General features: G+C 43.1%; 1 protein-coding gene across 2 annotated transcripts; it reads left to right on the forward strand.

The window, feature by feature from the left end:
* The first annotated feature begins 4,511 nt into the window (after positions 1-4,511).
* Rnf182 (ring finger protein 182) lies at positions 4,512-59,725 on the forward strand. Of its 2 annotated transcripts, XM_006516933.4 has the most exons (3): positions 4,512-4,846; positions 54,537-54,601; positions 56,539-59,725. In XM_006516933.4, exon 3 carries the CDS (start codon positions 56,754-56,756, stop codon positions 57,495-57,497), a length of 744 nt encoding a protein of 247 aa, XP_006516996.1. In that variant the 5' UTR covers positions 4,512-4,846; positions 54,537-54,601; positions 56,539-56,753; the 3' UTR covers positions 57,498-59,725. The 2 variants fall into 2 exon arrangements, with proteins under 2 accessions (XP_006516996.1, NP_899027.1); NM_183204.4 differs by lacking the exon at positions 54,537-54,601 and having other exon boundaries at positions 4,576-4,846; positions 56,539-59,723.
* Positions 59,726-72,089: the final 12,364 nt, after the last annotated feature.

Consider the following 72,089-nt stretch of genomic DNA (forward strand, 5'->3'; position numbering starts at 1 on the left):
AAAAGGCAAAGTTCCCTTCTACCATGCCCCTTTAAGTCAGCTGCTACCAGAGGGTAGAGCCCACATTTAAGGTGGGTCTTCTTCCTTCAGATCATCAAGAAAACCCTCCACAGGCATTCCCCACTGCTTGTGCTTTGGTTGATTCCAGATGCAGTCAAGTTGACAACCAGTGACGACTGTCACAGCACTCCTAGACACAAACCATATCATTTAAAAGATTTATTCATATGTGTGTGTGTGCGCGTGCATGTGTGTGCACGAATGCGCTCTCTCTCTCTCTCTCTCTCTCTCTGTGTGTGTGTGTGTGTGTGTGTGTGTGCCCCCAGAGGCCAGAGAGAGCATCAGGCCCCCTGGAGCTGGAGTTACAGGTGGTTGTGAGATGGGGGTTGGGGGTGGGGGCAGGAACTGAATTCAGGTCCTTTGGAGGAGCAACAAGTGCTCTTAACTGCTTCGCTGTCTTTCCAATCCCACAGAATGATTTTAGTGTCCATTACAGTACTTCCATTTTCGGGTTAGATAACTGGATTAGAGGCACCCCTTTAATCTGTGCCCGTGACCCGCCACTGGGCAGGAACGAGGGCACAGTGTGGAAGGATGATTTCCTCACAACTTTTCAATTTGATCAAAATGATGAAATGGAAGCAGAGCTTGAGATGGAGCTAAGCCTCCCAGTTAAATATGAATGTCTAGGCCAGAGGTTCTTAAACTGTATGTTGTGATCCTATAACGGAAGGTGAGGGCCACAGGAAAAGAGTTTTGGAATGCTAATGACCAAAAAAATATGAATTCAAAAGCAAGTGCTGAGTGCATCCAAAGTGTTGCTGGTGGCGCATGCCCATGCTACATCCCAAGATGTCACTGCGGCCTTGGTTCTGAACACACTTTGCACTGTACAAGTCACCCTATGCTCAGACCCAGCTAACGCTGCCCAGCTTGGATTTGAAATGATTGTGTGCAATGCTCTCTGCTCCACTAACAACATAACGATTTCATTACTGGAGACAGAGACCACAGATCATTTCCTGATGTCAGTACTTAGCACGTGAGTATAGAATAAGCATATGTCTAGGTTGTATCCTGCTCCAATGTTTGATTTTAAAATTGCCCTTTGATATTTGATATTCATAAAAGGAAAATCATAGTGAATTTTGGCTGGGGATGTAAGAGAGAATGGATTTCCAGCCATTTCTGACATGGCTTTAAACATACGTCTGCCATTTAGTATTGTGTGTTTATGTGAAGTGGTGTTCTCAGTGCTGATAATTAGAAAATCAAAATATCAATCAACTCTGAACAACATTAAAGATGTTTCATGTCTTGCAGTACTCAGCCAAGATTTAATTCTTTATGAAAAAAGAAAAATGAAAGCACATTCATCTCATATGACTACATATACAACTTATACAGCTTTGCTTGTCTCCAATAAGAGGCAAAATTACAAATGTTGGAGAAGTATTTTTGAAAATTAGTTGCAATTCATCATTAGTAAATGTTTGATTAATTTGTATACCTATCTTACATGGCTCATGTGAATGTCTTGAGACTAAAGGGGTCGCCAGTGGGAAGGGGAGCCCAGGCTGCAAGAATCTCTCATAGATGTAGGCAGAACCAGATTCCTCAGAAAGTAGGGAGCCAGTGCAGATTTTTCGAAATGCCTGCCTGATATTTGAAGGTAGGATTGGCCAGTTAATTACTTTTCTTTCTTCTGTATTTAACCTCCAATTAAGGCAATGTTATGTAGGGCCATGAATACTCAGTCTCCAATCAAGAGTGTATTGGCCCATTAATATTTTTTGATATTTATACATTCTATTGTGTTAATTCTTTGACAAAGTTCATGAATGCTCATTTTGGTAAACAACCACCAGGAATCTACATTGATGACTTAAAGTTATACTTTAATAATAATATATGATTATTATTGGTGCATCATGGTAGCGCTGGTCCTTTCGATCCTCACTCTTGTTAGGGACCTACTTCTGTCCCCCTTTCCTGTTCTTGTGGCCTCCTTGCCTCCGTCTCCCCTCCTTCCTTTTTTTCACCTCTTTCGCTTGTATTATAACAAAATATTCAAGGCTGGCAACTTTATAATGGAAAGAGGTTTATTTGGGCCCAAGGTTTTACCAAGTACGGTGCTAGCCCTAGCCTCTGGCAAGAGCATGCGCAAGGCATCACCTGCTATGGTGAGAGAGGAAGCATGAGAGGGGCGGGGCCAGTCTCACTTTCCTACTGCAGGAGCACTAATCCCTTTATGAAGGACAATTACAACACACTCACCTCTCAGCTTCACCGCTTAAAGGTCCTGAAATCTCTCAATGCCATTACACTGTAGGTCTTCGTGGAGCTGGGGGTAGGGTAGGGGTGGGGAACTTTACCCCCAGACCACAGAACTCTCTATTTTAGATAGCTATGGAGAAACTTTATACAGACTAGGTTCACGCTACGCTTGTATTTTTTTTTTTTTAAACTGCATCCCCCTCTCTCTGTATAGCTCCCTCTGATGTTGCTTCTCTTTCTCCTCTCTTCTTTTTTTTTTTTTTTTAAAGATTTATTTATTTATTATATGTAAGTACATTGTAGCTGTCTTCAGACACTCCAGAAGAGGGAGTCAGATCCCGTTATGGATGGTTGTGAGCCACCATGTGGTTGCCGGGACCTGAACTCTGGACCTTCGGAAGAGCAGTCGGGTGCTCCAACCCACTGAGCCATCTCACCAGCCCCGCTTGTATTTTTTACACATCATGTATTTGAGGTTTTTGATGATGGAAAAGAGAATAATAGTCACTCAATAAAAACAGCAACTGCAATACAATCTCACAAAAACTATGGCGCTGTACTGCAGGTGTCCACAACATTGTTCTTTCAACAGGAAGTTGAATATGTATTTATTGTATGTTTTATTATTTTTAATTTATTTTATTTTTAAATTTATTCTTAGTGGCAACATTTGGTACAGTGCAACCGTACCAAATTAATTTAACCAGATCACTGTTGGTCCACATATACTTTGTTTTAAATTTTTGCTGGTAGAAAAGTGGGGGTATGTTGCACTCTTGCATAGCTCTCATTATCTATTCATGGGTTTCTGTGTAACATTTCTTAGATTCAGATAGCTGGGAGAAACATACATGCACTTTGAGTTTTGATACATATCTTCAAATGACTTAATGGCGTGACAGAAAGATTTCGTTCTCTTGACTTCATCTGGAAGCACTGATCTTTTATTTATTTATTTATTTATTTATTTATTTATTTATTTATTTATTTGGTTTTTCCAGACAGAGTTTCTCTGTATAGCCCTGGCTGTCCTGGAACTCACTCTGTAGACCAGGCTGGCCTGGAACTCAGAAATCTGCCTGCCTCTGCCTCCAAAGTACTGGGATTAAAGGCGTGCACCCCCCCTCCCCCACCTACTGATCTTTTTATTTAAAAAAAAAAAAGTAGGCAACCTTCCTTAGGAGTGAAATGCTTTCATTTTAGTACATAAAATGGACCTTCTATTTTTATAAGTTAATACATGGAGCCTCCTCTATCGGTAACGTCTTTGTTTGTTTGTTTGTTTTGTTTTTCAGTAATGCTGTTGTTTCGGTGTGTCCTTCTCAGACAGCTTGAAAGCCCAGAAAACAATAGCTCTCCAGGGGGTTAGTTAGCATGTTAATGGGACTTCTTTGGTGATTCACAAATGCCAGGACAGTCCATGGCCTGCTCTTGAGGTCCAAAGGAAGACACTGTAGAATTTGGATTTAGTCACTGAACTTTCAAGAAAACATAGTATAGAGGAGTGACTCACCCAGGGGAGCTGCCCTCTAGCTCTGTCCTTTAAAAAAAAAAGCATGACCCAAGGCCTGCTGGTACTTTTCCCTCTTTCTCCAAAAATTTCCTCAGGAGAGGCTATCTAGACTCCCAAGGGAGCCTAGTTGCTTTCCTAAGGGTCAAGGTCGGCAGTATGCAGCTAGACGGTGGCTCTGTCACTTGGTGCCCATGGTGGATGCTTAGCAGTTGTAATCCGTCCCTAAGCAGTGTGGCAGTGTTTCACATTCACACTGAAGCCTGTGTGTAAAAGTTGCGGTTTAACATCTCGTATTTATCATCAGAAGTCAAGGCTCCCTTTCCCTCCCACGGGAGCCCCTGGCAAGGCAGGTGCTTGGCTTGATTGTGGGAGACCAGAAATGCAGCAGAGGCAAAGGTTGCGGTTGGTTGGTGGTGATTGTGGTGGTGGTGGTGGTGGTGGTGTCTGATGCAGCAGCCGCAACAGGAGCACGGAGTACCAGTTGCTCAAAGTGATAGTTTATCACTTTGTACTGTCCTTTCTTCTCCCTTAAGTGAATTTCCGTTTCGAGGGCAGAGCTTCATAAAAGAAAGATGTGGTGGTGACGGGGACCTTAGAGCTTTGGAATGTCCAGAGTAAGAAAGCAAAGCAGAGCCTGCACTGCAATAAGATTTGGCTCTGGGCTTAGGGCTCTCTGGAGCCTTCCTGTCTCTGGCAAGGGACTCTGAGACTCGGGAGTGTCTACACTGGCAGTGGCTCCGGGTGTTTGGGGGTGGGGTCCTTGTCTCCTCCACACTACCCAACTGCTGAGAAGAAGGGCGTGGGTCTCAGGGCTGGCGGGGTCCCGGACCGTGGTGCCTTAGGGGTTCAGGCTCTCGGCCGGCCCCGGCAGTGGCGGTTGCCATGGTGACGTAGGGTCGGCTGTGCGCCGTAGAGACAAAGCGGCCCGCCCGCCCGCGGCTCCCGAGCTCCTCCTCCGCCGCGCCTCCCTCAATCCCTGGCGCCGCCGCCGGAGTGGCTCTCGATCCTCCCATCGATCCTCCAGTCCGTCCTCCCACGGCCCCCGCCGCTGGTCAGGTAAGGCGCGCGCCAGTCCGCGCGGCCCAGGAAGGGTCCCCCGAGCGCGGGGTCCAGCCGCTGCGGGGTGTGCACCGGATGCCCTGCGGGGCTACCCTGATGCCACCCACCGTCACGGCCTCCCGGAGCCCCGGGAGCCCAGCACCCGTAGCAAACTTCGGGCCGCGCTCCGGGCGCAGAGCCCTCGACACCGCCTGATCTGTCCCGACCAAGTTGAGGGGCGGGCCGAGCCATACCCACCTGCCAGGTGTCTCTTTTTCCTTCCACCTCTCTCCTTCGCCTTTAGGAGGAAAAGAAGGAAACAAAATTACCCCAGGACTTTTGTGTTTCATGGTTAATTCCTTACAGAATAGGATAGGAGGTGCAAGGAGCAAATGAGAGGTTTCTTTCTTTCTTTTTCTTTCTTTCTTTCTTCTTCTTCTTTTTTAAATTTAACACAAATCTTTGAAAAGTCAGCTCCTTCTGACGCTTGTGGTCCACGCATTTAGAAGTGGTATCTGGAGTTCCTCTGGGTTTTGGATCTGAATCTGGAACTGCATGGTGGGAAAGAGTGCTCGGGCTCGTTTCTAGCCTTTCTAGAGCTGTTAGCTGGACCAGTACCTTGTTGGGGAGATACTTGGCACAGACATCGTTGCTATTGTTTTGGGAAGATATTGTGTTCACGCTCTAGGCAAGTGGAAAATGCCTTGTGTTTTTATGCAAGGGAGCCATCCAAAGCATCCTCGGAGGCAGGTGTCCAGGCAGTGTTTGCATCAGTGTTTATGTGTGCTGGCAAGGACTGAGATGCAGTTGCCAAGGGCATTGGGATACCTGATAGGAAACTGCTTAAGTTGTGGGTACCAGTCCCTTTCAGTGGCCACAAGCCAGCAGATCATTTCGTGATAGTTTGTTGCAGACACACACACACACACAAAATTTTTAAATGTGATAGTGAAGACTTTTTTGGGGGGGGAGAGCACTAGAAATGATATGTACTATTATGAGAGAAAGAAAACATGCTTTTCCGGGTTACAGGTGATCAGTTAAGGATATTATACATGTGCAGATGTTATTTTATTAATTGGGGACAGATGCTGTGTTGATAACTGGAAAATTACCCGCCTGATTAAGTTGTATAACTCAACTTAGAAAAATCATGTTTAAGTAGGTTAGAGAACGTTTTATGGAATGAAAGGAACTCTATTTTGTTTTTGTTAGCTCATATTATAGTTAATGAAACAGTAATACTGATTATTTTGAGTTGTGGTTAACTTGATTAGAATTCTGGGTATTGTAGCTACAGGAGGTGCCATCCCAGAGTGATTATTTAATATCCCCCAACCCCCTTGGGATTCCAACACCTGTTAGCTTGCTGATTGCTGGGTTCCTAAGCTTGTTCTCATGTGCCAACAATTTTGAGTAATGCCACTTCATTATAAGCCTGTATTGGAAACTAAAGGATTTACACTGCAGTAATTTTCAGATTATTTCCACAGTTGTTTTGAAACCGAGTTTTTACCTGCTGCGCGGCTCACAGATGCTGTACTAAATACTCCTTGATGAAGGCAATGAAACACTAGCCTGATTCGAATGAAGTAGAGCGGGGTGGAGAAGAGAAGCAGAGGAGGAGAATCATCAGCTTTTTCTCATTTCAGCCCGAGAGGCAGTCAGACCATCAAAAAACCGAAGGCGCATTACATAGTCACAGAATGTAGTTGCTTGGTACTAAAAATACAATTTGAGTTCTTTCTAAGGTACCAGGAGTGCAGCTTTATTTAGCTCTTTGTCAGCAATCCTAACATTCAAGTACAAGGACTCTGTACGTGTAGCTATATGAAACCCACACTGGGAATTCTAGCCTGGGCAGTTGTGGCTCACAATTAGAGTGTTGAAGCATAGAGCTGCTTAGTGTTACGATGGCAAGATAAGGGCTCCTGTTTGCAGGTACAAGATTCAATAGTTTGGCGTCTTCAAACAGCACCATTTTCTTTTTCTTCCTTCCAAAATAAAACAAGTAAACAGAAATAAACAGCTACAGATTGAATGCACTGACTGCTTAACTGTATTAGGTGGCTTACAGAAACGTGGTCTCACTATTACATATATCACTGGCTTCCTGGACTCTTGAGTTACCACCAGGGCTAAAGCCACCATGGGTAAGGGGACAGCTGTACTATTGTAGTAGGAAATGCAAAAAACATACCTTAGGGACTTGGAACTTGACTCAGATCAGCCACTTGGGGGAAGCAAGTATGCCCTTAGGTGTGAAAGATTGGTCACATCTCTTCAAGATTCTCAAGGGTGCCTGTTATTTTATTGCAGATCCTGGTTTAAAAGTCTGAATTTTACAAAGAAAAACTGGCCTTAGTTTTTGGTCTAAGTTGTAAAACACAGTCAGGTAAATGATGGTATGGTTGGCCCACCTGGGATTTCTGTTCTTCATGTGTATCAAATATATTCAAAGACACCAAAGCAAGCCAAGGAATTTTAACTTTAAATTGTTGTTACTGTCGTGCTGTTGAGTGTCAGTTGTCTGTAACCTTAAATCCTGCCTGGCAGTCTAAAGCCACTTAGCCTCCCTCCCTTTCCTGTTTCTGGACCATCATTCTCTTGCAATTTCTGGTTGCACTGTGATAGCACAATTGCATCCAGTGCAATGTGTGGTAGCATTTATAAAATCACATTGCTGAAGGACGATCGGTTCTTAATGACTTCATTACTCAGACACTTAGGCTTCAATATGTGGCTGGAGAGAAGGCAACCCTGAGACCTCGAGGCAAGATGCTATAAATATAAGGTATCATTTCCTGACCTGCTGAGCACGGCAGGTATTGATCATAGCTGCTGTGCAGAGAACAGGTGGAAAGAGACTGGCCATGGTGGCAGGAAGGGGTATTTGGTGGCATAGATTATTAGTAATGACTGATTAGGTAGAAAAATGATTGTGGGTATATTCCAGTTTTGTGTTTGAAGTGATGGAAAGATACAACAATTTAAAGCCATACTGCAAACTCTTAAGTGCTGGGTGGAAAACGTGTATGTTTATATTTTTGAGATAGAAGTGTAGTTCAAACAAAATGACTGATTTCTTTTATTTTCTAGCTACATGTAGCACTTAGTACATATTCAGACACAGTTAACAAATGTGGACCAAAGAACTTCTTATTGATGAAGCTATTAGAGCTCTTTGGTTGAAGAATATTCATTTTACACATACTCTGATTATTTCTTTGATTTTATGTTTTTTGGTTCACCATGTTGCAACAGTCTACTCCCATGGTTTACTGTGCTGCCCTGGTTATTTTTTGTTTGTTTGATTGTTTGTTTTAGGGGAAAAGTTACCACTTAACTCCATACTGATTTTAAAAAAGCCATTTATACGCTCAGAACTTCTTTTTAAAATGTGACTTGGCTAATTTGTAGTTCAACCAGAAAAATGTTGGAACTCAGTGCGTGATGGTGCGCATTAATGAGAAACTACGTTACAATCCTTATTCTTCATTTTGGATGTCTGCCGTGGTGCTGTGGTGGACAGAAGCATTTGGGCTTCTGTTGGTGTACTTCTGTCACTTCTGTCACACACATCCTCGAGTGTCTTATGCCAGGTTTCCCTTTCTTCCCTTTAACTCAGTCAAAGGGCCCAGGAACTGGGTGGTGAGTGTCTAGTGGGTGAGAAGGAGGTCCACTCACAGCAGGTGCCCTTTGGGCACAGTGTTCAGGCAGCAGGGAGGAAACTCTGGTGCCTCTAAACACCATTGTAATACTACATGGTTCAGATTCCCTGGCAATTAACCAAGGTCATTTTCCTAGGGTTTCTGAGGCTAGACACAGTCACACCAGGGGTGCTGGTCCTGGTGGCTGAGACCCACTTTCCCACTCTGACTAAAATTTGCATTTGGTGTACACCTTGAGCATTGCAAACAACACATGAAAGTCAGAAAACACCCCCCCCCTCCCCCGTAGGCTATGGAATCCACTTCTTGCTCAGGAATGTAAGTTAGATGCTCAAGGTCACAGTGAATCTAAAAAAACGCTGTGCTGGTCTGGAGTGCTGGGTACATTTGAAAGGGCTGAGCTCTGAGTACTGGCCACTTGTCAGTGGTCTTCCTAATGTCTAACTATAGTCATTCAAGCCCAACATGGCCCTTTCTACAGCTTGATCACAATGTGGAGTGTCAGAGTTCCATTGAAGAATAGATATTTACTCAAGCTCTTGAATTAAAAATCGATTGGGAAAGGGCTTCTCTGTGATTTTTATCTGGCATTTTCTCTGGTTATATATCGATTTTCTAAGCCCCTGTTTGAATTTGGTCATTTGGATTTCCATCTGTGTTTTTTAAAAATCAGCCAGTTAATCAATCAATCTACCAGCCAGTCAATCAATATCAGTCAGTATGCCTGGCACTGTGCTAAGTAGGTTACAAATATGGGCTCATTATTTTCTATGCATGAACCTTAGGTGACAGGTGTAGGTCATTGTCCTTACTTTATGAATGTGGACACTGATGGTTCTTCTTCTTACAAAGTTGACAATGTGTTTTTGTTTGTTTGATTTTGGTTTTTTGTTTGTTTTTTTTTTCAAACATAGCCTGTAAAGTTCTTAAAGGATGGAGGCAGGCAGAGAGTGCTGTCGAAAGAGAAAGAGGGTAAGAAAGAAGTACTACAGAGTCCCTAGGGCAAGTCAGAGAAAGCCCAGGAAAGAAGAATAATCCACAGTGAGGCCCCTCCATGAGACAGTGGGAATAATAGACATTTCTGTGGCATATTTGCATGAATTCAGCCAAGCTAACACCAGGGGAAATACATGTTCTTATAGCATATGAATTCACATAATAAATGAAACATCAAACCCCTTCAGAAGTTCTTCTTTTAATTAATTAATGTATTCTAGAGTCTACGAAGAGAATACTAATAGAGCCAAGTGTGGTGACATATGCCTGTAATCCCAGCACTAAGGAGACTGAGTTTGAGGTAAATGTCAGATTCATGGTAAACTTATAAGTAGTCTAGCCTGGGCTACAGCGTGATACCTCGCTCCTTTAAGTGTAGCCTGGGCTACACAGCATGAGCCCTCGCTCCTTTAAGAACATTACAGGATGTGTCTGAAAAAACAAAAAAAACAAAAATAAAATCAATCAATCAATCAATCAATCAAACAAACAAACAAACAACCCTTGTCAACTCCCTAAGAAAAAGAACTGGGCATTACATATGCCCAGCACCAAATACAAGGTGGACAGAAGTCTGCTCTCCTTAATTAGAGTCTTCAAAGTCTTTTCCTGCCATTTAAAACTTAATGATGTTTCGGTCCAGTTCCAAAGTCAACGTTGTTCTAAGGCTAGAAGGAACCGGCTGAGGTCCCATGTAGCATTAGCTCAGCTTCCTATGTCACGAGGACATTATAATATTTGAAGTTTTAATTATTTGAATTATATCACTAGAAATCAAATCTTACAATTCCATCTTCAACTTCTTTGGCTTCGGAGGCCCATGCCTGAAAAGATTGTAGGTAAAAGAAAGATAACAGTAGCTGCCTTAGTTTTATGGCCCCAGTTCTGATTAAGCTTTTGATCATTCTTTTAGTCAAAGAGAACAGAAAGTGGGTCTTTCACAATTTGCCCTTGTTTTTCGAATGTTCATGCTTTATCCACTGCCTCCTATCTATTCCCTACCCCAACACCCATGTTCTCTTGTTCTCAATAGAAGCATGATTAAGAGTTCCAAATTCAAGGGCCTTTATTCTGTAAGCTATATACAAAGTGGGATTAAATAAGAGACAGGTATCTATAAAAGCAGCAATCATCCATAGTTTTGTAGTTTCTTTTTAAAATACTGCCTTGGCTTTTATTTATTGAGCATTTATTTGGTGCCAGGAACCCCACTAAGCATACTATATAAGCTCTCTCTTCTCATCTCTACTTTTTTTTTTAAATACTTTTTATTAGGTATTTTCCTCATTTACATTTCCAATGCTATCACAAAAGTCCTCCATACCCTCCTACCCACTCCCCTACCCACCCACTCCCACTTTTTGGCCCTGGCGTTCCCCTGTACTGGGGCATATAAAGTTTGCAAGTCCAATGGGCCTCTCTTTCCAGTGATGGCCGACTAGGCCATCTTTTGATACATACGCAGCTAGAGACAAGAGCTCCGGGGGTTACTGGTTAGTTCATAATGTTGTTCCACCTATAGGGTTGCAGATCCCTTTAGCTCCTTGAGTACTTTCACTAGCTCCTCCATTGGGGGCCCTGTGATCCATCCAATAGCTGACTGTGAGCATCCACTTCTGTGTTTGCTAGGCCCCGGCCTAGTCTCACAAGAGACAGCTATATCTGGGTCCTTTCAGCAAAATCTTGCTAGTGTATGCAATGGTGTCAGCGTTTGGAAGCTGATTATGGGATGGAACCCTGGATATGGCAGGCTCTAGATGGTCCATCCTTTTGACACAGCTCCAAACTTTGTCTCTGTAACTCCTTCCATGGGTGTTTTGTTCCCAATTCTAAGAAGGGGCAAAGTGGTCTTTGTCTTTGGTCTTCGTTCTTCTTGAGTTTCATGCGTTTAGCAAATTGTATCTTATATCTTGGGTATCCTAAGTCTTGGGCTAATATCCACTTATCAGTGAGTACATATTGTGTGAGTTCCTTTGTGATTGGGTTACCTCACTCAGGATGATGCCCTCCAGGTCCATCCATTTGCCAAAGAATTTCATAAATTCATTCTTTTTAATAGCTGAGTAGTACTCCATTGTGTAAATGTACCACATTTTCTGTATCCATTCCTCTGTTGAGGGGCATGTGGGTTCTTTCCAGCTCCTGGCTATTTTAAATAAGGCTGCTATGAACATAGTGGAGCATGTATCCTTCTTACCGGTTGGAACATCTTCTGGATATATGCCCAGGAGAGGTATTGCGGGATCCTCCGGTAGTACTATGTCCAGTTTTCTGAGGAACTGCCAGACTGATTTCCAGAGTGGTTGTAAAAGCTTGCAATCCCACCAATAATGGAGGAGTGTTCCTCTTTCTCCACATCCTCGCCAGCATCTGCTGTCACCTGAATTCTTCTTGTCTCCTTAACTATGCACTGCTCACAGTTTATCCAACATGAAGTTGGTACATGGAGGAAACGTGATGTGTGGCTAACTCTCCATCTGACGATAACTAGGATGGCTTTGTTACCAGCAGCCTGAAAATGTCTTCCTGCTGCAGGGAAGGTACAGTGAAATCTTGCTTATGTATACTCTGGAAAGAGCTGGCACTCAGGGCAGCTTAGTGGGCAGACTGGAAATCACAGGCATGCTCACCTCAGCTTAGGACGCGACACCTCAGGAGGTAGACAAGAGAGGAGCATCATTGTTAAGATGGCTAGGGCACAGGAAAGGGCACAGGATGAAAGGAGAAAAGAAAAGAAGGGGAGGGGAGGGGAGGGGAGGGGAGGGGAGGGGAGGGGAGGAGAGGAGAGGAGAGGAGAGGAGAGGAGAGGAGAGGAGAGGAGAGGAGAGAAGAGAAGAGAAGAGAAGAGAAGAGAAGAGAAGAGAAGAGAAGAGAAGAGAAGAGAAGAGAAAACTGGGGCTGGAGAGATGGCTCAGTGGTTGAGAGCACTGGCTGCTCTTGCAGAGGACTGGGGTTTGGTTCCCAGCATCCACATGGTGACTCATGACTACCTATAACTCCAGTTCCTGGGGATCTGATGCCCTCTTCTGACTCCACAAGCACTGGGCACACGCACGTGGCATACAGACATACCTGCAGGCAAACATAAGATAAGACAAATAAATCTAAATAATTATAAAAGAAAATAGATGTTGACCACTCTGTAACAGTTGGGCACTCCCAGCTGGGATCTGCTCAAGGGTGCTCAGAGTGTCACACTCACTCAGAATGTCACACTCATTCAGAGTGACACACTCAGTGCTAGACTGAGGACGTTCTTTGCTTTAGGATGTTGAAGGTCAGGGTTGAAGCTAGGAATCTTAAAAAAACAGTTTCTGTCTGGGTCATTCCAGTACACAATGGGGTTTTCCTGGAATTCCTCAAGGAAAGGTTATAATTATGGAGAAAAAGAGGAACCAGAAATTTGGTTACACTCTTAACTGCTTATTAAAGCTCATTGTTTTTCCCACGCTCAAGAGCATTCGGAGAAGATGGCTTGGGTTTGAATCCTGCCTGTGCCATCTTTGTGGCTTCATGATCTTGGGAGAAGCTCCTTCATTTCTTTCTTTCTTTTTTTTTTCATTGTTTTATTTTTTACTTTTAAAAACATATATAAGAAATAAATATAATAAACCAAATACATGGACAAAAAATATAATATAATCATCTCAATGGAAGCAAAAAAAGAAAAAGAAAAGGTCTTTGATAGGATTCAACATGCATTCTTAATAAAAGCCCTAGAACAAATAGGACTGTAGAAAACATATTTCAACATAATAAAGGTTATGTATGACAGACTCATGGCCAATAGCATCCTAAATGAACAAAACCATTAATAAGCCCTATTAAAATCGGGAATGGGAGAGGACTGCCCACTCTCCCTACTGCTCATCCATAATGTGATTGAAGCAATAAGGCAAGAGAAGGGATACAAATGGGGAAATATTAAGTCTAATTATTTTCAATTGAAGATTATATTATCTTATATCCAATGTGCCCAAAATTTGACTAGAAAAATTGTAGAAATTATTAATAATTTCAGCAAAGTGTTATGATACACATAATTGACTTACAAAATTTACCAGTCTTAATACACATGAGTAACAAGCCTGCTGAGAAAGAGATCATGGACATGCTCCTCTTCCCAGTCTCTCAAATAAAATAAAATATTTAGAATATATATAAATAACAAAAGAGGTAAAAACCCTCTATTATGAAAACTTTAAATGTGTGAAGAAAGAGATTAAGAAACATACTAGAATTTGAAGACCTCCCAAGCATATAGCTTGGTAGAATTAACAAAGTGAAAAAAGACTTTCCTATCAAAACAATTTACTGATTCAATGAAATCCCAATCAACATCCTCATCTCATTCTTCACATAAATAGAAAGAAAATCCTTAATTTTATATGGAACAACAAAGACCCAGAATAGTCAATTAGTCCTAGGTAAGTGTTTGCTTCTATGCATTTTGCTCATTTTAAGTGCTAAGTGCATCTGTCTATGACCCCAACTTTTATACATCTGTTTCTATTGAGTCAATTTTGTTTGATATTAGAATGGCTACTCCAGCTTGTTTCTTGGTACTATTTGCTTGGTCCTAACCTTTTACTCTGAGGTAGTGTCTGTCTTTGTCACAGAGGTGTGTTTTCTGTATGCAACAAAATGCTGGGTCCTGTTTACCTATCCAGTTTGTTAGTCTATGTCTTTTTATTGATGAATTGAGTCCATTGATGTTAAAAGATATTAAGGAAAAGTGATTGTTACTTCCTGTTATTTTTGTTGTTAGAGGTGGAATTATGTTTTTGTGGCTGGCTTTTTGGGGTTTGTTGAAAGATTACGTTATTGCTTTTTCTAGGGTGTAGCTTCCCTCCTTGTGTTGGTGTCTTCTATCTTTTATCCTTTGTAGGGCTGGATTTGTGGAAAGATATTGTGTAAATTTGGCTTTGTCAAGGAATATCTTGTTTTCTCCATCTATGGTAATTAAGAGTTTTGTTGGTATAGTAGGCTGGACTGGCATTTGTGCTCTCTTAGGATCTGTATGACATCTGCCCAGGATCTTCTAGCTTTCATAGTCTCTGGTGAGAAGTCTGGTGTAATTCTGATAGGTCTGCCTTTATATGTTACTTGACCTTTTCCCCTTACTGCTTTTAATATGCTTTCTTTGTTTAATGCATTTGGTGTTTTGATTATTATGTGACAGGAGGAATTTCTTTTCTGGTCCAGTCTATTTGGAGTTCTGTAGGCTTCTTGTATGTTCATGGGCATCTCTTTCCTTAGGTTAGGGAAGTTTTCTTCTATAATTTTGTTGAAGATATTTACTGGCCCTTTAAGTTGGGAATCTTCACTTTCTTCTATACCTATTACCCTTAGATTTGGTCTTCTCATTGTGTCCTAGGTTTCCTGGATGTTTGGGGTTAGGAGCTTTTTGTCTTTCACATTTTCTTTGACTTTTGTGTCAATGTTTTCTATGGTATCTTCTGCACCTGAGATGCTCTCTTCTATCTGTTGTATTGTGTTGGGGATGCTTGTGTCTATGACTCCTGATCTCTTCCCTAGATTTTCTTACTCTGGGTTTGTCTTTCTTTGTGATTTCTTTATGTTTCTATTTCCATTTTTAGATCTTGGATGGTTTTGTTCATTTCCTTCACCTGTTTGATTGTGTTTTCCTATAATTTTTAAAGGTTTTTTTTGTGTTTTGTCTTTAAGGGTTTCTACCTGTTTACCTGTGTTTGCTTGTATTTCTTTAAGGGAGTTATTTATGTCCTTCTTAAAGTCCTCTATCACCATCATGAGAAGTAATTTTAGATCTGAATCTTGCTTTTCCGGTGTGATGGTGTATCCAGGACTTGCTATGGTGGGAGAATTGGGTTTTGATGATGCCAAGTAACCTTGGTTTCTGTTGCTTATGTTCTTACACTTGCTCCCACCATCTGATTATCTCTAGTGCTACCTGCCCTCACAATATCTGACTAGAGCCTGTCCTTCCTATGACCCTGGTTGTGTCAGAACTCTACAGAGTCCAGCTCTCTCTGTGATCCTGTGATCCTGAGATCCTAGGTGTGTCAGAGCTCTTGGGAGTAAAGCTGCCTCAGGGACCCTGAGATCCTGGTGTACCAAGCTCCTGGGATCCTGGGATCCTGGACATGTTAGAGCACCTGGGAGTGGAGCTTCCTCTGGGTGTTGTGGGACTGGCTGTAGAGTTCACACTTAAGGTCTGCTTAGGGCTCCAGCCCAGACTGGAAGAGCTCCTTCATTTCTTACTGCAATGGTCCATATACTCTTGTTGTCCCTACAACAGCAATATGTTGAAATCCTGACTCCTAGGGTGATGATGGCATTGGAGGGCGGGGCCTTTGGGAAGTGATTAGCATAAATCTCACCAGTAGACTTAGTTCTCAGAGGGCTTGTTAATTTTTTCCCCATCTGAGGACTCATTTGGAAGGTAACATCTCTGAGCCAGCAAGAGGGTTCTCACCAGACATTCAATCTCCAGTACCTTGATCCTGGGCTTCCAACTTCCAGAACCATGACAAGAAAATTTCTGTTGCTTCTATAGAGCAGTTTTAGAGAAATTCGTTATAACAGTCTGCATTCAGATAACTATCTTGCAAACTAGAGAGACTACTACCAAGAAGAATTTAGTTGTAAGGATTAATTGAATTCATATTTGGAAGGACCTAATTATTGCTTGTAAAAGGTAAGTTTTATGTATAGAAAGGAAACTTACTATGCAATACATCACAGGTGAACAAGAGAAATAGTTTTCTTTAGACCTGGAAGTCCAGCTTATGTATCTTATTATTTTGCTTATATATCCAGGGAATGTAAGTGAATCACATTTCACTCTGCCTTTGACTTAAGTTTAGAGTGCAGAGACTGAATTCTTCAAACCATCAGCGTCATCTCAAAACCTTAACTATTTTACATTTATACACAAATTTAATATACCTGAATTTTTATTTTAAGGAATCAGATAATTTTGGGGCACATTTCTGACTATGGTAAGTGAAGTCTTCCTGAAAATTAGCTCTAATTTCTTTGAATATTCTCTCACTTACAAAATTAATATTGTCTAGACTTAATCAAACACTCTTAAGCATTTCAATCTAAATTAATCGCATGTCTAAAAAATCTATCACACATTTTTAAATTAGAATCACAAGACCAAGCTGTCGGCTTGTCATTAAAAATGTGACAATCATTCATAGGCTGTATTAAAGTATTAATAGACACCAGTTTCCTCTTCTAAATAAAGGACTTATTTATTTTTATTTTGTATGTATGAGTGTTTTGCCCGCATGTATGTCTATGCACTACACATATGCCTGATGTCTGAGGAGGCCAGAAGCATTGGATCGTCTGGAACTGAAGTTAAAGATGGTTGTGAACCAGCATGTGGGTATGGGGAATCAAACCCACATCCTCTGCAAGAACAGGAAGTGCTCTTAACCGCTGAGCCATCTCTCCAACTCTGGGACCTGTTTCTTTCAGTGTCTCTTTAATTCCAAACTCTCTCTAGAGTGTAAAGTTGCTTCCTCACTTAGTGAGGGAGTGAACAGAAGGCGTTTTTTTTTCCACTTAAGCTTTAGTTACTGACTCTGCTGCATGACCGTTTTCCCCTAAAGCGTGTATGCCCATTGATATTAGATTTAATGTCGAATGCTGCACCCAGATTGCATCCATCATGGGTAGTTCTGTCTCTGACAGTGATGGACAGCCTGTCTCTTATAGACACTATAGCAACGGGTAACTGAGAGTCATGCTTTCAGATCATATTGATTTCTTCTAATACTTAGAACAGCACTGTCCGATATGTAATTTTAAGTTTCGATAGCCCCATTTTAGAGAGTAATTTTCATAATGGATTTTAAAGCCAGCGTACCCAAAGATTCATCATAATTCCAACATGTAGTTGATATAAAAATGATTAATGAGATAACGAATGCTGTTCTTTTTCAGTCTTAAACTCTGATGTGTAGTTTCTATTTCTGGAACATCTGGGTTTGTGTTTCAGGAGTTAAAATTAAATGGACCCCTCCCTAAACAGTAAAGTTGTATTTGTAGAACAGCCACTTTATATGGCTCCAGCTCCTTAGATGTGAATGGATGGAAATAGAATAAAACAAAAATTTTGATTCCTTAGTTGCACACACCGCCTGCCTGGCGCTCAGTAGCCCAGTTAACGTCAGCCATTGGTTCATTGGTTGAATGAACCCCAAGCTTTCTGTCCACATTAACTCCGTGATTCTTCCTCCCGCTTCAGGCTATGGTGCCGCTGTCTTTTACTTGGTTGGTGTTCTCTAGTTCATCGTACTACCATAGTTTTCAAGACATCTGATTGGTAGCATGGGTATTTGAAAGTTATCTCAATAGATGCAAATATCCCATGTTTTTGCTCATTTTCCTAAGACATCTCTTCAACTTTCTTTGCTTGTTTCTAACAGCTGAGCTGGTTCCAAAGGAGGTACAGTCCAGTCAGCTTAAGTTGTCTCTGTCTCATCAAATAGAACTTGGTGGAACTGTAAAGATCTAAATACAGTCTCTGTGTGAGGTCAGCTACAGTGGGCCCTCCTGCCCCATTTTCCCCGTCTGCTCAAAGCTGGCTGTCCTAGATAAACACTTGGTGTCCTTCTTCATTCTCCTCTGCTCTGGGTCACCTCTCCCTTCCTCATCCTCTGTAGGTGGTCTTACGCACAGACCACCTCACAGGTTCTGGTTAGTGCATCTATCACACGACCTGTTCATAGAAACCATCATCATCCCCCCCCCCACACCCCTGACTCTGGGGCGTGTCCATCAGTTTCAAATCCAACATGACCTGTGACCCTGGTATCTTAAGTCTTTTCTGACCCCTACATTTTTCTTCAGTGTTTGTAGTATGTTTCTTTTCTCGTTTATGACAAAACTTGAAGAGTTATAGATACTGTTCTCTCCTCCTTTCCTCCCTCTACTTTTGACCCCCCCAGTTAGGCATTTATACCCCCCCCCCCCGCACACACACACACACACACCCCCGCTGGAAGTGCTACAGAATGCTCTCCTCCTTGACACATCCAGGATCAGTTCCCCCTCCCCATTTCAGCCTGCCTGCTAGTAACATCTGACAATTGGTCATTTTTTTTATTCATGACAGATTTTCTTCGGTTGGTGTACACACTAGCTATGGCTCAGTAATGCTGTGGTACCAACATCCTTTAAGCTCGGGAGCTTGTGTTGACTCTTTGCCTTATCGGTATGGGCCAACTGAATTTCAGCCAAGGAAGGTGAGCCTTGTCGGTGGCTGTGCTCCAGGCGGTGACTCATCTGGCATTCACTCTGGGCTATGGGTTGTGTTAGATCCGTCCCCTATGTGCTGGTTCTAGAACTCAAGCTGAAGGAACTGCGGGCATCCTGGGAATGTCCTTGTTGTGTGGTGGCTTATAGGAGTCAGTACACAGGAGTTTCCTTCTTTTATTGTGCCCACTGGCCAAAGATCCACACAGTCAGGCCAAATATAATTAAGTGCTGCAGGGAGGTATCTTCCATCCACCACAGGGCAAGGAAAGAGAGCAAATACTGACTGCATAACACTTGGGCCGACATTGGCCTCTGGGCACCTGTCTGTCTTGATTCTCTGTCCCTTCTATAGCATCATTTGTGGATTTCTGCAGACCTTGAAAACACTGCAGTTGACCCAAGTCTAGTGTTTGGATCCCCTCCTTTCTGGTCTTACCCTGATTTTTAGGTAACCCCCCTGTGATGGTTTGTATATACTCAACGAAGGGAGTGGCACTATTAGAAGGTGTGGCCTTGTTGGAGTAGGTGTGGGCTTTAAGACCCTCATCCTAGCTGCCCAGAAGCAAGTGTTCTGTCAGCAGCCTTCAGATGACAATGTAGAACTCTCAGTTTCTCCTACACCAGGCCTGCCTGGATGCTGCCAGGCTTCCACCTTGATGACAATGGATTGAACCTCTGAACCTGTAAGCCAGCCCCAATTAAATGTTGTCCTTATAAGAGTTGCCTTGGTCATGGTGTCTGTTCACAGCAGTAAAACCCTAACTAAGACATCCCCTTTGCTTCATGACGTTAATATGTTAACAAAGCTCTAATTTGGAGTCTATTGGAAGACTCTCCCCTTTACTCCACACCCTTTTGTCTCCCGTTGGTACTTCCAGTGTAACACATGGGAAACTGATGCTGAGTGCCTGGCGTGCTATTCATTCAGCCCATTTCTTCTACCAGTTTAGTAAGTGGTTGCTTCATTTGCTTGGCTCTTTAGACTGTAACTTTCCAGCTGACCTGAACTTTTTTCTTCTTCACTCCATGGAAAGTGGAGATACTACATGCCACATATTAACAAGTAGGAGGTATTTTCAGAGACATTTGATGATCCAAATAATAACGTATTAGCTAGATCCACCGGAAGTCAGTGAATCAGTTCAAATTGTTATGATCTCTTATTCGTGATGCTGTATGGGTGGGAGGTTACTCAGCTTATCCACGGAGAATACACATAGAAGATGACTCTGGCTAAGCCTGGTGTGCCGGTTCTGCCACCAAATCCTATCATTTTCTTCTTTGTCACCATTACTGCCCTGCTACCATCTACTACCATTTCCCTTATTTTATTTTAGAAGTCTTCTAACGGGTCCTCCACTTCGACCCGTGATACCCACAGTCTGTTTTTCAGTACAGTTTATTTGAGTTTGAAATTTGGTGAGCTATCACTTCCTTGCGCAAAGCACCGGAAGACCAAGAGAAAGCACAGATGGAGACTACCTGGGAGCAGTTTTCCATGTAGTGAATGGCTAGTAAAAAGCCAAGAATGGTAATGGGGAGACTGGGTCAGAACCAGTTGCAGCAGTCCAAGTGATGCTGCATTTGGTATATCATGGCTTTGTATTTATGCGATTTAAAAAAAGATAGCATCTTCACTGGATTATGAGCCCCAGGAAGGCAGAGGCAATGCCTGTTTTTGCTTCTGATTCTTGGTGTGTACTCCACAGCCTGGAACGTGGTTATCTGGCATTTGGGTGACTCACCGAGTTTCACGAGAAACAACAGTTAACAAGTTGCAGTATATGTCTGTGGCACTTAACTGTCCATTCATAACTGGGCTAATATCAGAAAAATAAAGCTAGATACATATGGTGTGGCTAAGGAAATGGTTATAGCAGACAGGAAGCATATATTTGTCTTTGTGGTAGTTGTAGATTGGATGCAGGGCCTCACACATAGTAGGTGAGCATTTTAGTTCTGAGCTATGTCCCAGACAGGAAACATTTCTCTTTTATTTTAGTGAACTATTTTTGTCTGTAGTATACATATGTTTCCATGTGTGTGCACTATAGATATAACACTTGTAGATATCAGAGAGTGACAGCAAGTGTCTTCCTTAATCCTTGGCTTGCTAGAGAGCTCCAGACTCCTCCTCTCCACTCCCACAGCACTGAGATTGCAAGCATCCCTCCCACAGGCCTGGCATGTTACATGCGTGCTGGGAATCCAAACTCAGGCCCTCCTGTTTGCATGATGAACTCTCACTCGCTGGGCCACCTCCCAGCCCAGGGAAGCATTTCTCAGAGTCAGATCATTAGGCCTTTATTCAGATGTTCAGATTAGAATTTCCCTACTCTTTGTGATTCTGATAGTGGAGCCCGTGCAAGGCACACGTTAGTAGGAAAAAGATGTTTTCAGGAGGAACCTAACAGAGCATTGGATTATCAAGAACGATAGGGTTTTAATTAGAACTACGTGAAGTTCCTGAAATTCGACATTGTTATGATCTCTCACTCATGGTAATGCATGGATGGGGCATTTACTCCTACTGAACACAAATGAAAGACGATTTAACACATCTTATTAAAAATCTTACTTATTATAATGGGACATTAGGAACAGACCACACTATCAATGGACACCAAATGGGTAAGGAATTGGCAACATGACAAATTCAATGTTTTTTTTCCCTCTGTCTCTACAGTTGAAGATGGAAGACCATAAAACCTTCAACCATTTTGATTTTTAAATTTCTACAGTGGGCCATAATTAAGAAGATGCTTAAAATACTTAGAGCTCATAATTTTATCTGAACCAAGATTCCATTATTTGGCGAATTTCAGTAAATTTCGCTCGTTTGATGAGTAACTCTGGGTCATGGCCAATTTCTCTGCCAGATAAAGTGCCAGATAAAGTGACTTCAGAAAAGAAGAGCTGCCCTTAGCACATGTGAGAATCCATGCTGTGGGACAGAGGAGAACTCTCAAGCAGGCATGGTCAGGGTTTCTTCATTCAGTTCATCTGATTATCCACATATGCAGTTGTGACAGGCACTGGTGACCCACAGATGAGCAAATCTGATACAACCTCACCATCCTGAGCTAAAGGGAGATAGAAATTATGACCAGGCGTTTCCATATTGCACTAGGGTGCAGTTTTATGGGATGTAAGGTGGTTGCAGGAGTCAGGAGGAGAGGCATCTGAAAGATGTGGGAATGATTAGTATCTGTGCTGAGTCTCGCAGAACCTCCTAGGAAGAGGAGGTGTGTGGTGGTTGGAGTGAGAAAGTGGGAAGGAGAGGGAGTGGGGAGAGCTGCCTTAAATTGGTGTAGAGGATATGGTGAGAGGGGTAGCGTTCTGTGAGGGATAAAATAGGGATAACCAGTGTGGCCGGAGCAGGGCAAAGCCCAGGCTAGGAAAATCTTCAGATATGTAAAACAGGAAGTAAAAGCTCAGATTTGAGTTTTGGAAAATCTCTTCAAAGTCACGACATGCCGAGCCTATTATGTGTCACATCTGTTATACTGAGACACAGTAAGGCATTTGTTTTTAGCTAAAATTCATTATTAAAGATTACTGTTCACCCAGGGAAGTGAGTTTCCAAGCACTGAGCTCCTAAGTTACTACTCTTCGCACCCCAGAATGCTGAGATACTTAGAGCCCCATACGCTCTCTTTGCTTTTTCCAATAATGATCTGCTCCTAAGAGAGTTCCAGTTCCCAGGGCTGGAGAGAGGGCTCATCCGCTTCAGGCACTTGCTGCTTTTGTAGAGCACCTGGGTTTAGTTCCCGGCAAGCGCACGGTAGCTCATAGCCATCTGTAACTCCAGCTCCAGAGCACCAGATACCCTCTTCTGGTCTCCTTGGACACTGCGTACACATGTGGTGCTCATACGTACATGCAGGCAAAAACCTCATACACATAAAATAAAAATAAAGATCTTAGAAAGGATTGCCAATAAAGCTGACTCCAGAGCTATAGAATAGTCTTACTCATTTTAGAGCTTTATACAAATAGAATCATCTCTGTATAGTATTTCATATTTGCATGTTACCATTTTCAGAATCTATGAAGCACATTTGGTAGTTTTAGTTTTTCCATTTTAGATACTGTTGTTATGAGTCTCTCTCTCTCTCTCTCTCTCTCTCTCTCTCTCTCTCTCTCTCTCACACACACACACACACACACACACACACACACACACACACGAGACAGGGTCCTATTATGGAGCCGAGAATGGCCTTGAACTCATAATCCTATGTGTCAGCATATCTAGTTCTAGACTTAAAGGCAAGCAGCACCGCTTGTGGCCTGTAAACGTTCCTATACTTAAATATGTGTGCTATAGGTTGGGCATCTGCTAGAGGTGGAGGGGTCATAGGTTACAGGTACAATTTAGCTTTCATGTTGAACAGTTGATTAAGGTGGTTATGCCACTTGCTGGCCCAGAATTGTGAATGGAAACTCTTTTCATCCACGTTTTGGATTGCTGTTCATAGTGGAGAGTGGAAAGAGGGTAGACATCTTACTGTGTTTTCCCGACAATGATGTTGAATACTTAAATTCTTCATATTTTCTAGTTGGAAATCCTTTGGCGATACATGTTTACAAATGTTTTCTTCTATACACTGGCTTTTTAATCTTGCAATTATTTTGATGTACATAGCATTTAATTTTATGAGTTCCATTTATGAGTCTTCCCTCTAGGGCCAGTGTTATCTGTGTCTTGAGAACTTTTCAGCTGCCTTGGGATTTCAAAGATGTTCCTCTATGCTATCAAAGAGTTTTAGAATTGGACTTTTCTACAGATCTATAACCACTTGGAATTGATTTGTGTGTGTGTGTGTGTGTGTGTACTGTGAAGTTATGACTTAGGGTGATGGTGGTACATATATATATAAATATCTCTTGATTTTGCATTACTTACTTAAATATTTTTTCCCACTGAATTGCAATAGCTTTCTTTTCATAGATTCATTGGGCATTGTTGGGATTTTTCCCCCCTCTATAGTCTATCTTTTGGGCTATGTTCCTAATAAAACTGTAGCACTGTTACCAGCTAGGGTACTCATTTTTCTTTTTCTTTTTGGTTTTCTTTTAACCTATTTCTAATGTCTGGCATTTGCATGTACATCGTAGAATCACTGGGACACACATACACAAACACAGACACACAGACACACACAGACACACACACACACACACACACACACACACACACACACCCCAACTGAAGTCTTGATTGGCATTGCTCCCAGCATATGCTCTGTTGGGGAATGTTGATGATGGCTTTACCGAGTCGTCTTCCTGATGAAGTCAACACAGCTCTCCGTCCAATTCGATCTCAGTCCACTCTGAGTCAGACCTGTAAAAGTCTTGCTTTCTAATCATTCTGCCTGTGTGTGTAAACCTAATAGACTCTGGTCAGCTTGATGGACTCTGGGGACTTGATTGATCACTGCTTGATCCCTTTGCGTTTTCGGTGTGCGGCTTACCTTGCACATTGAATGTGGAGTTTTAAGACTTTTCTTACCCAGTCCTTACCCCTTCCATTTGCTGCCTCCTCATCCCAGTTCGAGCGACAGTTACAATTTTAGGTGGCAATGATCCTAGCATCGAGTACTTAGCTGTGGCGTTAAGTGTTATTTTCATCTCATTAAACAGTTTTGTCTCTAATATGATCCTAATGATGAATCCCCATGACGAGCAGGTGCTGAGTTTGTATTGCAATGGCCACACAATTGTTTGCCCCATCAGTGTGTCCACATCATAACCCCAGTGGGAACAAAGCTGGAAGGGGCAGTTCCCCTCTCTGTCACCTGCCCAACTGGGGTGCTGCCATTTACGAGTTGCCTTTGATTCCATTTGCCAGCAGCACTTTATATGGGACCTTTGTGTCTGTGTGGGGGGAGGGGTTGGTCTTTTATGCCTCCCTCCCCCACCATGACTTTTTTGGGTATGAGGGAATCATGTAGCTTTTGTACAATTACTTAGGGCGTCTGCCTTCTTTTGGTCCAGCTCTCTGGGAGAGATTTGTCTCCGTTCTCCTTGAAATGCATGAAATAGATAAGGAATGAAGCCACCTTCTCTAGTTTTCTTGGTAAAGCTGTAAATCTGAGAATGATGTGTCTAGGTGGATAGTCCGTGTCTTCGTAATTGTGTGGCTGATTTCTCTCTTTAAAAGATTTTGCCACTTAATTAACTCTTCAAATCTCCACACACAAGTTGGTAACAAAACCTTCTCAAGCTTAGTGGAGAAGCACGAGGTACCGTTCATCCCCGGCATTGATAGTGTGTGCCTTCTTTGCCCTTCTTCATTCAGTCCAGCATGAGAGCCTACCAGTTTTGTTACTTTTCTCAGTGAGCCTCTTTTGACTGTTTGTTTTGCCTGTTTCCCCTGTTACTGTGACTTCCCGTGTCTGGCTCGTTACTTTCTCTGGCTTTGCAAGCATGTTGTATACTTGGCCTCTGGTCTAGTTCCTTTCCCCAACTGCACATTCAGAGCTCTGGACTTTCTTTCAGAGCCTGGATGTGGAAGCATCCTTCGAGTGCTGTGACATGTCTTTATCTTGTCTGCCCAGTGTGTTTTGAAATGGCCACTCTGCTTTCCCTTTTGGACTACAGGCTGTTTGCTCATTAACTGCTAAGCTGTCTTTTTTGTTTTGTTTTGTTTTGTTTTTGTTTTTTTGGTGGAGGTGGTGGGGGTCATTCTAAGGATCTGTTTGTTGGGTTCTGATGTAGCCAGACCTCTTTTGTCTGATTACTATGTGAGTTTTGAGAAAGTTAAGCAAAGCCTCTCACTTGAAATCTCTGTGATAGTGATCGTGTCTACTTCTCCTTTCACCCCATCATTTTTCATACATAGATCATTAGATACACACATGCTTGCAATTGTTTCTTGTGTGCTGGGCTCCTGTTATGAACTGCCTGTCTACTCCTCCCAGTAGTTTCTTCACCCCAAAGTCTCTATGTCTGATCAGTGCACACCCGCCTTCCCTTGTTCAGGGTTTGCACAGGGTGGCTTTTTCCTCTTCTTTGACTATTATTTCTTTTATGAGCAGCATATACTTTGTTTGGTCATCCATCTCTTCAGACAATCTTCAGAGCACCCAAGAGTCCATTAAGGTGGACAGCAGCCAGTAGCATGTTCCAGTTCTAGTTTCTATCTGTTTGATTTCTAATTATTCCACGTGCCTCAGTTCCCCTTGCCTTTTTGCAGCTTTTGATGAATCAAGTGTCACTCAGGGGGCGCCATGTTTATTTATGAGTCACCCACCTCATTTTATTCTTTCACCAGAGTGCAAGGGGCTGATCCCAGCATCCGTCCTTCTCTCTGTTCTCTCTAGATTCATGTTTTAGCCCCTGATGCTCCAGGGCTCCCACAGTGCCCCAGCCCTGCAGAGCTCCCGACTTTCTTCTGCTTCATTTCTGTCACACATGTGAACTCCACAAGTGGTTAAAAAATCACAGGGTGAGTAATTGTTGCAGCTAAAATTAATTTCTATTTGTAACTCCTTTTTATTTATGTATGTGAGTGTGTGCTTCCCCCAACCCCTGGGGTTTTCTTCTCATTTGTGGAAGAACTTATTCGTATGATAATTCTAATTTTATTGTCGTCTCAATTTTTGAATCATGTTTCTACTGCGTGTAGAACTCTGGAGTGTCTGTTTCTTTTACTGTTTTAAAGATGTAACTTCATTGTTCTTGGCCATCATTGGTCATTGTCTTTTCACCTTATCCTTCACTCAGCCACCTCCCCCTCCTCCTTCCCTCCTCTTCTTTTCCATAGAGAAGTCAGCTGCCAGTTTATTGTTGGTCTGCTGAAGGCGCATGCCCTTTCCCCCTGTGCACACTCTTCTTGGTTTCTGGCTTGCAGCACTCTGTTGGAATGTTCCGAGGCACACTCCCTCCTTTCTCCTGCTTGGGGATCACGGAGAGCATCTTGAGTCAGTTGTGGACTCCTCTTGGCAGTCATCCCAGCACACAGTACTTTGTCGCGTTCCATCTCCCACCTCCTTCTGGATGCGTGCATGCCCATCTGTCAGACCTTTCTACTTTGTCTTGTTTGGCACAAACTCTTTTCCGTGTTTTCCATTGTCATTTTCCCTTTTGCCTTTGGTATGGAAACTTCCCAATCATCTCTCCCAGATCACTTTTATCTTCTCTTCAGTTTCTTATTTGTTATAGTTTATGGAGGCCTGGCTTCTATAACACATGGCATATCCACTCTAAGGGTGCAATCAGTTCATTGATATTGGTTTACTTAACGGAGTTCTACACTGTTATCACGGTATAGCTTGAGGACATTCTGTGCCTTCTGAGAATGCTTGTGTATGCTTGCATGATCTCTGTTCCCACCTCTCACCTCAGAACCCACCCCTACCCCAACAAGGACTCTCTGAACGCTGGTCAAGTGTTCTACCATTGACCTACAACTGCCTTTTCTTGTGATATGACATAGAGTGAATCACACAAACCATGGTTTTGTTTTTCTTTTTGTTTGTTTGTTTGTTTGTTTTTGCCTATAGCTGTTTTCACTTAGCTTAGTGATTTTGAGACTTGTATACATTGCAACTTGGATGATTTTCTTCCTCTTTTGCTGTTAAACAGCATTCAATCAGATGGATAGACTGTAGTCTGTCCAGCACCCATTAGTTAGTGAAAACTGTCTCCAGTTACTGAAGGATACTTTCATTAGCATTCATGTAAGGCATTGAATAGATATGCATTTTGAATTTTTCTTGGGTAATCCCTACAAATAAAACTGCTGGGTCATATGCTGGATGTATATTTAACTTTGTAAGAAATTGTCAAATTATGCTCCAAGTTTCTATTCCCATTGGCAGAGTATGAAGGGTCTGGTTTCTTTACAGTCTTTTCAACAACTACCAACCACAGCCATGCTAGTGGGCCTTTAGATTTCTTTTTAAATGTATTTACTCATTTTTATATTGCAATGGCCACACAATTGTTTGTCCCTCAGTGTTTCTGCATGGTAACCACAGTGGGAGCAAAGATGGAAGGGGCAGTTTCCCAATCTGTCTCCAGTCTAACAGGTGTAGGGTATATGCGCATGCGTGCTTGCAAGTCAAGGTGCCTGTATGTGCATGCACAGGCCAGAAGGGGATGCCAACTCTCCTGCTCTATCCACTCTGACTTAGTTGCTTGATTGAGGGTCTCTCTCTAACCTGCAGCTAGGTTGATAAGCAGCAAGCTCCTGGGAGTATCCCATCTTGGTAACAACCCTACGGCCTGTGGGGTTGCAGATGTATAGATGTGTGAGACCACACATATTATGTGGGATCTGAAGATTCGAATTCAGATATTCACGCTTTCACGGCAAGCGCTCCTACTCACTGAGCCAAATCTCTAGCCCTTGGCACCCAGGTTTCAATTTGTGATTTAATTTTCATTAGAGTAAGAGCTAGTGATGTTTCTCATGTTTTTAATGCATATTTTGGCCACTTGTAAGTTTTGTTTGAAGAAATACCCATTCAAGTGTTTGGCACATTTTTATTTTACTTTACTTTTTATTACATGTGAGTGCACGTGTGTGTGTGTGTGTGTGTGTGTGTGTGTGTGTGTGTACCTGTGTGTGTAACAACATGACTGGAGGCTGGAGGACAACTTGCAAAAGTCAGTTCTCTCCTCCCACCATGTAGGTATCAGGAATCAAATGCCAGTTAGGCTTGGCAGCAAGTTCCTTCACTCACTGTGCCTTCCTGCTGGCTGATATTGACTGTTTAAAATTTATATCCTCTAGATACAAGATCTTTGCTAGATATATGACTTGCAGTTGTTTTCCTGATTCTCTGGTTAGTCTTGTCATTTTCTTTTCTGTCTACTTAGAAGTTTTCAATTAAGTCCCAGTCATTAAGGGAGGGTTCCTCTGTGACATGGCTTTGGTATACCTAAGAACCTGATGCCACTAAGGCAAGGTTTTCCATATCCCTTCCACGAGTTTTACAACTGTTATTGTAGTATCTACATCTATGGTCCACTTGGAGTTTGTTATTACAGGTGGACTAAGGTAGTCTTTACTTATTGATATCTATTTGTATATAGGCATGGGATAATTTTCCTGTAGTATTTCTCAAAAGGAGTATAATGACATTAAATTGTCTTAGTGCTTTTATAAAAAAATGAGGCTGGTGAGATGGCTCAGTGGTTAAGAGCACCAACTGCTTTTCCCAAGGTCCTGAGTTCAAATCCCAGCAACCACATGTTGGCTCACAACCACCTGTAACTAGATCTGACACCCTCTTCTGGAGTGTCTGAAGACAGCTACAGTGTACTTACATATAATAAATAAATAAATCTTTGGGGCTGGTGAGATGGCTCAGCCGTTAAGAGCACTGACTGCTTTTCCAAAGGTCCTGAGTTCAAATCCCAGCTACCACATGGTGGCTCACAACCACCTGTAACTAGATCTGACACCCTCTTCTGGAGTGTCTGAAGACAGCTACAGTGTACTTATATATAATAAATAAATAAATCTTAAAAAATGAGTTAACAGCTAAGTATGGTGGTACATATCTGTAATAATTTCTGGGCTTTCAATTCAGATCCATCCATCCATCCATCCATCCATCCATCCATCCATCCATCTTAGCTATCATCACTATCTATCATCATTATCTTTTAATGTTTATCTATATAATCTATTATCTGTCCATCTATTCTTATAACCCTCTTTACCATATATTATTCCATCACTTTATATTAAAACTTGAAACTGGTTAGTATAAATTGTACAATTTAGGTTTCTCCCAAAAATCTTTTGCTCTCCCAGATCCTACACATTCCCATATAAATATTAAGATAAATTTACTAATTTATACTAAAAACTTCCCTACTAAGGTTTTGGTAGTGGCCGTGTTAACTTGATAGGTGGGTTGGGAGGACTGACTTTCTCACAGCATCCACTGGGGTTTCTAGTTCTTGACTATGGAATGTCTTTTCATGATTTAGATTTCAACATTTCCTCAGTATTAATCGGTCAGTTTAAATATGTAAACATGCACCTAGCACCTTTTCCTGGGTCTTTCCCCTGGGTTTCCTCTCCTTTCCTGCTGCTATGAGTGAAACGGTTAGTTTTTGTAGATTGATGCTGGTATACGGCATGAACTTGACTCTTGTATTTGACCCTACACCTTGCAACCTACAGTTTTGGGAAGTTGTGAACTCCTTTGTTACAGTCTAAAGAGTTCCACATAATCTGCAGATCCGGGAAGCTGCAGTTTTTTTTTTTTTCAAGTCTTGATGTTTTTTTTTTCTTTCCTTCATTTCCCCTTCCTCTCTTCTTGTCACATCTGCTCCATTTCCCCCACAGTTAGGAGTGACATGAAGGCATCCATTCCCTTGTTCAGTGGTAAAAGCAGGAGTCCTCACTCTGCTCTTGACCCCGAAGGAGAAGCACTTGGTCTGGGACCATTGTATGCAATATTGCTTTAGCTCTGCCTTTTTCATGATGCTTGTTGGCAGATGGAGGCAGTCATATAGAAGTCTGAGAGTTTTGACCTTGCTTATGGTGGGTGTGGATTCTGCTGCCTGTGCATGTATCAGATGATGTCACACACCCTTTCCTTGTTGACAGTTGATCACATCGACAGAGTTTTCAGTTTCATACCAACATCCCTCTCCAGAGGTAAATCTCCCCTGTTCCATCTGTAAAGGATGTTCTACTTTTCTCGTAGTGCTAAATTTTGCTTTTAATCTATTCTAAAAGGACGTTGTGTCCCTGTTTAGGAAGGGTGTTCTGCACTTCTCCTTTGATATCTCCATGTGGCTTTTGAAGTGCTCTCTTCTTTATAATCTGAAAGCACTTTGTAAGAACAGGTCTCATTCCCTCCTCAAATATCTGGTGGATTTTTTTTTTCCACCAGAGAAGCCATTGAACATGGGGATTGTTTGGGGAGATTTCCTTTTCTTTTTTGGTTCATTTTTTTCTTTTCATAGGTCTATTCAGATATTCTACCACTATAAACGAGATGGTATATATATGTGTGTGTATATATATGTATATATATACATATATATACAATATATATAAATATATAATACATATTATTCTGTAAACAGTAGTGATATTCCAACTTTGTATGTATTTAGTCTTTTTGTTCTCTGTTCACCAGCTTAAATAAGAGTTCATGACTTTTGTTTTTCTTTTTTAATGTGTAGTTTGGTGGTTTCTCTCCGTTTTCTATTTTCTATGCATTGAATCCCCTCTGTATTTATAGTTTACTTCCTTTGTCCTCCTATGACTTACATTTATTCCTTGTCTCCTCAAAGTGGACACTTGGGTTTCTGACTCAAGCCTGCTCTTTTCCAATTAAGCACTAAAGTTATAAAATGTTATCTGGGTATCATTTTCTTACACCTTAAACTTTAAGATAGTTTCATTCCATTAAAAGTATGTAAACTTCCATTTAGCCTTTGATTCTTGGGCCTTAAAAAAAAAAAAAGCCTGTTGCCTCATTGCCAGACTTATCTGTCCAGATTTCATTTGGTGTAGTGAATCTACCATGACAACGAAATATATTTTGGATAATCTTTGTTTTGAGACAGGGTCTTTCATGTAGCCCTGGAGCTCTCATGTAAACCGGGATGGCTTAGAACTTGCCCCTGCCTTCCAAGTTCTAGTATCAAAGGCATGTGCCACCAGGCCTAGCTCTTTATGTCAGTTTAAACTTAAATTTCTTGAAACATTTTGAGGTCCTGCATGTGTTTTTACTTCATATAATGTTTCATGTGCCTACAGTCACTGAATAGAGGTTTCTAGTGTCAGGTCAGTGTGGTTGATGGTTTAAGTGTCTGTTGTTTTTGGACTCAGCATCCTATCAGATGTTAAAGTCTCTGCCATTGCCATGTGCCTGTATTCATCACATTTGCCAGATATTGCTTTCTGAGTTTTAAGGTTCAGTTGTTAATTGCATATATATTTGTGATTATTGTGTCTTCCTTATATAGTTGTGGATTCATTGTTACAGAAAGTCTTTATGCCTTTAGTAATATCTTCCTCCAGCTTGTTTTATTTAGACATTAGTATAGACGTTTCAGCGCCTATGTTTATTGTTTACCTGGTATGTCATTTCCTGTTAGAATCAAGATGGACCTCTGATAGACTGGGTTTAGTTCAGTATGATCCTTCATCCACTCAGACAATCTCTTTCTTTGAGTTGAATTCATTTACATTTAATAAATTCATTGATAAAACTTTTGCCTCCATTCTGGTATTTCTCTTCTGTATAGTTTCCATCTATTTTGTACTATTTTTGCTTCCTGATTTTTCTGTCTGCAGATTTTAGAGGCTATTTTCATAGTCTATTTTGTTTCCTTGTTATTTTTTTTCGTGGTTGCTACAGAGGTTACAATATATATTTTAATTATAGTAACACACTTCTGACCAATCAATAGTCATTTTTCCTCTATGATAACTATCTCTTGTTCAAGATTGTGTGTGTGTGTTTCAGTAGTCTAGCTTTTATGTGTCTTTGTGTGGATCTCTGTGTTCATCTTAATTTGAATCCTCTTAACTTTATGATCCATAAATTAATTTTTGCATCAGTTTTGGGGATATATCAGGTAATATGCTTAAAAAAATATTTTCTTTGTTTTCCCCTCCCCTTTAGCTAATTAGATTTCTTTCTTTCTTTTAATTTTTTCTCCCTATTCTTCAGTTTGGATTTTTTGGGGAATAGGATATCTCTATAGAGTCGTGGATGTCCTGGAACTTTCTCTCTATAGTCCAGGCTGACCGCAAACTCACAAACATCTTTCTGCTTCACAAAAATCCTTCTGCTGGAATTAAAGGTGTGCGCCACTCTGCCCAGCATCGAATGGTATCTCTTTATATTGATAGCATTAATTATTTTGCTGCCCCTAATGTCCTATTGAGTACTACTGCTGAACTTTTTTGTTTCAGTCATTATTTTTTCAAATTTTGGGCTTTGCTTTAGTTCTTTTAAATAGTTACTCTTTATCAAGATCTTCCTGTTAGTTGAATCACTGCTGACACACTGTTGTTTAAACTTTTTAAAAAGTTCTATAAATGTATTTTAATACTTGTATGAAAATTTTGCTAAATCCAACATTTGAGAGATTGATAGTTTTGTTGTTTTTGGTTTCAAGACAGGGTTTCTCTGTGTAGCCCTGGCTGCCCTGGAACTCACTCTGTAGACCAGGCTGGCCTCGAACTCAGAGATACACCTGCCTCTGGCCCCTGAGTGCTGGGATTAAAGGTGTGTGGAACAACATCTGGATGAAACTCATAGTTTTTATTGATTTTTTTTTTCACAGAGTCTGGGTCCTACTTCTTTGTTCTTTTCATATTTTATCTTTTTCTTACTATTGAATGCTTAGAATTTTGAGTGATACATTATTCAGCTAGTAAGAAAAATAAAATAATGACTTTTATAGGCAAATGTATGTATTTGGAAACAGTCACCAGATCCAGAAAGAGAAATGCTGAATATTTTCTCTTGTGTTATACATGTTAGCTTTGAATCTTCAGATGTGTGCTTGAAATACCCAGAGGTCACAAATTTAGCGAGGAGCCACAGGAGAGAGGTTTAAGGAAGAGGGGATAGAAACTATGGTACAAAGGGGTGAAGAGGGATAATGGGAGAGAAGCATTAAATGGGGGTGGGGATGGGAGGACAGGGCAAAGGAAGGGATGCACAGAAGGCTTAACTAATGCTAAAGACTGAAAATGTCATATGGAAACCCACTGCTTCTACAGTGCCTGTGTGTGTGCTTGCTTAGTTTCTTATATATGAACTTTCTAGAGCAATGAAATAATTGTCCCTTTCTTTTGTGTTACTGAGGAGTGAACCCAGGGCCTCGAACATTCTGTAAGAACATTGCCTCTGGTGAGCCACGTCCCCAGCTGGCTGTCCTTGACAGACTTGTCTAGGTTTATAATTGCTTCATGCGACAAGGGAGTTTACAGCTACCTTGTGCTGTGGTGCCAAGGCCAACCTGTTTTAGGTATTATGTTTTTGAGTGCTACAGTTTTTATTCTTTCTTTCTCTCTCTCTCTCTCTCTCTCTCTCTCTCTCTCTCTCTCTCTCTCTCTCTCTCTCTCTTTCATTTAAAAACATATTCCAATTCTCTGCTGACATTCTTCACTTGTCATCTCTTCTCTTGAATGTGTCAAAGTTCTTTCAGGGTCCATGTCTGATAATGTCAGCATCTGAGCCGGTTCTCCTGATTGTCAGCTTCCTGCTGGGTTTGGCCATTTGACCATATGGTTTTGTTTTCTTTCTTTCTCTCCCTCTCCTTCTCTCCCTCTCCCTCCCTATTCTCCTCCCCCTCCCTCCCTCCTTTCTTCCCTTTCCCTCCCCCTCCTTCTTTCTTTCCCCTTCCTTCTCCCTTTCCTTTCTTTCTGCCCTCTCCCCTTCCCTCTCCCTCCTTCCCTCTCTCCCTCCTTCCCTCTCTCCCTCCCTCCCTCATTCCCTCCCTCCCTCCCTCCCTCCCTCCCTCCCTCCCTCCCTCCCTCCCTCCCTCAATCTCTCCTTCTCTCTCCCCCTCTCCCTCCCTCTTTCTCTTCTTTCTTTGGAGACAGGGTCTTGCATCTGACCCAGGCTGGCATCAGACCTGCAATTCTCTTGCTTTAGCTTCCCAGATGCTAGGATTATAGATGTGCATCATCGTGCCTGGACAGTTTGGGACTTTGTTTGTTTTGAGACCGAAGCTTCTCTATTATAGCTCTGCTGTTCTGGAGCTCACTATGTAGAGTAGGGTGGCTGTGGAGGCACCAAGAACGCTGTGAGACACAGGATGTCACCTGTCTTCAGAGGACGTTGGGTTTTCTTCCAAACGATGAGATAGGGGTCATTCTGGTTTGAACATGGATTAAAAGGATTTAATTCCATATTTTATTCTTTTAGAGGAATATTTTCTTTTGGGTTTGTTTTATTTGTTGGCTCCAGCCTTCTGAGATCCCAGTCGAAACTGAGAGGTGTTTTAGGGCCTTTCTGTCCGTGCTGAACTCTGACGTTTCTCTGCCCAGCTTTGTAGATCCTCCAAAGCACTGATTAGTATTTTAACTTCATACATTCTGCAGTTTCTGCTTCTCCAGCCTATTTTGTGTTGCCTTTTAGGGCTCTTAGAGAGAAACATCATGGGTCAGATGGGCCCTGTTTTGCCACTTAAGCAAAGACTGGAGTTTTCTTAATGCTGGGGTGATCAAAGGAGAGGTTCTGCAGGGTGAGACCAGAGAGACTTTGCTATAGGTGGGTGAGCTGGATAGAGGTGGATTCTTCTTCTTGCGGTTTTCTTTAAAAGATTTGTTTATTTATTTTATGTATATGAGTACCCTGTAGCTGTACAGATGGTTGTGTACCATTATATGATTGCTGGGAATTGAATTCAGGACCTCTGCTCTCTCCAGCCCAAAGATTTATGTACACGGAAGCTATCCTCAGACACACCAGAAGAGGCTGTCAGATCTCATTATGGATGCTTGTGAGCCACCATGTGGTTGCTGGGATTTGAACTCAGGACCTTCGGAAGAGCAGTCAGTGCTCTTAACCGCTGAGCCATCTCTTCCAGCCCCATAGAGGTGGATTCTTGACAAGTGCTGTTGGGGGTAGAAGAGCCGTAGCTCAGCCATGGATTTGTGTGTGTGTGTGTGTGTGTGTGTGTGTGCGTGTGTGCGTGTGTTCACACCATCACCAGTGCCAGAACCCAGTGCTTCACAAATGCTAGGTAAGCACTTAACCAGTGAGCTTCATCTCCAGTCTAAAAAAAAAAGGGTACGGGAACATTCTATAATTGCATGTTAAAAAAGAAAACAAAAACACCCCAAGAGCTGTTGTAGAAAGCCAGGGTTAGGGACCTACCAACAGGTGCGGGCTGTACAGCAGTGAATTCTTTTGACGGCGTTGGCTTGCTCAGGCAGGCATTTCAAGGGGATGAGGACATGGCCCAGAGCAGATAGAAAAGATGCCATTGTTCACATAAGTCTAAGTGTCTGTGGGTGAAATGGCTTATGCTGAGGTCTAGTGAGAAGACAGACTTGGAGGGGCCTCCGTAGAGTTTGGTCCAGAACAATAACAGTTATTTTATAAATGAAAATCCAGGGTGAAAGCAGAAATGGAGAGGCCATGGAGCATATTGTAAAGAATTTAATGTCTAGAACCAGTCATGATGTATCATCTATTGTTCAGATCTTCTTCCTCCCACCAACCTGCAGGGTTAGTACTGTCTATGTGTTCCCAGCAAGGGACCCACGTTCAGATATTTTAAATAACACATTCAGGGTCATATCGGGAGTGGCTGGTGGGAGCAGACTCCAAACTCAGCTCTTTTGAATGCCAAAGCACCATTTTCTGTCTTCAGCCTGTGTTTAAGCAGTTACCTGGTGATTTGTTTTCCTTAGTAGTGATTTCTATTGTCGATGGTTAACACTGATAAGCTGTTTGCTGTGCGGGATTCCGAGAAGGAAATTCAGGGGGACCAACAAGCACTGAGCAGACAGACGGTGAGGGAGGCAACATTCGTTGCTTCCTCCCCCACCCCCTTACCGTGGAAGCCCATTAGCTATTGAGTACGAAGGCTCAATTTCTCAGATGAGAAACTGTGACCCAGAAAGGTAAAGTGATTTACCCAAGCGATTTACTCAAGAACCCAAAGCCTGTTCATTAGAGAGAGCTGAGCTCTGTTTAGACAGCATTACTGCGTCCCAGTTTGGGGCACTCCCTCAGAGGTTACGGCACAGTGTATTTATCTGGGCTAAACAGTCACAGTGTTGATGAGTGTTCTTTCCAAGAATCCTGTCATGACTGGAGTCACTCTTGGGGGCTACATGTAGCTCAGCAGTGCTCCTAACATCCTGGACAGCTGCCTCAGCAGCACTTTCTCCTTCAAGTCTGGCTGCCAGGATCCACCAGAACTTTGGTGCATCTGCCCCTCATACAACGTTAGACAAAAGCATGCCAACCACCATGAGAGAACCAACATAGAAAAATCATATGAATCCTGTGTGTGTGTGCGCGCGCACACATATGTGTGCATATGCATGTGTGCATCTGTGCCTATGTACATGTATGCATGTGTGTGTACGTGGAGGTCAAAGGTCAGCGTCCTTCATCTTCTCCAGCTATTCTCTACTTTGGTTTTTGAGACAGGGTTTTTCACTAAATCCCAGAGCTCACCTGTTAGGCTAGACCAGATGCCAGTGTGTCCCTGGGAGCCTTCTGCCTCTGCTTCTCCAGTAGTGGGTTTATGGGTTTTGTGTGCCCAATTTCTCATGTGGGTTTTAAGGGTGGTGCTCAAGGCCCCAATAATTTGTACAACAAGCACTTGACTGAGCCGAGTCCTTGGCCCCAAATGAACAAGCCTATTAAAGATTTCTGCCTAAAAGCAGCCGCTGTGTGCTAGGGACCTCAGGGTCTAGCCCTACAGTTACTGATGTAAGCCCTATTGGTTGATGCTGTTTTTTTTTCCCAGTGGTAGCCAGCAAGCTGCTACCTCTTTCTTTCCCTCCGTGTGTCTTTCTGATGTTTTTTTCTCCACCTGTTTGATGTCCTTTTCATTCAAGTGACACTGGCAGATCCTGTGGTATAGAGGTAATGTGTGGCCCTAATTCAGTGGAGCCATACAAGGTAAACTCCCAGTTATATGCCCAGCAGAGGAAGTTCACAGGCGTGCAACTGTGTGCACTCAAATATGTGTGTCTGCCTGAGGCTAGAGCTCCGAAGCAACCACGGGCCCCCAGTGGGGAACCGAATGAGACAGAGTCTTATTATGCTGTCAGGGCACAGGCAAGAGGAAGCCTCCAGTTTTAAAATGGGTCAATCAGGGCCACTGGGAGAAAGGGAGAGTTCTCCTTAGGAGAGCAAGTAGAGAATCAGGAGAGATTAACCACGCTGTCTCCAACTGTTACAGCATGTGATGAAGGAACAGGCGTTGTCTACTCCTCTTTAGCTCCCCTCAAGCCCTTCAGGTCCTCCTGGCCTTGCAGGAATTCCTATAAAAGCTGTAATGAGGAGCACACCCCTCCCTCCTCTCCCGCACTCCTCTCCTTCCTCCTCCCGCTTCTCCTGTACCCCTTCCCCTCCCACACTCCCCACCTCTCCCACACCCTTTCTCCTCTCGCATTTTTATCTCTTGAAGGTTAAGGCCATTGCTAGCGCCTAGCCTAGGGCTCATGTTTTCAAAAGCAGGCTGTAAACATTTTGCTCATGAACCAATAAGAACACACGGCCAATGGGCAGAGGAAGAAAGCAGGGATAAGGACAGCATCCATGAACACAAGGGTTGTCGAGCAGGCAGTGAGCCTTGCTAATGGCTTTTATTTTTATCTTTTTATGATGAATACTTTTGAACATATTCAAACGTGGAGAAAATGGTATAATGAATCCCTTTATCCTAATCACGGAGCCTCAACAATGATCAACATATGGCCAATCTTGCTTCATTTATCTGCCCCCTCCCCACTGAATTATTTGAAACAAAGACCAGATGTCATATTATTTCATCTGTGAATACTGTAGTGTAGTGTCCTTTTAACAAAGAGAAGACATGGTTTAAAAAAGAGAGAGACACACACCATCGCCACCACCCCAGAACACAACAATGTAATTTCTCAGCTCATCAGATGTATGGCCACTGTTGACATATCCCTTATGACCTTGTACGTTTGGCATGCTTGGTGGGGTAGAGCCAGAGTCTGAACAAGAGCTATGTATTTATCTGGTAGGTTATCTCATAGAGGCCTCTCAATCCACTTGTCTCGTTTCCCCTTACGTTTTGTTGAACTGAGAAAACCAGATCCTTTGACACGCGGATTTCAGTCAATTCTGAATTTTAACCCTCTGTAATCCCACGGCATAATTTCTAACTTCCTTTCCTAATTCCCATCTCTCCTCTCACTGCAAACTTAGAGATGAAGGCTTGCGAGGTTTTTAGTGTCTTGGACAGCAGACTTCAGAGGTGGCAGTAGATAGTTTCCATTGCCTGAATGCAGGAGGCAGATGACACCTTGTTTCTCTGTCCTGTGGGACCAACATTTCTCACAGGTGTCATCAGCAAGATTTGTATATGGCCCACTTCTCCACCTGCTTGTAAACCTAGGGTGTCAGCCACCAGGTTATTGTTACTTAGAACAGGTACCGGGAACCTTCTGGAAAGTGTCACATAGTCAAAGTTTAGGTTTTGAGGGCTCATATAGCATTTCCCACTGGAAGAGCAAACAGCCTCAGGAACTAGGTAGAAGAAATGGCCTGGTTGGGCTTACAAACTCGCTCAGGTGCAGCCCTGGGCACTGACATACTGTCTCATCTAATCAAGGATATTATAATTCTGCTACCTCTGCTTATTTTCTGTTTGTGTGTGTGTGTGTAAATGCATACAACTGTTTGGGGGCGAGAATTTATGTGTGTGCATGATTGTGTGTGTGATGGGTACACACGCCTGTGCAGAAGTCAGAGTTTTGTAACTATAGGGTGTCTTCATCCATTGTTCTACATTGTTCTTCACTGAACCAGCAGCTTGCTGGTTTGGCTAGACTGGCTGGCCAGTGAGTCTCAAGAATATGGCTTTCTTCATCACCCAGAGCTGGGTCACAGGCATGTGCTGCCATGACTGATGTGAGCATGCATCTGTGTCTGTGAATGTGTGTGTGTGTGCGTGCATGTGTGTATGTGCATGCATGTGTGTGTACATGTGTGTGTGTGTGAGTGTGTTTGTTCTAGTGATTTAACTCAGGTCCTCATGCTTGTGTGGACAGTTCCTGGCCAGTGGAACTATCGCCTAGCCCTCTTTGTTTATTGATTGAAGTGTGTCCTCTGTGAGGAGGAATCATCAGTAATTAGGTTACACTGCGGGTACATGGAAAGCAAACTGTGCAAAGGAAAGAAAAGGATGGGGTAGAGGGAGGGGGAGAGTAGCAGGAGGGGGAGGGAGACGGGGAGGAATGGACTCTTAAGCCTTTTGCTTTGCTTGTCCATTTTCAGAACGAGCTATACTCTGAGAAGTTATCTTCCGAGGGCGATGGGCTGGTTTGGTTAAGTTTCATCCCGATGCTATGGCCTTAGGACATAGCTGATGCTTTACCCTTCCAAGGCACTGTGTGCTCTCTGGCAAGGTGATTTCCAGATTGCAGTTGTACTGTTTTTATACAATAAATCACCAATCCCAGTCTGCGGCCCTAAAATCAATGACGCTTCAGTTTCAGTTTCATTAGGTAATAAAAATGTGTTTTTCTAAATGAAGGGAATTGATTTTTTATCTCTCAGTTTTATCCAGTTTTAAAACCTTGTTAACATACGTGTCACTATTACACAACACTGACACTTAAAATTTCACGATGCTCTGTTGTTCAGTTGCTTTGCCACCTGCCATTTGGCTTAATGACCTCTGGTTTTACATTAGTGCCAAGTGGAAAAGATGGCTGTTTCCAAGAGCCCACATCTAACGCGATTGCTCATCTGAGAACGCTCTCTCTCATTTATCATCCATAGTTCATTTAACTCAACAGGCTGTTCTCCTTCTGCCCTCCTCCTTTCCCTCCTTGGTTATTGTGTCTGGTCAGATTTATCATGGTCCACTTTCTCTCTGCCCTGGCCAAAGCTCTAAGCTCTCAGCTACTGTCTTCTCCTCTGTCTGTGTCTTTCTGGACTTCTAAGCACTGAGATCAGTGACTGCCAGCTGCTCTCATGCCTCTGGCTTCCCTGTCTGTCCTTGGACTGAGACAAGACTTTCTTTTCCCCTCTAGCTTGCTTTTACTTCTCTCTTTCCCAAACTCATGCTGCCAGCTTCCAGCTCAGCATCCTCAGCACAGCTCAGCTCAGCTCAGCTCAGCTCAGCTCAGCTCCCTTCCTTTTTACTCCCCTGGTTCCCTCGAGTCTCTCATTCCTGATTTCTGTTATTCCCCCAGTGTTGATGACATTTGAATTCCAGCTCTGATGTTCTCACTTCTATGTTTATTGCAAAATACAAAATGTGTATGGTTTGATATCACACACCTGAAAATAAGAGCCAAGGGAAGAGAGCGTGTCTCAAGCATCTACTTAAGGATATTCATGTTGCTCATGGACTCCCAGTTGCTAGTTGATCATAACAGAAATTTAAATATGGGTTTAAAGGTCTCCAAAAAGATGCCTCTCTTCCATTAAAAACAAAAACAAAAACAAAAACCTGTCCCCTGTGCTGTATCTAATTTAGCCTAATAATGGGTGGCCATCTTTCTCCTTAGTCTATAGTTATACACCGTGGAAAATGGCCTCCATGCTGCTAGTGATTTCGTTCCGTTGGTAAAGATGTCTGCTGCCAATCCTGAAGAACTGAGTTTGATCCTGGAACCCACATGGTAGATAAGACAAGTGACTCCTGCAGGCTGCCTCTGACTTCCACACTGCTCTGTGGAACCCCCTCCCCCCTAAAGCAGATAAGGATGTCTTGATCAGATAGTGACCATATATACCTTAGTGGTCCCATAAGATGTTAACGGAGCTGAGAAATCCTGTTTCCTAGTGACATCCCAGGCATCCTGATGCCCTAACAGTGCATGACTCCTGTTTGTGGTGATGCTGGTGTCTGCAAGCTCACTATGCTGCCAAATTTGGGGTGGTGACATACAGGAGTTGGGGCTAGCCTGGTCTATGTGGTTAGACCCTGTCTCAAAGTACAAATGAACAAAACCAGAATGAGTACTTTAATAAACAGCAACAGCACACCATACTTGGTAATAAATGACCTCACTACTGGTTTATAAATTAATTATACTAAAGCCTTAATCATTTTAAAGTATGTATAAAATTTTACTGTACAGTAGTCTGCCATGCTGGGCTGGCTGCAGTCTCATCTAGCTCATGCAAGTAGTGTTCCTTAATGGCATGAAAGGCCTTGCCATGACTGACTGGACCATCTAACTCTAGGATGTTCACGATCAGTGGCAAACCTGGTAGGGGCATGGTTTGCAGAAGGTACCTGTAGTTGGTGACTGGTGGTTGCATTTCTCCACACTCGCTTCCTACCTCTCTTGCTGCCTCTCAGTTGGTTGTGAGCCTAGGCTTTAAGGCGGAGCCATTGCTCAGTCACCTCAGCTCACTATAGAGCATGCTAAATTTCACTTGTTTCAGTGAATATATTTCCTGACTAATCCTGGCTATCAGAGGATAACAACAGCGGGGCTATTTACTCCTGGCTATAAAAATAGTAAGAATTTTCCTGTTAACTTAAAAGCTTAGCTCAAACCATTGTCTATTTCCTGGGCCGATGGAAGAAAAGTGTTTTTCTGAGCTTGTCTTTTGGGAAGAGAGCATCCACTGTGTCAGTCACACAGGAAAATGACTTCACCTCAATAACATCTTTTTTTCCCAGTCTTCTTTTAATACCCGTATCATTTTTGTTCCATTAAAAAAAAATTACAGTGTTTACTTTGTCCCCATCTTCACAGTTGAATGAATGTGTGTTAATCAATACTGCTGCTATGTGTGCTCTCTTGCAAAGTGACACAGTCACCGGGATCGACTCTAAAAGGCCAACAGAGAAGAGGCAATTTGGGACAAATGACTTCTGTACAACTTAATGCTGTGTATTTTCTTCTCTTCCCGTCATCTTAGGTCTGCAGGAATTAGGAAAGGGTTTTTTTTTTTTTTTTTTTTTGCCTCCTCAGAATATGTTTGCCCGGTGTTAATTGGAGCAGTGCATTAATTAGATTGTCACATTCTGCTGAGTCAGAGGATCGTTGGACTCAATAATACAAACCTGTTCCATTTCAGTGGGACAGTGGACCCATCATTATTTGTGCTGAAGACAAAGGAAATGTTCTCTAGAACTATGGGAACTGAGAAAGGCAGTTTGTGAAGTTCTATCTTTACATCATGCTCACCTCACACTCTCCTCTCCCCATCTCCTCCTGTGTTCCTCCATTCCCTGTAGACTTCATGACCTCTTTAATTATCATTGCTAAACATGTGTATGTATACCCCTGTACACACACACACACACACACACACACACACACACACACACACAATCTGCTCACTCCATTTAGTGTTTCTCGAGTGTGCGTGTGTGTATGTCTGAGTATGACAACTTGGGATTAGATAGGCTATCAGGGGCTTGTCCTTGGAGGAGACTGATTCTCCCTCTCTTAGTGGCCACTAGTCAACTCTAAGCCCTTCTAGGGGTTGGGGCCCTGTGAGTATTCCCCACCCACACTGCTCTTTCAGAAAAATGTCTATAGCAGCTGGAGATGCTGTTCCAGTGCCCACTAAAGCACTTTAAGGGACGATCTGCGGTTTTTAGCCATAGCTTCAGGAGTTTTGTTGTATGCTCCATTTGACTGATAACCCAGTGACCTCTGTCTTCCAAAGGAAGGGCAGCTCCGCTGGCGTGTGGGAGGAGCTAATCTGTGTGGTGCATTACTTTCATTTAGTGAGCAGGCGTGACAGTAACTAACGCCTCTGTGTTTGAATTGTAGAAGTGCAGCAGAGAACCCACACCATGCCCCAGCTTTCCACTGCTGTAACAAAATTCCTCAGGTCATTGGCCTAAGGAGAGGAGACTCAGGTTGGCTCACAATGCTTAAGGTTCTAGCCACAGGTTGCTGGTCTTAGCATTTGGGCCTTGTTGAGGCAAACATTACCATGGGAACCTGTTGGCGTTGACCCACTTAGCTCACAAGCTGGGAAGCAAAGAGAGAAAGGACCAGATGAGGGTTATAGTCTTCCTGAGGGCCATACCCCTGGGGGCCTAAGGGCCTCTCACTCAGTGCCTCCTCCTAAAGGTTCCTTCAAAGAGCAAGTGGTTAGCAGGTGAGCCTACAGAGAGGCACTCAGCATCACAGTAGAGCAGCTACTCTTCTCTTCTCTTCTCTTCTCTTCTCTTCTCTTCTCTTCTCTTCTCTTCTCTTCTCTTCTCTTCTCTTCTCTTCTCTTCTCTTCTCTTCTCCTCTCTTCTCTTTTCTCAATAAGCTTTCAAATCTTGACCAGGGGAAATAGTAAAAGAAGGACTTAATAAAAAATATATTAGTGAGGCCTGGCATGGTGGCGCACGCCTTTAATCCCAGCTCGGGAGGCAGAGGCAGGTGGATTTCTGAATTTGAGGTCTGCAAAGTGAGTTCCAGGACAGCTAGGGCTACACAGAGAAACCCTGTCTCGAAAAAAAAAGGGGGGGCTGGTGAGATGGCTCAGTGGGTAAGAGCACCCGACTGCTCTTCCGAAGGTCCAAAATTCAAATCCCAGCAACCACATGGTGGCTCACAACCATCCAAAATGAGATCTGACTTCCTCTTCTGGGGTGTCTGAAGACAGCTACAGTGTACTTACATATAATAAATATATATATATATATATATATATATATATATATATATATGATGACACAAGAATCAGTTGACTTAATATTGTAATTTTCTTTCAATCTGTGTTCCTATTAACCTGTGTATGTGTGTGTGTGTGTGTGTGTGTGTATGTGTGTGTATGCCTGCCTGTTTGTGTGTGTGTTACGGGAGATTGAACCAGGAGCCTCCTGCGTATGAGGAAAGTGCTTTGAGCTATGCCCCAGGCTAACCTTCTTAAATTATATTTTGTTTGCCATTTCAAACAAAGAATAAAGTACTGAATAAGCAAGCCAAACTCCTAAGAGGACTTATTTATTATTCATTAGTGTCTGATATAGGTGCTATAAGCAAAAGAATTGTGACATCTTCCTCTGTCCTAGTTACATTTTTGTTGCTGTGATGAGACACCTTGACCAAGGCAACTTATGAAAAGGAAATCATTTAGTTTAGGGGCTCACAGTTCCAGAGCATTAGAGTCCGTGGTCATCATGGCAGGGCATGGCAGCAGGCAGTCTGGAATGGTGCTGGAGCAGTAGCTGAGGGATAAAAGACTTATCCAAGATTGGAGGCAGAGAGAGAAAGAGAGAGAGAGAGAGAGAGAGAGAGAGAGAGAGAGAGAGAGAGAGAGAGAGAGAGAACGCTAACCGGAAATGGTGTGGGCTTTGTTCTCTCAGTTACACACCTTCTCCAATAAGACCACACCTCCTAATCCTTCCTGAACAGTTCCACCAACTGGGAACCACACACTCAAACCTATGAGCCTATGGAGGTCATTCTCCTCCAAACCACTATTGTATCTCCATTCATCAGCTAGTGGAACAGTACTGCGGAATGGTAGGTGTTGCTTTACCTGAAAGTAGGCTCTTCTGTTCATAGAAAGAAAGCCCACAGCCCTTCTAATACTGAGTTCAGTGCATATTCTTTCTACCATCATTTACAGTAATGATGTGCTTAAAAAAAATCACTGTATATATTCTAAATTCATAGTATTTTTGTATAGTTATTTTTGCATGCAAATGCATATTTATAGTATATATGTGTTTTCCTCTCTCTCTTCTCTCTCTCTCTCTCTCTCTCTCTCTCTCTCTCTCTGTGTGTGTGTGTGTGTGTGTGTGTGCTTACATCAAGGGTTGACACTGGCTGTCTTCTTTGATCTTTCTCTCCTCCATATATTAAGATTGGGTCTCTAACTTGAACCCACAGGGAGCTGATTTGACTTGCTAGCCAGCTTGCCTTGCGGGATTTCTCAAACCCAGCAGCATGGAATTTTCAATTACTTGGCCCTTCCCGATGAATAGATGATGTCTCTCCATTATATTAAATTGGCTTGATCTTGGGTGAATGTTGAAGTTAAAGTTTTAATCTTTGAGGGAGGCTTTCTGAAACTCTCCATATGTTGCTAGGCAACCATCGGGGTGTTCTGGTGTTGCAGATTAAGTACTTTTAGGGGCAGCAGCTGTTGATCCTTCAGGAGTGAGTGCTTAGCATCTGTTGAGTCTACTCTTTCAGGATTTTCCAAGTTGGATCCTGTTGCTGTTGAGGAAGGATTGTTTGTGAAGTGGAAACGCTTAGCAGGCATCTTAACTCTGAGCTGGGTCACTTGTCCAGAGTTAGAGGCTACCCATGGTCCTTGAGGGAGAACTCGGATCATTAGAACTGACATCAGAGGCTAATGAGCAGCCACTGGGAAGTCCCAGTCAGGTGACTCTTTCAAGCCCCGACCAGAAGTCTGTATCTGACTGCATACACTTTCTTGGGGCGTAGGTCACAAATCTGTGGCTTGAGCTTAATTTGAAACTTGAATGCCATAAACAATAAGATTAAGAGCATAGGATTTTATGAAGGGAAAAGATGGCATCAAGGAAAAGTCACCTCTGTGTGATTTATTAATAGCTTAGATTAAAGACCAACACTCTGCCATGCTATGTGCAGAGGGATAGTTATTAGTCAAAGAAGTTAGGATGTCATGAAAGCTGATGGTCCGGAAAGGAAGACGTTTGAAGAGTGAGTGATGCTCCATTTGGTACAAAAGAAACTGGAGAGGAACAAGTCTTCAGCACTGTTGCCACCATGGAGAGAAGGACACTTTTGGCACTGTCACCATCATGAAGAGGAGCAAGCCTTTGGCACCATCACCAGTAGCAGTAGCCACAGATAATGACCACGACACTTGCATCCATGTGAGACATATCATCCCATCATCTCCCGGCAGTGCTGATTATATTTATTCGCTGGGATGGGAGGAGTATCCAGGAAATGAAGGTGACACTTAGTAGTTGTGGTTCCATACAGGGAAAATGGTAACCTATCCCACTAATGCCAAGTTCTAACAGTTGACGGCCTTTGTGAGCATGACTCGGACTACATGAAACCTGTCCCTGAGATAGTCTGAAGAAACAGAATACACCCCACTACCTATCAGTTAGTTCACTTGGAATAACACAAAACACAGAACAGAGCCCTGGAATAGTAAGCAGTATGACCACCTTTATCTCTGTCTTACAAGTGCTCTCTTGTATCCGGACTTCTGTCATCTCGGGAGGAGTCTTAACCTTCAGAGCAGAACCGTGGGAATTCCACATGTCCTGGAATATTGTGGAGCTCAATCGATGTCTCTAAAATATCTGAGTTCTCTCAAGAGATTCTCTTAATTAATGGACATTGTTATAATAAGAATAGTAAAGGCTATGTCCAGAAGAATACATAGAGGCCAGAGGCCATATTTTGACCTATCATTTCTAACATAAGAATCACAATAGCTGCAACTCAGGGAACTTCAAAGCTTGCAGGCAGGAATGTTACCCATTGCTAAGTGAAGGGAAAGTTACCTTGGTTGGACAGAAACTGACTTTGGGTTAGTTTGGAAATGGGTTAACATACTGTGGCTATCTGTTGTCATAAAACACACATCTTTGAAAGCAGAATGGCTAAGAGCAACCGGACTGTCATCCTTCATTCTTGAGTTAGCATGTTGCAGCAGCGGGGGTGTTTAAGCACATCTGTCTCAGGGCCACTCATTTAACTGAGGTGGTCGGCCCAGGAGTTAAAGCAGTGCTGGGTGGTCTATGGTGGCCTTGTTCTCTTGGTGTTGCTGCTGGATTTTGTTTGGGCTTCTGTTGCTTCTGATCTTCAGGAATCTGACCTGGGCTTCTTCCATGGTGTCCTCAAGGCTGTAAAAGATGAGAGCACAAGTGCGGGGCACCTCACGGTCAGGCTTCTGAACTCCCGAAGGCCTGCTTTGCTTTCATGTTGTTGGTCAGAAGGAAGCCTGTGGTGGTTTGAATGAGGTTTAACTCCCATAGAGTCATGGATTTCAATGCTTACCACTAGAGGTGTGGCCTTGTTGGAGGTGGTACGGCCTTGTTGGAGAAAGCACGAAACTGGGATTTGAGGTCAAATATAGGTTTAAGCTCCATTCTACCAGCATGGAATCCAGTCTCCTCTTGGCTTCCTTTGGATCAAGATGTAGAACTCTTGGCTCCTCCAGCACCATATTTGCCTGCATGCTGCCATGGTTCCCACCATGATGATAATGGACTAAACCTCTGAAACTGTCACCCAGCCCTAATTAAATGTATGCCTTTATAAAAGTTCATTGGTCATGGTGTCTGTTCACAGCAATAAAACCCTAAGATAACCCCCCCCCCGTGCCTGTTGATTAAAAGACGAGAAAACAGGTTCCTCCACCTGATGGTGACGTCAAAGAAAACTATATTGTAGAGAGTGTTTGTCAACATTGTGGAGAATTGCTGTGAAGAATTTTCAGGATAAGGGTTGGGGTAAATACAATTAGGCAAAGTGATTTATCTACTATGGAGTCCTTTAGACTTTGGCATAGAAGAGTTACATAATGGAAATCTAGGAAAGAAGCTCCAAATAGGAAAGATTCGTGTGTGTGTGTGTGTGTGTGTGTTGTGTGTGTGCATGTGTGTGTGTGTGCATGTGGGTATGTGTGCATGTTGTGTGTGTGCATATGTGTGTACATGTGTGTGTGCATGTACGCGTGTGCATGTGGGTGTGTGCACATATGTGTGTGGGGGGGGGGCATGTAGAAACCAGAGGACATTCTAGGCTTCTATTCTGCTGTTTGCGACAGGGTCTCATTGAACATGTACCTGGTGTTCACCAGTTCAGCTTGGATGAACTTGCTTGAAAGGCCCAGGGATTCCATCACCTCGAGGGCTGAGAGATTACAGGCACAGCTGCTGAATTCGGCTTTTACGAGGTCAGGTGCAGCGGACCTGTCCTCAGCCTTCATGCTTACATGCTGTCTCCCAGCCCTGCAAACAGTCCAAATTCTAAAAACTATATACATTTTTTTTAAAAAGGAAAAACATGCAGAATTTGTACCTAACTATGTTTTAATCTAGCTGCCAGATAGTAATATAACTATTTGAATTGCAGTGTAAAACTTGAAAAGAATATTATTTAAGAAAGATGCCACAGGGCTGGAGGGATGGTTTAGAGGTTAAGAGCACTGGCTGCTCTTCTGTAGGACCCAGGTTCTATTCCCAGCACCCACATGGCAGCTCACCACTGTCTTTAACTCTTAACTTCAGGAGTTCCAACACCTTCACACAGATATATATGCACACAAAACACCAATGCAAGCCGGGCGTGGTGGCACACGCCTTTAATCCCAGCACTCGGGAGGCAGAGGCAGGTGGATCTCTGGATCTCTGAGTTCGAGGCCAGCCTGGTCTACAAAGTGAATTCCAGGACAGCCAGGGCTATACAGAGAAACCCTGTCTCGAAAAACCAAAAAAAAAAAAAAAAAAAAAAAAAAAAACCAATGCACATAAAATAAAAATAAATGAATCAATGTTGTCTACAAATTCAGTTTTTATCACAGTTTACCATATGAATCAATACTTGTTGCAGGAATTATAGTTGGCGAGGGATCTGGGAGCCAGCAGCTGAAGCACCTTGCCATCCTGCCCTCGCCCATGTCTGCCTCTCCTCACCCAAGCCTGTCGTGGAGTTAGAGCTCTAAATTCAGGGGCAACTGTAAATTCAGGGGCAGCCGTAAATTCAGGGGCAGCCGTAAATTCAGGGGCAGCCGTAAATTCAGGGGCAGCCGTAAATTCAGGGGCAGCCGTAAGCTGTGTGAGAGCTGAAGGTAAAGAGTTAGCACAGAGATGGCTTTTCTTCTGGGCCGGGCTGGCACTAAAGATGGAGCCTAACGTTCCATAGGGGAACAGGAATATGGCCCTGGGGGATGGAAGGCTGAATTGAAAATTCTCCTCCTCCTCTTCCTCCTCTTTCCTTCCTCTACTCCCTCCTCTTCCTCCTTCTCTTTCTGTCTCTTTTTGTCTGTGTCTTTTTCTCTGTGTCTGTGTCTTTTTCTCTGTGTGTCTGTCTGTCTGTCTTGTCTGTCTCTCTCTTTGTATTCACTCTGCAAAAGGTGTCACACACATCTGAGCTGCATTCTTCCTGTCTCCCAGGCTTTGGAGAAGTGTAGGCTTTGATTTTTCTAACCCCACTTTTAATACAGTTCATACATGTTTTAACCTTTCCTCTAGCCTACCACCTACACCAGAAGTAGTGGAAAAGAAAGGTTATTAGGATATGGGGGAAGTGGACCTGTTTAGAAATTGTTCTTTGGAGGAAATCCAATCTGCCTTGTCAGGATATATACCAGCAGTCCAGTTCAGTAGTGGCAGGATATCGAACACAAATCAGCAGTGATGGCATGATCCAGAAGAAACAGCCAGGCCTCTGCTGAATCATCATGAGTCAGCAGGAACAACCAGGACCAACAGGAATGCCAGGAGAAGCTCTCTGCTGTGCCTCTCTTAATGAAGTGAAGATCAATGAAGACAAAAAACGTGAGACCAACGAAGGGTTGCAAAGCTTGCTATGCGAGGCCCTGTCACTACCTGTTGAGTCCTATTTATACTCCCTCCAAATATCATGTGTCATCACTTGGGCCTTGCCTCAGCAAGACACGGAGTGAGTCTGTCTTAGCAAAACTCCATGTGCGTCTTCATCAGCTGACACCACTCTGCCAATCTGCCTGAGTCCATGGAAGTGGCAAGAAGCTGCCAGAACACAGCCAGAGGTTTTTAGAGCATTTCTTTCTGTGAAGTCATAACAAACGGTGATCATTAAGGAATGCAAGGCGCACCCATACCATCCAGGGTTGTCCACTCTTCATTGGGTTCTTCCTAACATCATGTATGTTTTTACATGTTTGCTTTAGCAAAACATCCTTCCACCTGTGTTCACTTCAGGAAAACATTCCTTCATGTGTCTGCCCCAGCAAAACACCATACGACACCACAACTGACTTTCCAAAGAAACCACAATTTTCCACTTCAGAGAAGGAAGGCTCTCTCCTGTTCCTTGGCTGTACCTCATGGCTGTACCAATATCCCCATGGTCCCCAGGGGCGGATCCCAGTTTTGATTACTCACAGTACTGCAGGCACATGGGTCCTACAGGAGTCACATCAGGACCCCAGTCATGTAAGAATGAGCGTGATGCTACTGCAGCCAAAGGAGAGGCAGTCTACAAGAACGGCTAGAGTCATGCTTCACAGCACAGAGTGGCAGCTGCTGACAGGCAAGAATAGTGAGCACATAGGAGATTTAAAAGCAGCCCAGAAAGACATCCAGGTGGAGAGCTGTGTGACTTGCCCATCAGGCAATCTGGTCACTGAGTGGCAGAACATGGTGATTGTTCCCGAGAGAATTGATAGTCTAGTTGTTCAAGTGACGTGATCTGAAACACAGAACCAACATATAAAGGGAAGGGGGGGGGGTTCCTGAGGAAATGTTCAACTAGGAACTAGAACACGTGTGTAACTGGAGAGCCGCAGGAAGTGATCAGACAAGTACAAGAAACACATTCTCAGAGGTCACTCGAGGCACCTATGTCTGTTTTGGAGCTCTCGAATGCCAAAAGAGCAGAATCTAAGCTGCTTCCAGCCAGAGCAAGTGACCTTCTGTGAAGAAGTGTTGGCTAGCAGCAGGTGTCTTCCCCACGGCATTGGAGACTGGAGCTGGACGAGTGATGGAGGGGTAGTGGTAGACAGAGGAGAGAAGCAGCAGCTGCACATGCTGCATATGATGCACACTGCACGTGCTGGACACTGCATGTGCTGGACACTGCATGGAGCACACACTGCACATACTGCACACTGCACATGTTACACACGCTGTACATTCTGTACACACTGCGCATGCTGCACATGCTGCAAATACTGCACATGCTGGACACTACCTGTGGCACACACTGCACATGCTGCACATTGCACATGTTACACACGCTGTATACTCTGTACATACTGTACACTGCACATGCTGCATATGATGCACACTGCACATGCTGGACACTGCACGTGCTGGATACTGCACGTGCTGGATACTGCACGTGCTGGACACTGCATGGAGCACACACTGCACATACTGCACACTGCACATGTTACACACGCTGTACACTCTATACACACTGCACACACTGCACATGCTGCAAATACTGCACATGCTGGACACTACATGTGGCACACACTGCACATGCTGCACATTGCACATGTTACACACGCTGTATACACTGTACATACTGTACACACTGTACACTGTACATGCTGCATATGATGCACACTGCACATGCTGGACACTGCACGTGCTGGACACTGCATGGAGCACACATTGCACATATTGCACACTGCACATGTTACACACACTGTACACACTGCGTATGCTGAAAACACCACACATGCAGCATATGCTGCACATGCTGGACACTACATGTGGCACACACTGTACATGCTGCACATTGCACATGTTACACATGCTGTATACTCTGTACATACTATACACACTGTACACTGCACATGCTGCAAATACTGCACATGCTACACACTGCAAACTCCACGAGCTGCAAACACTGTACATGCTACACACTGCATATGCTGCACATGCTGCACACACTGCACATGCTGCAAACAACCACACATGTGGCATACACTGCACATGCTGCACATTGTACATGTTACACATACATGCTGTATACTGTACATGCTACACACTGCACATGCCGTACATGCTGTACACCACTGCATATGTTGCACATGCTGCACACTACATGCTGCACACGCTGTACACACTGTACATGCTGCATGCAATGCTGCACACAGCCGGCTGTTCCCCTCCTGGGATTACCAGTTGTTGCGTAAGAATGTAGGCATCTTGTTACTCACTTTATGACAAAAATATCCAAGAACAGAATACTAAGGAATGGCTTGTTCCCCAGAACATAGCCCTCACAGCAAGGGAAGATATCAGCAAGGAAATTACAGGATCCACTGAGGTTTGAACTCAGACCACTGAATCCAAAGTCCAGAGTGCTAACCATTACACTGCAGGGTCATATCTAGGTTCTTATTTTGGTAATTTATTTTTTTGAAACTTTATATATGAACACTGCATCTATGTCCCTCTCATCTCTCCCTTTCCTTTCAACTTCTTTCATGTCCTCCTACCTCCCAAACTTATGATCTTGTCTTTTAAAAAGTAGTGTTACATGTATACATTTGTGTGTGTGTGTGTACACAAGTAAATGAAGAAAAGTAATACGTTTTATTTATTTATTTTTATTTTGAGACAGTTTGACTGAGTTAAAAAGCACATCCCAAAGTGGTCTTGGCAGTGCCAGCATGTGACTACAGCAGCTTGGGCAGAATTATGAGTGTAAGACTGGTCTGGCTAAGGAGCGAGTTAAAGGGAAGTTTGAATAACCTCGTGGAATCCTGGGTCAAAATAGAGTGTTTTAAAAAGTGGGGCCAGGGGGCTGGTGAGATGGCTCAGTGGGTAAGAGCACCCGACTGCTCTTCCGAAGGTCCAGAGTTCAAATCCCAGCAACCACATGGTGGCTCACAACCATCCGTAACAAGATCTGACTCCCTCTTCTGGTGTGTCTGAAGACAGCTACAGTGTACTTACATATAATAATAAATAAATAAATCTTTAAAAAAAAAAAAAAAAAAAAAAGTGGGGCCAGGGCAGTGGCTCAGTATAGAGCATTTGTCCAGCATGTGAAGGCCTTAGGTCAAACACACACACACACACACACACACACACACACACACACACTCATGTACACACACTCACAATACTCTCTCATACTCTCTCACGTACATACAACACACACACAGGCACACACACATTCACATAGGTACACATTCACAAACACACACATACTATCTCACATGTTCTCACAAATGTACACACATACTCTCTCTGTCTCTCTCTGTATCTCTGTGTGTGTGTGTCTCTGTTTGTCTGTCTGTCTGTCTGTCTGTCTCTCTCTCTCTCTCACACACACACACACACTTGAAATAAAATGATCAAAGTTGAATACAGTAGGCTAGACAGTGATCCCAGATAAATGGAGCCAGTGGAATGAGCAATGCAGGGTAGATGAGGCAGTGCTTGAGATAAAGTAGTCAATGGGTTAAAGAATGATATTCTCAAGGGTAAAGAGGAAGAGTAGAGGAAGAAGGCAAGTGGAACTTTTACATAAAGAAATATCCCATGGAATCTGTAAAGCAAAGCTGTTAGAGATACAAAATATGATCCTGCCAGACACTTTAATATACCCTGTCTACTTACCTCTAAAATCTCCTATCCACTGTGAAGATGATAAGCAATAGGTACAAAGTTATGTTTAATACCTATGCCAAGCCTGATGTCTCTTGAATATAGAACATTTGTTTCTGGAAGTCTTAGAAAATTTAAGCACACACTTGGCTACACAGAACAGCAAATTCAAAGGGGAAGAGGTCTTTGGAGTTCTCTTCTCTGATCATAATCCATTAATAGAAATAAATAAAAGAAGGTGATGAAAGCTTTTTACTACTTATAAATGAGATAACTGAAATAATATCAAAGGATAAATCAAAAGTCAAATGAGCCAGGCATGGTGGGGCACACCTTTAATTCCAGCACTGGGGAGACAGTGATGGGTGGATCTTGGTGAGTTGGACGCTAGCCTGGTCTACATAGTGAGTTCCAGGGCAGCAAGGGCTACATAGTGGAACCCTGACCACACAGAGCACCAGCAGTAAGAAGATCAAATGTCAGGCTGTCTAAATGCCCACAACAGGCTCTAGAAAGTGAAAGCTGTAGACAGTGGGAAGTCGCCACCTCGGCACACCTTTAAATGACCACGGAGTATTTTTAGCATGAAATGAGAAAAAGAAATGGCAACCCACACTAAGGTAAATTAGAGGAGACAGTGCAGCAAAAAGCTGAAGTGAGGGAAACAAACCCAACAAGACAGGGACCCTATGTAGCTAGCTCTCAGATCGGCAAGATGCAGCCAGTGTAAGTCTGTGTGCTCAATAAGAAAAGGGACAAAGTAAGCAAGTGTGAATGAGGAAGGGACCTGTTTGAAGGTTCAGGGGTCAACAGGAAGACAGTGAAGACAACCTGGTCAACTACTGGACAAAGACTTTGCAAACCCAGACGAACAAGCCTTTTTCTTTTCTTTTTTTTTAAATCAGATATGTGTCCAAATTTGACCCAAGAAGAAACCAAAAATTTGAATTGGATCGTCGCCATATTACAGGTGGGAAAGTGATTAGAGAGCCAACTCTGAAGATGGCAAAGTCAGGCTATGGGATGGCAGCCAAGCTCCATGTAACTTTTCAAGAGCACAGTTTACTATTGCTCACACCAGTTCAGAAGCCTCAAAGCTCCTGGTTCGTTTAAATGATAAACACACATTTGATCCCCAAACCCCATGCTTGACAGAAAAAAAATCCTAGAGGCCAATTTTGAACAGAGATGAAAAAAGGCTATCTGTAATTTTTGGCTCGTCACCAGAGCCCATTGATTGGCCCTGCCCCAAGCACACTGCTTGCCGCTGACGCCCACTGTACAGTCCTGTAGAATAGGAAGTCACTTGAGAATTAGGAAAATTCATAACTAAGAAAAAATGGCAGTATGTGCTCTTGATTTTGAAAACTGCGAGAGTTTAATTAGTTCTCTGTTGCCCCTTCCCGTAAGGGCGGTGCGATCCATAGCATGTTTTGAATTGCAGACAGTTGCTGTCTCGCCCCAGAAATGGTGTGACAGCCTTCTGCTATGTTGCTCCGAGCGGTGTGCTCAGAAATTCAAATTCATTTCCAGACTTTCCAAGCGCAGTGTAACTCAAGGCAGATCTACTCCCCAAATACCACATATTAAAGCTAAGGAGACCGGTTTGGTGATTTTCCACACCGCTGTTCTCTTTCACGGATGCTCACTATAGGTGACCCACTGTGCGTGTGAATAAGCCTTCTGCCCTTTGTCCATAGGTCAGTAATGTCACTGTTGCTAACATCAGGCCTGCAGATTGCACTGTGCCTTCTGCTTACCCTAGACCCTGAGAATTTACATGACACACAGTAGGTGCAATGGTGAATAGTGAGACTATATGGAGGATTTCCATGACACACAGTAGGTGTGATGGTGAATAGTGAGTATTTCCTGATATCCACCTATGAATGACTTTCTGTGTTTCTGGTGCATGTGTGTGAGTGTGTATGAGTGTGTGAGAGAGAGAGAGAGAGAGAGAGAGAGAGAGAGAGAGAGAGAGAGAGAGAGAGAGAGGGAGAGAGAGAGAGATAGTATGCATTTTCCATGCTCACTTCTCTCTCTTAGGATTTGGATGTGTTTAGAGTGCCTATATTAAAAGTTTGCATTTTTATCCTACTTTGTATAGACGTGTATGCACAAGACTGTCATTGAAACGAAAATCTAGTCAAACAGGAAGGGCATTTGCAAAACAGAGAAACGGAAACCATCTGTTTCGCTTACCAACACTCTTATCTCTAGCAAAACGCTTCCTGAGAACATGTCCTTAATGCTCATCCTTACAACTTTCCTTGGGAAGCTGGGCGTGGTGAGGCTTGTGGGGCTTGGCCCCCAATCTCAGCACTGTTGAGCCTGAGTCATGGCCTTGCTGAATTCAATGTCAGCTTGGGCCATGTAGTGAGCTTGGGCCCAGCCTGGGCTGTATAGTAAGACTGTCACAAACAGTTAGACAGACAGACAGACAAGTAAGCAATAGTAGGAAGATTTTTAGGTGTGCACCTCGGAAGGTACTTAGTTGTTTTTTTTTTTTTTTTTTTTTTTTTTTTTATAATGGTCCTGTGACTGAGTCCCATGTTTCAAAGAGATCAACCTTTGGTACAAATTTCAAAGAGATAAATCTGTCCTAGCTACAGTAGACACAGCTGTAGAGTGCATGGTACTGAGGTGTACCTCAGTGCACTTCACACATATTAGGACTAAGTTCCGTCTTTTGATGTTTGTAGATTGAAGCATTGACAGCTTTCTGCCCCAGGGCCAGAGTGGTGAAAGAGGAAGGGATTTAATCTGTTAGGTCTATTGCTCCTGACCCTTGGAGCTCAGAAAACGTCATGGAGCAGTTCTCAGAAACACCTTTTCGGTGATCTGTTTGCTCTATTCCAATCACTGTTTCGTTTGTTTTTTGTTTTGTTTTTTTTTTTTTCTTTGCAGATCCTTCAGCTGCCCTTTTAAAAAAAACAAACCTGTCAGAGACGGCACCAAGCAGGAGCTGAAAATGTTCAAAAGACTTCTGGATTCTTTCCCGTCTTTTCCAGCCCTCCCAGTCTCCTTGCCTGACTCAGATGATGTGATGTTCAGAGGGATCCTTTAATCCAAGTCACTGCTTAGCCAGGCGCACCTACAAAGGATTGCATCTCTAACTCAAGATGGCCAGCCAGCCGCTGGAAGAGCCTGCGGAGTCTCAGGCCTCGGATGAGCTCGAGTGTAAGATCTGTTACAATCGGTACAACCTGAAGCAGAGGAAGCCCAAGGTTCTGGAGTGTTGTCACAGGGTCTGCGCCAAATGCCTCTACAAGATCATAGACTTTGGGGACTCTCCCCAGGGGGTCATCGTCTGTCCCTTCTGCAGGTTTGAGACCTGTCTGCCGGATGACGAAGTCAGCAGCCTGCCCGATGACAACAACATCCTTGTAAACTTGACCTGTGGGGGCAAAGGGAAGAAATGCCTGCCTGAGAACCCCACTGAGCTGTTGCTCACTCCCAAGAGGCTGGCTTCCCTTGTCAGCCCTTCCCACACGTCCTCTAATTGCTTGGTTATCACCATCATGGAGGTGCAGAGAGAGAGCTCTCCATCACTCAGCTCCACCCCCGTGGTAGAATTCTACAGGCCAGCCAGTTTCGACTCTGTCACCACCGTGTCCCATAACTGGACGGTGTGGAACTGCACCTCCTTGCTCTTTCAGACGTCCATCCGGGTGTTAGTGTGGCTGCTAGGTTTGCTGTACTTCAGCTCCTTGCCCTTAGGGATCTACTTACTGGTGTCTAAGAAAGTCACCCTGGGGGTGGTCTTCGTTAGCCTTGTCCCCTCTAGCCTTGTCATCCTGATGGTGTATGGTTTTTGCCAATGCGTTTGTCATGAATTTCTAGACTGTATGGCACTTCCTTCTTAATCAATATGCAACATAGGAAACTCAGCGCATATGGCTACGTTCAAATGATGTATGTATGATTCTGCTTTCTTTTGTATTCCCTACGACTAGTGTCTACAGCTTCAACAAAGCCCTTGGCCATACGTCTGTGGTCCGTTTTCCTATCCAGATTTTTGGCTTGATGGGTTTTCCTGGATTCTGAAAATTAAAAATAGAAAAAAATAAAAATAAAAAAAGAGAAAAGTTTACTTCTATCTAGGGGCTAGCCAAGAGGCAAAGCTATAGCCAAGAGGCAAAGGCATAGCTTTCCTGGAGCCCCGATAGCTGTGAGATAGCCCAGAACAAAGGCATAGATAGGCCCAGGGAGTGCTTTCAGACAGGTACCAGATAAGGTGTGTTAAGCTGTGGCAGGTTCTTCATGCCTAGGTGGGGATGCATGGAGTCCTTTTTGAAGTTAGGTGTATCCCATGATGGTGGATAGATGTCAGAGGCAAGCTACTCTAAAACATGTGGGAGCGTCCCTCATTTTCCTGGCGCTGTAGCCCCTCATCATCTTCAGGTGCTTTCTCTCGTGAGGTAACGCTTCTCTGAAGTCCGCTGCCTCTTCTCAGATTCCTTTTGCTTCTGTGCAGTCCCCGACACCCTCCACCCCCCCCCCCCGACCCCAGGGTCCCCCAATCTCATCTTCCTGAGTTGTTCCTTCAGGCTTCCTGTTTTAGCAGGGTGGCCGCAGAAGACAGACATAGCTGAGAAGTTTGCACAGAGTTAGACTTCATGCCAGGACATGGCTATTTATCTTCCACCCAGGCCTTTTCCCCCCACATGTGTTTTTCTCCCAGGCTTCTCTGGAAAGATCTGAGCCATTTTTGCATGTGGGCATATTCACTGGAATAATTCCTTAAAGTGTGAAAATGCTTCATTTGGTTAAAATGTTTTGTTTGATTTCTAACCCCTTATCCTGAACAAAGTTCCATTTAAATGTGTTGCTATCAGCGTATGAAGGTTTCTTCTCACCCTTGTCTTAGAAGTTTGGGCAGGGCTGACTTTGCTGAGTCCTGCACTGCTGTGGGGAACCTGTAATAGGAAGACCCCAGCAACAGGCCACCAGCTACCCTGGTGCCAGGCACTGAGAACCCAACTGTTCTGCTGAGCGGTACCGGGGTTCAAGCTTATGTCCTATGAAAGTCCACGCGAAGGCACAGTGAAGCCACGCCAAGCGGACACCCTGCTTGAGGTGGAGTGGAGGTGGTTAAGTGTAGCTCACTCACGGCTGATGCTGTTCAGTCAGTCTGGGGATAGACTTGAGTCTTTATTTTCTGTAAAGGTATAAGCTTCGTGGCTTCGGGATGGACTTCTTTTCATGAGGTGGGGGTGGGGCTGGGGTGATGTTGAATGTATATATTTATGGGGATAAGTTGCCTAGCAGGTTTTAGGTGGGGGAATAGAATGTTCACAGAATGTTCGCTTGGCAAAAAGAGGAAAGAGTGCTGTCTTTTTTTTAGTCTCTGAGACTTATGACTGATGACTTAACAATACGATACCCATAGTGCTTAGCAGACAGTTTTACCAAGATTTTGCTAACTCGTTTGTGGTGAAATATTTGTTGTGTGACCCAGTTGCAGGGGGCCAGTTCTAACCTCCCCACTGAGGGAAAATGGATACTTATCTAGAATAGGCGTTTTGTTCTAGTTCTCTAACTACTGACTTTGAGAACGTGTATGTCTGAGGTACACGTAAGAAGAAGGTATATGTGGGATGTGGTCCAGTGAGATTTCAACCCCAACTTAGAGCTAAATACATTTACGATTCCAGAAGCCCTAGTTTTAGGCAGCGTCATGGATGCGGTTTCCAGAATTCCATTTGTTCTTTGAGTAAATACAATATTTAAGAGGTTTTGTGGTTTGGATTTATATATTTATAAGGTTTCATTTTTAAAGATGCTCATTTTGTCTGAACTGTGACACACTGAGTGAGCTGGCGAGCGACCGCAGGAAGAGATTTCCAGAAGGCTCCGGAGCAGCTCTGTGTTTTGCTAGTTTGTGTGATGTCTGCAGTGCTGAAGTTGTTTCTGTATGTGTAATATTCTTCTTAATGCCAGTGTGTTGATTTGGTTTTGAAAGTTTTAAATGTATGACAACAACACAAAACAACACAACTCTCCATGCTGTTGAATGGAAAGTGTAATCCTTTAATGTAATCTCTATGCTAATGTTTTCTTGTCTATTAAATTTTATTATTTCTAAATGAGATGCATGGTTCCCCTGATTTATGGTTGAGATGCCGTCATCACTTTAGATAGTCACAAATGTGCACTTTCATCAAGCCAATGCTTTTTATCATCCACGTGGAGATTTTAGAAGCGCCTACAAAGCTAACCTCATCTATCTCATGTCTACAAAGGCTCTCGTTTTTTTCCAAGTTGAGCAGATGATGAAATAAGAGTGTTATCTTTATAAATGAAATGTTTTATTTGCTTTGATTTGATTAACTTCCAAAATAGAATAACAAAATAGAATGCAGTGAGGTAAAGAAACCCTTACTTGAATAGTCCAGACAAACTAGAAAAAAAAAACCCAAACTAAATCTACTAGTTATGATCACTGTTGAGTAACTTGAGAGCACGCAGCAATTTTGTGTTCATTTTAGCAAAAGAGCATCACACATCCATCGAGAACAGCCGTCTAAGGTGCTTCCGAAATCTTCATACAGTTGAGCCAAGAGGCAGGTTGAGTAAGACGGCTCCCTGGTCCCATGTGATTATACTGTGAACTTTGACTTTGCTGCTGAGGGACCAGGGAGCAATGCTCATTTGCAGGGTTTGAGCATTGTAGACACCATGATTATGGAAACTTTTCAGTGTATTAACTTGATAGATTCAAGGGCAGAGAATCCCGACGTTGCTAGACAAGCGGATGGAGCCAAGAAGGGACCTGAGAGGAAGGGGCCTCGAGGGAGCCTGGGAATGGACCACGGAGGCAGGCGTGTTCTTTATTCTTTGCTTGCTGACACAGTCTCAAAGGTTGCCTCGACTTGTTGGAATACTTCCGTCAGACTACATATTATTCTAGAACTTTCCTCAAAACCAATAGTGGCAGCCTTGGATTCAGGTAAAATCCCCGAGTCTAACAATTTGTTCTTGCAGTGTGCATTTTATATGTTTTTCACATCTCTGCCGTCTTCTTATAAGTCATCTTTCTTTATTTCAATACCCATTATGATATTTAACTCCCATAGGCTTAGTACTGGGGTCTTTCCTTGTATGTTTACTTTTGTCTAAAACATGTTTCCTTTTAGAAAAAAAAATGATTTATGATTTTCTGTGTCTGGATGTTTTACCTGCACATATGTCTGGGAACCCTGTGTATGCCTGGTGCCTGAGATCAGAAGAAGGTGTTGCATCGCCTGGGACTGGAGTTACAGATGGCTGTTGCAAGATCAACAAGTATTTTTAACTACTGAATCATTTCTGCAGCACTTAAAAGATGCTGATTTCAAAGGTGGAGGATGAAGGTTGAAATGTGAATAAATTCTAAATGAGTCTCAGACACATTAATGAATGACCCCAGTTTCTTATATGACTTAAACCCATGGAATAATCCACACCTAAGTGTAATCACTATATATGGTCATAAATTAAACTATAGCCTCAGTACTGTACTATTAAGTTGGGGTATGTGATAACTTACTTTTCAAAGTGGTTGGGCCTTAATTTAATTCAAATATTTAATTATACAAGACAATTACCTAGCCAGCATGTTATTTAGTCAGATGTTCATTGACTGTACTGGTTATATTAGGAGTTTCAGGGGAATGTGTCCTGGATGAGCAGGTTGCCTGTGACCTCGTTGTCTCCACGAAGTGTAAAAAAAGTTGTTTTGTATGTTTGTGTCTATGTCCCTAAGGGAAGATCCCTGGCCTGGAGTCCTGACTTTGCAAAGCAACTAAGGTTGTGGAAGTGGTGAGATGCTGAGACAGAGCAAGAAATGCACTAAACCCCAGTGCCCCAAGGCTGGAACCCTGAGTACTCAGGGGAGGGTGCTAGGGGAAGATTCTGGAGCAGCTGGGGACGGGGTTGGGGAGGGAGGATGGTAACCGGAGACTGCATGAGGAATAAGGTAGAATTAGAATCATTAGGTCAACTTACATAGAAAGAGATTTCAGATTGGTTTATAACAAAACCAAAACAAAACCAACCAAACCAAACCAAACCAAAACTAGCCCAACCCAATAACAAAAAAACCTGGATAAGCTTTCTCCATGGAAACGTGCAAATGCATGGAATGAGGTTGTGTGAAACAGAATTTATTGCTGGTTCACTTAGCACCCAGCCTTAGCATCTGAAATAGCTGTGTTCATTTTCTTTGTCAGGTAAATGTATAACATATAAGTTTCATTTAATACTTCCCCTAATTCCTCCCAACAGGATCTCACTGTAGTTGAGCCAATCAAACATCATCCTCTTTGGGGGTCATTAGACACATTTTGGACCAAGATAAGGTAATTCTAGGAGCTGGCTTTGCGTTAATCCCATCTGCATAGTTTGGAATGCATTAAACTTTTTATTGTCAGCCCACAGATTAAAAAGCTTGTCTTCTTGCAGAGTTTTTAATGAATTTTAGTTATTTTGACAACGTGTTAGCTTGAGATGTTGTTTTGAATGCTAAGGAACTCTTACTAGTCAATAAATGAACATCTATTTTTGCTATGTGTTAAACCCAAACTTCCCACACTCCTCCTTTAATCCCTCCCCGTTTTCTGATTTCTTTTAATGTCATTTATGGAAGGACCTCATTCACCCATTATCATCCTCCTGCACACACATGAGCAAGCACAACATACATGTGCATCTACACAGATGCATAATACACATGTACATTCATATGCATCTTAGGAAACAGCTGGGAAAGAGACCCATGTTCATCTACCAACCGCTTTTATTATCCAGGTAATGTTGAAACATTTATTATTATTATTATTATTATTATTATTATTATTATTATTATTATTACTATAACCACTAACTACCTTTTTCCTGCTCATGGAAGTGATGCTCTCAGCTGCGTGCCTCAGAGACAACTCCTGCCTCTTTTCCTGTGTTCAGCATTGTTGAGCAATAGAAACTATCCTAGCCAAAGAGTGGGCTTATTTGCTGACATTGCTCCTCTCTGTTGTACTTTTTTCTCAATATTCCAGCCAGAACTAACTGTACAGCTGCTAATGATTAAATTGATGGTCATAAATTTTCTTTGGCTAGATCTTCAAATTATATAATCATTTCTAGCTTCCTGTGGTCTGACTAGCTAAAAGCCACCAGTTCAAATGGGACAGATGACAACCTGATTTTGTGGGCCTTTCTGCTGCTAGAGTGGAGGGTGGGATGCAGAGTGATCCCCAGAGACCAAGGAATGCTAAAGTCTGGCTTTGGAATGGAGAGAAAAATGCCACTAATTACCCCCTCCTGTTCCCCACCTGCAGCTTCATGTCCCAGACGAACCTCACCAGATGTTTTGACGTACAGCTTAAAGATCCATTGTCTTGACCCATGACTTACAGTGCAAAATTTCCTTGACTTTTTGACAGGATACCTGTGCCTTTTATCACTCTTAGGGAGAATATGAAGACAATTCTGGTTTACTGCTTTTAAAAGCAGGATCTTGTGATGGGAATTGCTCCATAACATAGGTCATGGGATGTGTCTACATGGCTGGTCCACGAAGAGAGAGAAAGCAGGCTGCCAAGAGTGTACTGTAGTGGGCGAGTGAGATTCCCATTCACTTCCTACTTGATTGGCCTCCTTGTCCAGATTTTACAGCGTTGGCCCTAACATCTGCATCAGCATCAACATCAGCATCAGCCTTCTGAGTCACTCTGCACAAAGCACTTCCTAAATAGATGCAGAAGGAAGTCTCAGGTGGGGCAATTACGCTGGTTATTTGCTTTGCCCGTGGAACTTCCACTGTGAGGTTTTCAGAGTAGAGCCCGGTGTCCCAGCTTTTGGAAAACGCGCACCAGATGCAAAATAGTGATCATAATGTTAGCATTTAAAATACTTAACGGTTCAGAGTGTGGCAGCCTCATTTAACACATGAGGAACCAACACGTGGAGATGACCAAAGGAGTCACAGACGAGGGCTAGAAACGGTCCTCGTGGGGCACTTGACGTGGTCAGGGTGTGTTCTCAGTGTGACTTCTTTCGTGTGACTGTTCGCTTTCTCTGTAATTAGCTGCCTCATTCTCACATTGCCTTACCATGCCTTTGTTTCTTTGACTAAACGCCAGTATCTCACAACTAAAATCTCACCCTTGCCAGCCAAATGTGACAATCATACAATAATACTCCAGCTTGTCCCCTGCAGCCAACCTTCCTTAACTCTCCCGGTCCTCACGCAAACCGTGTTGGTCATAGTCATTCCACACGCCTGCCATCAGGGGATTCTCTGATCCCCTTTCTTGTGTGTGCGCATGTGTGTAAAAATGCAAGTGTATGTTAGGATCGTGGGTGTACATGTGTGTGTGTGTGTGTGTGTGTGTGTGTGTGTGTGTGTGCAGGTCTGCTCATCCCTGAGGACATACCTAAGAGCCAGAGGCTGACACCATCATGTCCTGTTCAGTCACCTTTTCACTTTGTTTTCTGAGACAGTGTTTCACTGACCATAGACCTCATTGCTTCCATTAGACATCCTGGCCAATGAACCCCAGGAGCGCTGTCTCTGCCCTCCAGAGCTGGGATTACAGACACAAGGCACCATGCCTGGCTCTTGTATACGTGTACTGAGGATCTGAACTCTGAACTTGCAGAGTAAGCTTTTTACCCAATCAGCTCCACAAGTTCCCTTATTTCTTTTAAACTTTTTATTATTTTTTTTGACATTGTATTTGTTTTATTTTATGTGTCTGGGTGTTTTGCTTGCATGTGTATCTGCACGCTATACGTGTACAATGCCTGAGGAGGCCAGAAGAGGCCCCTGAGACTAGAATCAGATGGTTGTAAGCTGCCATGTGCATGCTGGGAATTGAACCCAGAGCTATCGGAGGAAAAGCCAGTGTTCTTAACTGCTGAGCCATCTTTTTAGACCTCCCTCCCCCCTCTCTCTTGGAAAGAAGGGCTCACCAAGCACATTCTCCAACAACCTGATGGCTATTTTCACAAAGTAAAAGAGGTAAATCTTTGCAATTTGAAAATACCTTTCTTCTTTCCCAGGTCTGAATGGTGGTTTTGTTTTGTCTTTGGTTGTTGTTGTTGTTGTTGTTGTTGTTGTTTTAACTGTAGAGTGTTTTGTTGTCCTCTGGGGCCCGAATGTCCCTCCTCATATTGGGTCTTGGCGAGACAGATTTCAGTTTTTTCCTCTGTCCGGTCGGTCACTCCCTGCTTTGCCTGTCTCCTGAGTTTATTGGTCTGTTTTGGTTTCTGTCTTTCATAGAGAAACCCTTTCCCAAGCCTCTAGTTTTAACAGCCTTTTCCATTTAGTGAGGAGCTAAGCAAACCTGATGGAAACACTGTATGCTTGTGGGCTTGTCCCCCGGGGGCTTCTGCTGGGCCGTGTGTGGGATTCCTGTTTTGCAGAGGCTCAATCCTTGCTCGAAATGGTTTTTATCTCTGTGAGTTTCTCCTTAGAGGATAATACTGAGTACAGGCCTCGAAAAGGAGGAGGAAGACGAGGAGGATGAGAACAAGTAGAAAGGGGGGTATCTGACTCTTCACAGTACAGACTACCATTTAATACCTGTCTATAGCAGGGTTCCTCATATCCCCCATCAGGTGTGACTCGCATCTCTGAGGACAGTTCTTTTTCCAGCTTTAGCAGGGAAGGGCAGGGGAACAGCAGTTGTCTGTCTGCATGCAGTAGAAGAGAATATCTTAGAGCCTCCTGTCCTGTGTGACATTGTCCACTCTAGATTCACAGGTGGCTGGTATATCTAACTACCCAGCTTTCCAAAATTCTGCATGAATTATTTTGCTAGTTTTCATCAGCCTTTCACCTCTGTGTTGGGTTGAATAAGTATGACCCTCTTAGTCTCATACATTTGAATTTTCAGTAACCAGGGAGTGGAACTCTTTGAAAAGGTTAGAAGGACTAGGAGGTGTGGCCTTGTTGGAGGAAGTGTGTCACTGGGGGTAAACTTTGAGGTTTTAAAGGCCCATGCCAGGCCTGGTGTCTCTCTCTGATTGTTGCCTACAGATCAGGATGTAGCTCTCAGCTACTGCCCAACATCATGTGTGCTGCTGTGCAAACCATCTTGATGATAATGGACTATAAGCCTCTGAACCTGTAAGCCAAGCCCCAGTTAAATGCTTCCTTTTATAAGAGCTGCCATGGGGCTGGGTGTGGTGGCATGCACCTTTAATCCCAGCACTCGGGAGGTGGAGGCAGGCAGATTTCTGAGTTCGAGGCCAGCCTGGTCTACAAAGTGAGTTCCAAGACAGCCAGGGCGATACAGAGAAACCCTGTCTTGAGAAAAAAAAAAAAAAAAAAAAAAAGAGCTGCCATGGGTGTGGAGTCTCTTCACAGCAATAGAACTCAGGCATCCTCCTTCCTGCCACTCCTACCACTGGCCGAGGAGCAACTGTGGATAAAGCCTATGCCAATAGTTTTAGCTGGCGTGATTCCCAGTGAGCTTCTATGGGTTCAGAAATGTTAGAACCTTATGAAGAATATAGTTAACGTGTGCACACTGCACAGTCAGAGCAAGGCACTTTAACATATGCAGGGGCAATGCCAACATCCCCTGAAGCATGGGGGTGTGCAGCTGAGGTCAGAAATGGAAGGGGCCCCTTTCCAGCAGCCATTGGGCTTAAGAGGAGAGATCTTTACTACGGATTGTTGATATCATTTCATGCACACTAGCGTGCAAAGCATTTGCAGGAGAGCCGGTGAACTGCTTGTTTTAAATTCACCCTAATGCTTTCTACATTTAATCCAGAGATGGTTTCTGACTTAGAAGTTATCTGAAGTAGCATTTGATTGGCAATGAACGGGAAGAGTCTTCCACTTTAAGTGTAATAAAGTACCACGGCCTCTAGGGAATAGGGTACCTCTCTAGCCAACATGAGACATGATGACATGATGCTTAAGATGATGAATGATGTCACAATCTGAAAACCTCAGGCTGTCAAAGGCAGTATTTTTTTTTCTTTTAAAAGGTTTATTGTGGCCAAGTTATTCATCAAAATCTATTTTGTGAGACGCTAGCTTTGTTCTGATGGGAAATTCGGAAATAGCTAAACATCTGCCAAGCAGTATTTGTTTTTAATTATGCAGGTGAATGTGAGACTGTGGTCTGTACAAGTGTCTGGCACTGGTACATCAGATAGTTATCAGAGCATCGTGTTGCAGAATAATGGCATGCTGTGTGCACGGAGCAGCCATGAGCCTGACGTGGTGTATGCTGCTCAGCAGAGGTGACATCCTATATTTTTGAGTTATGCATGTTTATGAGTTGTAAGGCTCTGGGGAGGCCCAGTTCCCCTTTCTGCAGCATCCATTTCTGGAGACCCTGAAATAACACAAAGATTAACTGAGCACTTACTATGTTCCAGAGTCTATGTTAACTGCCTTGTTAAATGGATTGTTTCAGTCAGTTACCATGGCAACCCCAGTTTTCTAATATGGTAGTTAAATTCAGGCTGCTAACAGATGAGAAAGAAATTATTTCTTTTTTCCATACTAACTCTATCTATATCCCCTTTTAACTCTCTCTCTCTCCCTCTCCCTCTCTCTTTCTCCCTGTATGTGTGTGTATGAGAAAGAGAGAGAGAGAGAATACTCATGTGCATATGTGTGTGCCTGTCTACTTTACACAATACCATTTACTTCTTTTTCTGAAAGACGAGGTATTTTCCTACACTCGTTTATTGGTCCCGTTATTTCTGACTTTGGTGTTGAGTGTGATGAACTTTAGCTATATCAGCGCCCAATCTCATTTCTCCCCTGCTGAATGATTTTGTGTTCTTTAAGCTCTGGTGTTGAGTTATCAGCTTGTTTTGATGTATGATGGAGACATACACTCTGAGACAACTTTATCAATGCCATCTTACAAAATGTATTATTAAATAGTATAAAAGTACATTCTTAGTTTTTTAAAGGCTTTTGAGTTTTAGAAAAGTCCAGGAATTATTAGACAGATGTTGCATATCTCATGCCCCTTTTCTTCCATACTTTGACTTTCTTTGGTTTGATTATATCTTTTTTTTTTTTTTTGTCCAATATCAACCCAGAGTATCACATGACCCTGTTTTCCTGTATCATTAAGAGCCTGTTGACTGTGGCGGTTTCTTGAACTTCTCAAGGGTCTGAGGACCTTAATGGTTTGGAGGAGACAGGTCAAGTATGGTATAAAACATTTCCCAGTTGGGATTTGTTGGGAGGTCTCCTTGTGGTTAGAGCGCTATTTCTATGACATCACATCATGATGTATTGTCTCGTAACTGGTATTGGCCTTGCTCTCTTGGCTATCCTAGTGATTGCCACGCCCCTCCTTCTGAAAGTGACTTGTTCTCCTTTTCCACTCTCTACTCTGTGGAAGGAAGAACTGTGTGGAGGTGGGGACTTACATTTCATTTCCCTGAGAGTAAAATATCAACATCAATTTTTAGAGTATTTTGGTGTAGAAGATGTGTCTTTGTTCCTTTACTCATCTACAGATTCAATATTTGCTTTTGTACGGACTCATGGATGTATATTTTATATTTTTGGATATCAGCCAATAGACCATTACTCAATTTGCTACTCAACAGTTATTTGCCTTTGGCCACTGAGAGTTGGCTCAGTTGGCTTGTGTTTTCTTGTGCTACATTCTAATTGCTATGCATATTCTGTCCCTTTACCTGGAGGCACCTTTTCCTTTAAGAGTGCTTTTCAGAGGAGACATTTTATTATTGTTGTGTGCTTGTATACATCTTCTTCCTTAGTCTGTCAGTGAAGTGAATAGCATTAAGTGACTTTCAAATGCCGATCCCCTCTTCTATACCTAACATGAGTCACATGGCAGGGTGTATAGTGTCTTATGCATTGTTGAGTTGCTCTGTTGATATGCTATTGTGCCTCTTTGCACGTGTGTTCACGAGCAATAATCCCGTGCAGTTTTCTTTCTTGTACCATGTCTGGTTTGTGTGTAGAGCAATGCTCTCCTCTGAGGATGATTTAGGAAATAGGCTCTGCTTCTGTTAAGAGATGGAAATGCTATAATTTCTTCTTTAAATGTTTGATGGATAGGAAGTATATTCTATTCAAAAATACCTCCACCAGTAAAAGTATTTGGGAATATATATAACCAAAGAAGTGAAGAGGTACCATGATCAAGGTAACCTATATATAAGAAAGTATTTAGTTAGAGAATTGCTTACAGTTTCAGAGGTTTAGTCTGTAATTATTATGGTGGGTAGCATAGTGGTTCATAAGCAGACATGGTGCTGAAGAGGTAGCTGAGAGTTATATCCTGATGTGCAGGATACACACACACACACAGACCCATCCCCCATCCCCCCCCACACACACACACACACAGAGAGAGAGAGAGAGAGAGAGAGAGAGAGAGAGAGAGAGAGAGAGAGCAACCTTGGGCCTTATATAAGCTTTTGAAACCCCTCAAAGCCCACCCCTCAGTGACATACTTCCTAATCCTCCTTGAGTAGTGTATAAATAATAAGCATGCATATATATGAGCCTCTGGGGGGAATAATCTCATTCAAACTACCATCTACAATGAAAATTTCAAGATACTAAAAAAGGAAATCACAGAAGATACTAGCAATGACAAAAGATTCTTTGTTCTTGAGTAGGCAGAGTTAATTATTATGAAAATGTCTATCCTACCAAAATGAATATACAGAATCAATGCAACACCTATCAAAATACCCATGTCATGTCTCACAGGCTTAGAAAATACAAGAATGTATATGGTACCATGCAAGACCACGAATGACCAAAACAATCAGACTTACAGAGTCAGGTCTGCCCTGCCCCCATGAGCTTTCAGGGTATAAAAGTCAGGTCCTCAGGCTTGGTGGCCAGCACCTTAACTGCCGAGCCTTCTTCTCTCCAGCCCCACACGAACCTTTAAATACATAGTATTAAGAGCTACAAAATACAAACGTTCAGTCTTAGCAAGAAGATGAATTTTGAGTTCTTTATCCCAACAAGCAGAAGCTTCACCCAGCCGCTCCACTCTCTCAGTTCGTGAAGATGCTGGTATTTACTGCACACCTCCCATTTAGGGACAGGACAGTAACACTGCAGGCTAGGTTTGAGTATTTTAGTTTATACATGTGAGGTGTGGCGCAGGGAAGTGGAATTATCTCCTGGTAATCACACGGATAGTGGATAGCCAGGGTCGGATTCACACAACCTCAGTGCATATTCCCTCTGCAAGCCCTCCGCACCACCCCCCTCCTGCTTCCCTGTTCTGCATCCCCCAAGAATGTGAGAGTCTCCTGCAACCCTCCGAGGGAAGAATGAATCACCGTATCAGTGACAGAATAGACATGTTAAGTAACCAACTGCTCAATTCATGGTTCTTTCACGTAACAGAGCATTTAGGAGTAGGCAACCATGAGGTTGATGGAAGAGCTCTGCAGTGTTCCCAGGGGGCTCTGTGCTGGATTCCCCCCATTATGTTTACTAGCAAGTGGATTCAGTTGAAGAATTGTGTCCTCTTGGGACACTGCTGGAATCTGGTCTCCAGGTCTAGCAGATATGCAGACAGCGGGATGGCTGTGGACATGGTTTCTTTTCCAACGTGGGTCTTCACTCTCCAAGCAGAAGCAGTCAGAGGACGGAGGAGTGGGATGAGAACGAGTCTCAAGGATGGCCAGACCATCCATCTTTCAGTGCTCAGGTAAGGTAGTTCTCTCTGCCCTGACTGCCTCCCTCCCATACCCACCATGCTCTCAATATGCTCAGAGGTCGTGTGCATACAGCCTCTACACGTGGCTAGCCTTAGGCCTTCAACTATCCTCTATTAGCACTTTCCTTTCCAAGCCTGTGCTGTTCTCTGTACTTTTCCACTGAGACTTTCTCCCCCACTTATGACTTCCCAAGTTCAACAGCAAGATGACCCCAGATCACTGTGTAACTGGCTACGCTGTTCCTTCTCCAATAATACATTTAAAACAAATCAACAGATCCCAATCTGAACAGGTCTGTGCCTCCTTAGAAGGCAGTTTTATACTGGTTTGGGCTGCGATGGTGATCTTAGCTGTGGATCTGACTGTGTTAAAAGATGTCAAAGACTGGTGAAGTACACTTCTGAGCATGTGCAGGGGCTGTTGTCAGAGAAGACTGATGTGTGAATGACTGAAGAAGAACAGCGTGATGAATCCACCTCCCAGCCATACAAAGCCTCGGTCCAACCTAAAGTTGTGCTATGTGAGTGTTCCCTGGTAATGAACACTGTACTCCTGAATGAGCTGCCCTTTCTCTCTAGAGAGAATGAATCTAATCATCTCTTCATACATGCTGTTCTCATTCATCTGTATCTACTGAAGTGTCCATGTTTCTAACATTGTATAAATGGGACATAGTATACCTGCTGTGACTTGCTGTGACATTATTTTCTTGTCTTCGCTTGTTTTGAGATTTATCTATGTTGACAACAGGGACTGTGTAGTATTCTGTGGTACGTGTTGCTGATGGCCATTTAAATTACTCCTGATGGTTTGCCATTAAAGACAAGAAAGATGTCCCGATTACAGGCCTTATGCACTCTCTCGGGGTTCCTTTAGGAAACACGGTGTAAAGAAAAATGATTTTGTAGTTGAGAGGTTTACGTGTTGTAGAATTCACTCAGTTTGGCCCAATTGCTTTGTAGATGTCTGTAATATTTCATACTTGCTCTAGTCTGTGTGTCCACAGCTACAACATACCTTCAGCAGTTTTTCAGTGTATGTGTTTGTGATGGTTTCAATAAATATGACCTCCATAGACTCATGTTTTGGAATGCTTGAACCATAGGGAGTGGCACTATTAGAAGGTGTGGCCTTGTTGGGAGTATGTGTGGCCTTTTTGGAGGAAGTATGTCACTGTGGGGGCAGGCTTTGAGGTCCGAGGCTCAAGCTATGCCCAGTGTGACACATAATCTCAGTGTGGCACATAGTCTCCTTCTCCTTCTGCAACATGATGTCTACCTGTGTGCCACCATGCTTCATGCTATGATGATAATGGACTAAATCTCTAAAACTGTAAGCCAGCCTGTACTGGCTAGTTTTGTGTCAACTTGACACAGCTGGAGTTATCACAGAGAAAGGAGCTTCAGTTGAGGAAATGCTCCATGAGATCCAACTGTAAAGCATTTTCTCAATTAGTGATCAAGGGGGAAAGGCCCCTTGTGGGTGGAACCATCTCTGGGCTGGTAGTCTTGGGTTTTATAAGAGAGCAGGCTGAGCAAGCCAGGGGAAGCAAGCCAGTAAAGAACATCCCTCCATGGCCTCTGCATCAGCTCCTGCTCCCTGACCTGCTTGAGTTCCAGTCCTGACTTCCTTTAGTGATGAACAGCAGCATGGAAGTGTAAGCCGAATAAACCCTTTCCTCCCCAACTTGCTTCTTGGTCATGATGTTTGTGCAGGAATAGAAACCCTGACTAAGACACAGCCCCAATTAAAAATTTTTTTTATAAGAG

The sequence above is a fragment of the Mus musculus genome, chromosome 13 (genome assembly GCF_000001635.26).
Source record: "Mus musculus strain C57BL/6J chromosome 13, GRCm38.p6 C57BL/6J".
NCBI lineage: Eukaryota > Metazoa > Chordata > Mammalia > Rodentia > Muridae > Mus > Mus musculus.

Excerpts from the sequence above, each read along its gene's own strand:
- Rnf182 (XM_006516933.4), top strand. The coding sequence starts at position 56,754 with ATGGCCAGCCAGCCGCTGGAAGAGCCTGCGGAGTCTCAGGCCTCGGAT.